This window comes from Podarcis bocagei (genome assembly GCF_964188305.1).
Source record: "Podarcis bocagei genome assembly, chromosome: 8".
NCBI lineage: Eukaryota > Metazoa > Chordata > Lepidosauria > Squamata > Lacertidae > Podarcis > Podarcis bocagei.
Window position 1 is genome coordinate 42,258,794 of NC_138133.1, and position 72,089 is coordinate 42,330,882.

The window sequence follows — 72,089 nt, forward strand, 5'->3', positions numbered from 1 at the left end:
GAGGAGAGAGGATGCATTTTCTGCTCCGGCAGAGGCAAGATGTCTTTCTGTAATATACCAGCTTTGAACTGTAAATAAAGCAATATAGAGTATGCAGCACGTACTCCTCATCCTTCCGCTGGGCACGGGACTCTGCTTTAAAAATCTGCCCTGAAATCTACAGATGAGAGGGAGGTTGAGGGGGTTGTCCAAAATAATAATAATAAATAAATAAATCTGCAGTGTTTGGGCCAAACTAGACAAATAATCCAGAATGGGCCCCTGCACTTTTAGTTTACTTTTAAAGAGTCATTCATGGAATTTCTAATTGCTTGAATGATGTCTCATCTTCTTTTGTGCTTTTTAAAGCACCAATCCAGCCTTCGGTGTCTGCTATTTCTGAGGGTCCCAATGTAAAGTCATACAGCATGATGTTTTTCCCAGAAAGCTGTTATCAGTCTTGTTCCATTGTTTTGGTGCCAAGAACATGAAACACAAATTGCTCACACAGCATCATCACTATGAATTTCTTTTAAAAAATATATAAAATATTTATTAAAGTTTTTAAAATATAACAATGAAAAAGAATAAAAAATAAAAAGAAAAACAAAATACAAAATACAACATAAGAACATTTAAAAAACAAATAATTTTCCATAACATCTCCGGCCTCCTCATACCTCCCTTCTTTGTATTCCACTTCAATTTGTTAGTTCAGCAAATCCTTACCATTAAGCTTTTACCCATTTATAAACCTTTTTTTTTCATATCTCCTAAAGCATTACAGCTGGAAACCCCTTAATTTCTATCCAACATCCTTCTAACATTCATTAATTTTACAATATTTCTGTAAATAGTCTTTAAATTTCTTCCAGTCTTCTTTCACCGACTCTTCTCCCTGGTCTCGGATTCTGCCAGTCATTTCTGCCAACATCACTATGAATTTCTGCCATAGGCTTTCTTTACCTGTACGGCAGCCTTCTATTCTTAAAATATCTTGCACCTTAATAAATAATATAGAGAAGCATTTAATGTTTCCAAGAAAAGCATGGAACAAAATGACCTCTTGTCCTAAGTGAGGAATTTGCCTTAGATGATCCCTGTGGTAGGAAGCAAGTGTGATGTTTATCACAATGCACTTGGGTTGCTGAAGTACAGTGGTACCTCGGGTTAAGAACTTAATTCGTTCCGGAGGTGTGTTCTTAACCTGAAACTGTTCTTAACCTGAAGTACCACTTTAGCTAATGGGGCCTCCCTCTGCCACCGCGCCGCCAGAGCACGATTTCTGTTCTTATCCTGAAGCAAAGTTCTTAACCTGAGGTCCTATTTCTGGGTTAGCGGAGTCTGTAACCTGAAGCGCCTGTAACCCGAGGTACCACTGAATCAGAGAACATAGAGAAGTTAACTCAGAGTTCTGGCAAGTGTGTTACAGAACCAGATGGACATAAGTAAACCAAAATATTTATTTCTATACTTCACTAACAGTGCTTCTGTTATTTTAGAAGATTCTATTTTTCCTTCTTTGTAGTTAAAATAGTAGAGAATGTCAAATGTCTACTACCCAAATCTAGCTGTGTGGACAGCTTCATGGCAGTCAGAGTAGGGCCCTGCTACCATTAAACAAAATGAGTGGACAGAAGGCCTTGGAATTAGAAGACTGTTACAGGCTGGTTCTAATATTAGCCAGAGGGAGGAAATTGCCTCATGCAGATGATTTTGGGTATCATAAAAGAGTAACAAATGGTCGCGTTGTTGTTGTTGTTATTATTATTAACATGTTTACTATTGGGAGTGTCAAAACTTACGTACTACAAATCTTGACTGTGGGTTGGCACAATTTGCTGTTCTGCCGCGGGCTCTGTCTCTGTCTCTGTCTTTGGCTGTGTTTATTTAGTAATCCTGAGCAACCCTTTGTCTTGCAATACTTTCCTATAATTAAAACTGAAGCAAACTAATTATCTAAAGCATATTTAAAAGGAGGAGGAAGTACTGGATTATATAGCAATTATTGTGGTTCAACTCCAGCACCAAAACATATTGCACTGTACTCAAAATCAGTAAACCTCCTTGCACCAGCAATTCAAATAAATATCAGTTTAAATATATATTACGTATCATGTTAGTATCATTAACAAAGGTTGCTGTGCATTAAAAGTTCAATCAAAACTCTCAGTTGGAAATGGCCATTATTCTTGTATTGATTTGTATTCATGGCACCCATCCTAGATGATAGAAAACAGCATCCCTCCTAGAAATTGCTACGGCAATATAGCTTTTTATGTCTGCTTTTCTGGCCCCCCATTAAGAATAATTAACTGGATTTGTGTTTCATAATGTGTCCTTAGTATATTGATAATTCTTTGTGTATGCAGTTCTTTCTTCAGCCTGTTTAGGTCACCAAATTCTTCTGAGATTAACAGACCAAGTGTCCTATTTTCCAGGGATAGTTCCAGATTTACAGAAGCCATCCCGGTATCTGATTTGATCCCGGAATGTCCCACTTTTCCTTAGAACGTCCCTATTTTAATCAGAGAAATGTTGGAGGGTATGGAGTTATGTGACTCCTGAGCCAAGGAAATAAGTAACTATACAACCTTTAGAATACATCTGAAGATAGCCCTATACAGTATAGGGAAGTTATTTAATGTTTAATGGGTAGCATATTATTATTATTATTATTATTATTATTATTATTATTATTAGATAGGACATCCCTCTCCATCAATTACCTTCTACCTTTACCTGATTGAAATATTGATCTCTAACAACCCAGGAACGTAATTCTCTCAAAGTTTATTAGGGGTACCGCCACAAAAGACCAGTAATGGTGGGCAAGTTCCTTGAAAGACAATTGTGCAGAACTACCAATGTGCACAGATTGTGTACTATGTTTGGAATATGATGTGAAGCCTTAGAATGCAAATATAGATCTTCTGCAATGCGCCCAAAAGGGATGTATGCTGCTTAGTGGCAAGCCCAGTGTGATGGGTGAAATGCCCCTGAAAGAATTACCACATTATTCCTTACCAGATATGGTAATGCAGCTCTGGCTGTATGATCCAGTCTTACATTCCCACACATTTGACCAAGGTGAGTTTCCTTGCCCAAATTCTTAGGCCAGGGAAAGATGCTGTTCCTCACAAGCTCCTTAGTGAGGGAATCAGCTTGAGCAAATGACTACAAGGGAAGTGTTCCTTGTTACGCACATTTTTGAACTACAAACGTTCCCAACTTTCTTAGCTGTTTGCCTATATTTTATCCCCACCCCGCCCACTCCATGTACTATTAAAAGTCATTGAGAACTATAGTGTAGAGAGAATCAGTTTGTAAACAATCTCTCTGGAGCACCAGCAATTATGTCAGAGAGAAGTGTGAAGGGGAGAAAAAATGGATTTGCTTGATGTTATTGCCTTTCTGAAGATCCAGACTGTCTGGAGCCCCTACTCTTTAGTACTCAAAGAATAGAGTTTACAGTTATGGACTTTCATTATGTTAACATTATTTTCATAAGAGGTGACATAGTATTGGGGAACTGTATTTTACTTGATATTCACTGAATGATAATGAGGGAGCTGATTCTAGAGTGTTCCGTCAATTAGAGTAATATATATGCAGACTGGTTACTGTGCCCTTGGAAGTTCCTCTTTTTAACAAAGCACATCTAGTCACTTCTGATTTTACCAGCCCAGTGCATCAAATTCTCATTGACAGCTGGATAAGCTGAACAAAATCATTAAATGTGACTTAGGGCCCTGCTATATGTGATGCCAAATGCATCATTACTCTCTGGCACGTCCAGGAAGGGCTGGAGAAAACCCCAGTCTGAAACTGGAAGACTGGGGCAAGTACAGACACTACTGAGCTAGCTGGAGATTTAAATCACACCCAATACGCATATTTAAAGCATATGGGTTTTTGCAAAGAATACAGGGAACTGTAGTTTCCTCCTCACAGAGCACCCTTAATAAACTTTAGTTCCCAAGATTCCTGATGCGGAAAGTTTTGTGTTTTAAATGTGCACTGGGTGTGCTTTAAATCTATGGGTGTATCCATCCTAACTCCATATAAATCAGCTTCATGCATTCAGTTTTGCATTAGGACTTTTAATATTGAACAAATAACCTCATGATAACCATTGCTTGGATGGGTTATAAAATATTTAACAATAACTAATTTATGTGACTGTTAAAGAGCAAAATATATTTTATGAAATCTGACTTTGGGTTGTATCCAACTCCTACTCCTACTCAGAGAAGACCCACTAAAATTAAAGAACCTAAGTTAGTATTGCCCATTAAAATCAATGGGTCTTCTCTGAGTAGCAGTAGCATTTGTTCTGCTACAGTATCATGGGGCTTTGTAGCTAACACAAGCATAATAAAAAACTATCTTTGCAGCATAAGACCTATGTGGTAGAAATACAAATTCTCAAAAGGATGTGGTTCTCTAATAGGAAGTGCATTACTGCCCTGAATAAGGTCAATCAAATTTCATTATTTTTACATTAATATAGAGACTGAATTTCAGGCAGTTGCAATAAGCTCTGCAGGTAGATGAGATGTGTGTGGGATTATTTTTTGCTGACTCAGCTGACACTCTCCTTAGCTTAGCCATGGATATACTTTATTATCTTGAGGTTTTGAAAAGCAATCATCAAGATCAGGCTGCATGCATTAACATTGTTTGGAGCTGCCTTGTCCTATTAGTAGTAGAATTTCCTAGATGGTTTTTGAAAGATCTGTTTGTCTACCCAATTTCTTATAGAACACGCCTACAACACTTTCCGCTTGTTTGGGCAAGAGGCATCCCATTTCATCAAAATGATCCCAGAAACTGAAGTTTTGGAGCTGTCCCCTTTTAAAACAAATGAATCACAATATAGAGAAGACAATTTTGGAGCTGCTGTGTCCCACACTAGTGATTAAAAATATAAATCCATAAGAAGTCAATATAACTTTCATTAGCAGTCTAGCTTTTGGGAGGATGGCAAGATATAACAGCTTCAAGATGCCTAGAAAGAAGTTACAACATATATAAAACAGTTAAAACAATAGCATGTATAAAAATATTTTTTTAAAGTACAGTAACACCAGTCCCAAGTTAAATAGCACTAGATTATCAGGGTACACCACTTCCTTCAGGGCCCATCCACACTTTTGCTTTTGTTGTTCCACTGCTGTGTCCTGTTAAAATCTGATGTTACCCACTGAGTCAGAATATCTGAAGAGATATTTGCCCCACTTCCTAAACCACTCCACTACTGTGAGAACTTTTTGTTTAAACCAGAGTAGCAAAAACTGTAGATCACCAGACTCCAAATTCCTATAAGCTCCTGCCACCATGACCAGTGGCCATGGAAGATAGCATTAACATCTATCAACACCTGCAAACCATAGGTTTCTCACCCAGATTTGATACTATTTCCTGCTGTTTAACAATATATTAATCAGTAAGATATTGCCCACTTATTCCATGCCTGATCAAAATACTCAGGAACCTTTTGTGAGAAGCTCTGTAAAAACACACAGGTAGTTGTATGGCATGATTAAACCCCTTCCTCCAGTCTAGTTGACATGATCCAATTTGTTGCCTCCATGCTATCTGTCTTTCAGAAATATTGGGAGATCCAACCATGAATCTCCCTTCACCTTCTCTGGTTTGGCAAGTTGATCAAACATGTAGTTGATCAAACATGTAGAAGTGACAAAGGGCTTTTGACTCACCTGTGTCATCACAATCTAAGAGGGGTGTAGTGTAACATTATAGAGTTTCCAATCAGTCTCCCAGGTTCTCCAAATAATGAATGCAAAGACATAAATACAACTGCAGACCCTCCAAGTGCACCTATTTTCCAGGTACGTCCCTGATTTAAAGAAGCCGTCCCAGCTTCTGATTTGATCTTGGAATGTCCCACTTCTCCTTAGGATGTCCCTGTTTTGACTGGAGAAATCTTGGAGGCTGTGAAGTTATCTGCACCCTGAGCCGCCTGAAGGCAATACTGTATAGGGAAGTGTTTTAATGTTTATTTATGTTTTGATGTATGTTGGAAGCTGCCAAGAGTGGCTGGGGCAACCCAGTAAGATGTATAGGATATAAATAGTAAAATTATCATTATGGAATGGAACGTCCCTATTTTCATTGGATAAATGTTGTAGGGTATGCAAATTGGGGGAGAGGTTCAGCAACTTAGTTTTGTTCAGTCAACAAAGATATCAGAAGAATCCAGAAAATAGGGCTGGGTTACTGTTTGGGGGACTGTTTTTGGGGGGGAGGGGGTGGGGTTGATTTTGTTTTGCCCACCCACATTTAATCTATCAAGACTGTGTGTTACAGTTTCCCCAGAAATACTTTTGCCATTAAATGATAGATTTGTTGCCACCTGTCTCACTTTTGTCTTGTCTGATCAGGCTGCAGTTGTAGCAGCCTCCACTTAGCCTCAGGCAAACAATTTACAGTGGTACCTCTGGTTAAGAACTTAATTCGTTCCAGAGGTCTGTTCTTAACCCGAGGCACCACTTTAGCTAATGGGGCCTCCCGCTGCTGCCGCGCCACCACCGCGCGATTTTTGTTCTCATCCTGGGGCATACACAATCACAACCTTACATGGGTGGGGGAGGAATAAATAAATAAATGGAGAGCAAGGGAAATTCTCCTTTCCCCTCTCTCCATTCATTTACTTATTCCACCCACCCACCTAGTAAGCTTTCTTTGCTTCCTAGCCTCTGGGGAGGTGTGGGAGGCACTGGGAAGCTCACAGAGCCCCTGCACGTCCTTCCCAGAGTCCAATAAACAATGTACCTCGCTTAATGGGCTTTGGGAAGGAGGGCAGGATTGCTTCCAGAGCCATATGTTCAGATAATATAATACATAATATCATATACACATATTACCATTAATCAAACCAAAACATATAACTTAGTATCAAGTTATCTGTGGGGGAAAATGTTTCTGTGTCATTTGAAAAGTTTTATTTTAAAAATAAAGCAAAACACCATAGTACAATTAGTATGGGGTGTTCTAGAAGTTGGGGTATCAAATCTTCCTTACACGATGAAAAAGTTGTGAAGTTTGACTCTATTTTCTGCTATTCAGTGAGAAGCCATCTGAATATTGGCTGGATAAGCAAGAACCACAGTGGGGGAGAAGGCTGAGCCTTCTGTATTAATGCTGAACAAATGGAATCCAGATTTAATATTGTGTGTGGTCTAAGAGATCATTAGCAAATTAGGATCCAGAAAATCTGTTTTTGTACTGATATGTGTACCTTTGGTGTTGTTTTTCCTTAGTTTAGATGAATTGTATTTTGGTACTACCTTGATTTTGCCGAAAAAATTATTGTTATGCAGCTGTTAGGCTTCCTCTAACATAGACTTTAGTGTACTGCAAAGTCATATTTTAAATTAAATATGAAACTGACTCTCTTGTGAGTTTTAAAACTGCTTAATTCCACTTTATGTGTTCTGCACCAAAGCACTTCAGCTTGGAGCAAGAGCAGAATCAACAAGTACTCTGAGAGGCTATTTGCAGTGCTTAGCAGGAAACTACTAATAAAGTATCTGGTAAGATTGTATTCTTTCTAAATTTTCATCTCAGGTGGCAAATTGCTGAAGTTCAAGAAAGATGTAGAACTGAATTCTGAAAAACAAGAAATTGTATTATTTCTCTGGGTTGAATTCAACTGAGTCTTTTCAGAGAAGACCCATTGAAATTAATGAACCTAAATTAGGAAGAAATCCTAAATATGGAAAGATCAGTCACATTCTAACTTGCTAATCCTGATAGATCTAGGGGTTGGACTGTAGCCTAAGTAATGTTTATTAACTTCAATGGGACTACTCTGAGTAAAACTTAGTTGAATACTACCCACAGTGTAGACACTTCTTCACTCTTGCTAAGCAAAAACTAAAATCAACAGCACATTATGCACTCGGTGTGCAAATTTGCTGGAGAAACTTAGTGAATGTTTTAATGAATATTATGAAACCTCTTTGAAAAGACATAGAATCAAAGTTGTAGAGTTGGAAGCTTCCCTAAGGGTCATCTAGTCCAGCACCCTTAAGTTAAGGAATCTTAACTAGATTATCCATGACAGATAGCCATTCAGTGTTAAAGCAGATGAAAAATTTCTGCTTGAGCTAATAGAACACTGAACTATAGGTCAAATATAACATAAATGTACTGGAATTCTACAAACTGTACATCTCAGGAGAAATTTTCTGCATTCAGGAAACAAGCACTAAGAATAGCATCCCTGTTTGCACTGACCTACTGCTGCAAAGCATTGTTTCAAAGCTGCTTCAGGCCAAGAACCATCTTGGTGCCAGATTGTCAGATGACAAATGAGAGAGTGGCATTAACATCAGTGCAACCAGACTTGGCAAGACTCACAAAGGAAAAGAATCATCAAACAAGAAAGAGATTATGTCTGAAGGATAAGGATGGCTATAAGGAGAGCTGGATGCTACATGAAGTGATTTGTATCAAAGCTAAGAAATTTATTGTGCATGTTTCTCTTTAGCCCTGCCCTCTTCTAGCCCCCACCATTTTGCCATCAGCTGGTTGGCCAGGTATGAATACAACCCTTAGGTTGAAATGGGCTCCCCAACCTGGATGTGCAGGTTTCTTCCTCCCCTTATTTGCGTTTTAGTATTAAATGAAACTGTACCACATCCAGTTTGGGGCACCAGAGTTTAAGAAAGATATTGACAAGCTGGAACATGCACGGAGGAGGGTGACCAAAATGATGAAGGATCTGTTAACCAAGCCTTATGAGAAATGGTTGAGGAAATTGCATATGTTTAGCCTGGGAAAGAGGAGACTGAGAAAAAATATGATAACCATGTTCAAATATCTCACGGGCTGTCGTATGGAGGTTGGAGCAAGCTTTTTTTCTCATGCTTCAGAGGGTAGGACCCGAACCAATGGCTTCAAGTTACAAGGCAATTCTGACTAAACATCAGGAAGGACTTTCTGACAGTAAGAGCTGTTTGATAGGGGAACAAACTCCCTTGGAAGGCGGTGGAGTCTCCTTCCTTGGAGGTTTTTAAGCAGAGGTTGGATGGTCATCTGCCATGGATGTTGTACTTGAACTTCCTGCATTGCAGGGGGTTGGACTAGATGACCCTCGGGATCCCTTCCAGCTGTACAATTCTATGATTCTATGTTATGGAAATGTATAAAACATTGATAATATTAAAACGATTGTTATAAGAGTATAAATGAATATTATATTATAATTATATCATTTTGTTCTGTATTTAACTACACAGACACATTTAAGTAAACTTTGTTACTCAGATATTTGTGTGTGGTGGGAATAATGGGGAGGAGGAAGCTACAGTAGCAAAGCCTCCCAACTAAATTCCAGCTGTGATCATAGCTACACACATGCCCTCTATCTCTTATTTGCAGTGCAGTCTATATTTATGTTATATGTGAAATAACAGTCCAGGGAACAGTGGCTTGCTTAAGAAGTGACGGCTTCCTCCCACCCCATCTTTGAAAGAGGATAACTGTGTCCAAGCAATATATATAGCTGTGTGGTCCTTAAGAGCTTCAATGGAGTCCCCTACCTAATGAAGTGAGGTGTGAGGGTATTAGGGAGAGGCCTTTTCGGTGGTGATGGGGCCTCCATTATAGAGTACCTTCACCAGAGAGGCTAGCCTGGCAGCTATATTATAATATTTTTGGCACCAAGTGAATACTTTATTTATTTTTTCAGCCCTTTTATTTATACGTTAAGTACATTTTAGATCTTTGGCACTAATCACATTTCCCTTTGCTGAGCTCTGGAAGGCTAAAGCATCTAAGGCTTGCTCTCTAGGGATCCAATGTGGAAACAGTGAACTTTGTAGGAGTATTGCGATGCACACCTCCACCTAGGATTGTGCATCAACTGGTGTGTACCCAGAATAACAAGGCGAACCATGATCTCACATTCTCTAGTCCGATGGTGCCATTACCAAGGCATCTAAAGGCAGAACAGGGACCCCCTAAGTGTTTTGAGTCACTCTGTAACTTGAGTTTCCCCAATAAGTTAAATGCATAATAACCCTTCCCCTTTCCTTTCTGAGAAATAAAACCAAACTGACTGAGCTCAGTGCTGGAGAGGAGAGGGGATGGACAGTGGAGGGAGCCTTCATTTTGATGGACAGGTCTTGCTTGTAATCACAGTAAATTATTTTTTTGCCGTCACTCCAATCACAATGATTTGGTGAAGCAAGTAAATAGAGTTGTTCTTCATGTCCCAAGAATAAATTTTGGTTACACCTTGGTTTGTTTTGAATGAGGCAAACCGTAAGCCCAAGTTAGGACAACATGCTAAGCCAAACCATGGCTTAGCTCATTGCAGCACAGCAAGACTGAAGGAGGACCAAACTGGAAGCCTGCATGCTAAGGCATAGTTTGGCTTTGCATTATATGCAAACAGAGCTAAATAATAGTCAAAAGAGGTTCATTACTGGAGCTAGAGTTCCCATCTAGGATTATTTTCAGTCATTTCCTGAATACTAGAGAACTTCACTGCTGACAGTCACAATATCTCCCAAATAACACATAACCCAGAGAAATGAATCATTCTGTTGTTTCCTGGATCAGCTTAGCAAAACAGAGGATTTCTTAAATGTTGCCTTAAAAAAACATATCATCTTCACCTTTGTCTCCCTAAAGATGTTTCTTTCTCTTACAGTATCCATAGTAACTGCAAAGACTTAGGTTAATAGTAAAAACATGGGGGTCAAATGCTAAATTCTGACTCATTCACAGTGCAACACTATACATGTCTACCGTGAATTAAGTTCCATTGTTTTCTTCCTGGCCATTGATAATGCTAGCTGGGGTTGATGGGAGTTATAATGCAAAATAAAGCATCAGGTTGGAGAAAACCATTTTATAGTTTTCTTAGCTGCCTTGTGGACCCTTAATGGTGTAAAAGTGGGATGTAATTGTTTTAAATAAATAGTCTTCTTATTTGGGTACCAGAAAAAAGTTTTGTGTTCTTTCAAGGTTATTAGTTTTTATTAACCCATTATTAAATACTCATCTGATTGTAATACTGTACTAAAATTCTTGTCGGGGTGGATCTTTATAATTGTTCAGGTGTGGACAAATATGTAGGAAAAACTCAGAGAGAACAAGGGAATCAGAGTGTCAAAATGTTTTATGTTGTCCAATGCATTTTGGAATTAAGAAATTTCTTCATTGGAGCAAGATATACTTCTTAGCAGCTCCTCTCTGTAAACATGCCCCAATGGTTCCACCTGAGCTGCTCCTCCATTTTGTTTCTAACCACATTGCAGCCGTACCAGCAAGCTGCATGAAGTTTACTATGTCAAATTACAGAGATAATACCCCCCCCCCCCCGTTTTGTGGAGACTTTACTCATCTCCTGTTTTTTCTGGTTTAATGCACACATCTCAAATTACAAGTGCTGAAATGTGCTGGCTGTACATTTATTTTATTTATTATCAGTACTTACAGGATACTCTGTTACAGAGTTGTCAGGATTGATCACGACAAGAGATAAAGCAGTTTAAAATTTATACTGCTGTTTCTTCTGGAATGGTGGTTTTTGCCTGTTCAAACAATACAACAGGCCTGAAGATAGTCTTTTACACACTGTGTTAGATTAAGATATCAGAAAAGAAACAGCATTTTATTTTAAGCCATGGAACATAAGGTATATAAAGTGCCTTGAACAAAGAGGATTTTATCTGTTTGTACAATATTACACCAAACAGTACACAGCTCAGGTTATATATGATGTACAGCAGTCTTTGTGGCTCCTTGAGAGCTTTTAATTGAAAGACCTACTTTTCAAAAGAGTAATTGCTTGCTACCCCAGGAATTCAAATTGAATTTAAAGGAAATGTTTTCCTAGATGAACATTTAACACCCAAACTTGGAAAAAAGATGGTTAACTGTAGGGCTTTCAAGGAAGGAAAGAAGCATGTAATTATTTTGTTTTGTGTGAAAGATTAATTTTTTAAAAACCTACTTTCATCGAGAACCCAACATTTGTGAAGAAGAATATTTGTTTAAGGTGTGCAAAATTTAGGCTGCTTGCACATTACTGGCTTAAAATGCAGATGTGCCTTTCTTTTTCTCAGTTTGGATCAAAGCTGGTTGGAAGAAACTCATCAAAACATAGTATTTCATAAGAAGCAGGGTAGATATTGATGTGGCTAATATTGTGTGCACACTGCTTCCCAAACTAGTGGAAGCTCAATGGATCCAGAGTAAATGGGAGTGTGTCATTGTGGAGATTAAATGTTGACTCTTGAAGATACTTTGGGCCTTTTTGTGTATGCAGGAAAAAAATAACACTCCTTGTGAAAGTGAATTTTTTTTTACTCTGTTACAGTCTACAGTAAAAGACCTTGTGTTGAGAGGTGGGGAGGAGAGGGTGATCTCACGTAAAAAAGGAACTTTATTATTCCCTCCCTTAAAACATGTATTTTTAATAGAAAAGAAGGAAATTGTTGGCTGTGCATGGGTAAGTAACAGATATGTTACAATTGCTTAAGTAAGACGGTTAATTACATTTTATCACATGGTTAAATGCAATTATAATGCTTAGTTATGACCATCAGGCGAGGCTGAATAAGGCACACTAGCATACCAAACACAAGGGACTGTATTATTTGGCATCTTGTTTGCTTTTGCCATTCCAGTGTTTCACATTCACTTATGACTGGTTCAGTATGAGGCTTTTAAATACTCAGATACACTCTACTATGCTACATTTTTAACCACACTTTCCCTTGTAGTACTAGCTTGAAGAAAAACGGAGAGAGAGAAAACACCATTTAATCTAATGAAGCCTCTTATCTTGTTAGTTATGGACAACTGTAGATAGCTAGTAAGTGTGGAATGAGTCTTTTTCCTTTTGGATTTTGAAGAGAGAGAAGATGGACAAATGTAGATATTTTTATAAGCTCTCTGGAGGATATGGACCCTTCATTACATAAATATTTGGAGAAACTGCAATTGAAATTGATCCCAATTAAGTCCTAGATATGTCAAAGGGCAATAAAGTTCATTGTTATTAAATACAGGAATACTTTTTTCTCAGAAAAAGCTTTTAAGAGATATAAGCATCCTAATAAATATGGAGTTTTTTTAAAGAAAAGGAGAGCAGCAGGTTGAATGATCTATTCTTAAAATAAATACTAGAGTAGTATTCCCTTACAGTGAGCCTTTGTTAATATTGGTTAAAAGTATTTGTAAATCTATTATTAAAAAAAACAAAAACAGAAAAATGCTAAGGCTTCCAGGCCCACTCTGTTCACAAAACACTTTAGCCAGAGTGTTTGGAACTGAGCTGAGCATAAATGGAAATATTCTGGCTTCGCTGGTTTGAAGGACATAGATACTATCTAGATGGGTGGTGTTTTATAAAGCATTACGGATACCATAAATCAATTAAAGAACTTATTAAAGAATTATTACATCTACTGGTTTCTCACAGGAATAGGGAATCTCAGGCCTCTTTATCTCCCAAGCCATTCTTCTTTCCAGACCACACCCCTCACCAACATGCCTCTGCACGCTCCTTGAGTGCTTTTGCCTGACTGCACTGTGCCCTTGAACTGTGTGTGTGTGTGTGTGTGTGTGTGTGTAAACCCCAGAGTTTTTCATGGCTGGAATGTAGCCTACTGGTCAAAGGAATCACATATGGTCAAAAGTAAGGGTCAGGCATTTGTCTCTGGCCATGCCCACGACTGGTGTGTCATGTCTAGATAGTTGCCTACAAAATAATATGACCCTTGAGCTGAAGAACATTCCCAATTCATGCTTTAGGATAAGATAGCATTGGAGTTGTATAGTCTCCTTGTAATATTTGCTTTATTTGCAAATATATAAGCAGAGAATATTGGAAGCAAACGGACACTTCTGCATCACATCTAAGTGTAGGATTGCAGAGACCCAGGTTCAACATGAAGTTCACTGGGTGACCCTTGGCCAGTTACTGTCTTTCTTATCTTCCAGGTTATGGGGAGGAGAGAACCATATGTATGCCTCCTTGAGACGCTTGGGATAAAGGTGGAACAAAAATAAATAATATCTATATAACTGAATAACATCAGATTCCCAGAAAGATTTTCTGACTCCAGTTCATCTAGAGTTCATCTTCCATCAACTCAAGTCCTTGTTGCCCTTGTGTCTGTTTTTCATGGCAAATAACAACCCAGGCCGGATTTTTTGGCAGGAAACCACTACAGCCCCCCCCCCCCAAATTCAAACTGGGACCATGATCTGGATCAGGGTCCTGAACACCTGTTTTTCTTTCAAAGCAAAAGGAAGAGGTCAGCTTAAGCAAACTTTAAAAATAAGTTTAATGCAATGCATACTTTTGACCCTTCGATCTTTTTGAATAGGAACTATTTGCTCTTTGAGTTTAGCTCAGACCTCAGCTTATATCTGTGTCTTAAGGGATCCAAGATGGAATTTCAGAGAGATCATCTTCATTACGCCTGCTCGCATCTTCCTTTTCAGTATGTTGTGATCTCATCACCATAGTGTAGTCCTTGGAGGACGTGCCTGGGGTTTGTAGACAGTGTTGGAAAGTATCCTTTCAGAGTCTTTTTTTTGGGGAGTCATTGCTAGTTGTCTCAGAAATGCAGTTTGAGGTCATCCCTTGGATAATAGATGCATCTAGATTACTGGATAAGGTGGAAAGAGCAGAATTCTTAAGGCACTATTCCATAACAGTTGACAGAATCATTGTGCATTTTGGACATACAAAAATTATTTCTGACAGCCGCTGGCATGATACATTGCACAATGTTAATACATTAGCTTCTCCAGCAAGCTCTTTCCACGGCTGTATGTAGCAGGATGCGATGGAAGGATGGCTGGGCTGGTGGGGGTGGGGCAGGGAGAAGAAATCTGAATGGACATGTTGATGAACAGTAATAATTCTTGGATGCAAAGATCCTAGTTTGGAGCAAGTACCCTTTGGTGAAAGAACCCTGGCAAAGATTTAACATGGCAAAACAGGTAGAGAAGTAAATTGTGGAAATATAGGCTGTAAAAACTTTAAAAATGTGCCCCTCCAGAATGTCACCTTTAAAAGCTCCTTCCAGAGTTCCTCACTTTCCCTAGCACATGGTTAAAGCCATGTGGCTGAGCTGGAGTAACCAGCTCAGACTTCCTCACATACCAAATCCACAGGTAGACCAACAGAAACACTTGATTGCCCATTTCCTCCCAAGGTGAAGGGAAGTGACATAGCTAAGCCTGGCAGGACAGCTTATTTATTGTTTTAAGTAATCAATTAGACTTAAGCATGTTGGTTATATGAGGCTGGTTATCCCACAGGACCAACATTAGGCAATGTTTCTGTATACTTTCAGTGAAAGCATGTACACCCATTTACTGTACTTCCCTTAATACTTTGAAATAAGTACAGTGGTACCTTGGCTTTTGAACGTCTCGGAAGTCGAATGTTTTGGTTTTCGAATGCCAAAAACCCAGAAGTAACTGCTTTGGTTTTCGAACGCTTTTTGGAAGTTGAACGTGCCACATGGCTTCTGTATTGAGTTATCTGGAAGTAAATGCTTCCAGAAGTAAATGCTTCAGTTTTTGAACGTTCAGAAGTCAAAAGGTCTTCTGGAACGGATTACATTCGAAAACCGAGATATTTTGGAGAACTCAGAATAAACATTTCCCTTATTTCCCTGCTCCAATGATTTTTTTATTAATGGGCATACTTTAGAAAATAAAATATGCACCTTGCTAGCATTCTAAATATAAAATTTAGAATTCTAAATATAAAATTCGACAATTCTAAATAAAAAAATTATAATACACAAATTATACTATTAAATCACAATTACCATCTCAGTTTCAGATCAATATTTTCTAGTTTGCATTGGCTTGACTAAACTTTTCTCCCTCTCCTATTTATTTTATTTTATTTTACATTTTATTTTATTATACACAGTGTTGTGTGGCCATGTAGGTCATTTGCCCCCAGCTGATTCTGAAAGAGCCAACTTCTTATGTTTTGTAAACTATTTTGTGTCTTAGAACCATAGCCAAATATTTTGACAAGGAGACATAGACATGGCGGCATGTCTTAACAATAGCTATCACCTTAAGGTAATATTTTTGTATATTATCTTTCTGTTCTCCAAAAATGAAGGAAGAGTTGGCTGTGCTTTTAGAAAAAAAGTCAAGATTCAACTTTTTTTTCTTTTTTAAAGGAAGATGAGAATGTGTTACTAATTGTCTCTGGTGTTTATATTTCCAAGCAAAGACTCTCAGCCAATAAGTAACATTTCCAAATTGATTATGAGGCATGTTTGGAGGTGTATTTTCTTTAATGATTTCTTAAGTGAAAGCTTGGCCTGCCTGTGCCTATGTTTTGAGTAAGGATCAGCAACTGCCCTTTTTTGGATAAAAACTGAATCCAGCCCTGAGGAGGTGTAGATGAATAAAGGGACTGATATGAGACAGCTAAATCATGCATTGGCAGAAGCTTATTCCAAAACCTTTGTGTCAAATCCAAAAGCTTTGGGAAGAGCACTCTACACATTGGTTTAAACTCTGGTTGTTGTTGTTTTAAAAAATGCCCTTATCTATTCATTCCTGAAACCCCTGGATTTACCATTATAACTAAGAGCAAAATATGGCTTCTTTTGTCTGGTTACATAGGGAATGATTTTTATTGGAGGAATTAAAGTGAATGAAAATTGAAGCTATACTAAACGGATAATTGTTCTAAGCCAACAGCTGTGTACACATTACCATTTACTCTGGTTCCTGTGCATTCCCACCAGTGGCATAGGTTGCCAGCACCTGGGGCAAGGTGCAAAAGGGGGAAGTGGCATCACCAGGGGGAAGGGGGCTAACACATTGCTGTGGGTGCGCTTCCCCATTTTTAGTGCAACTTCTGAGATGCGGGCTCTCCCAGGAGGTGCTGGACACAGACTCCTTGGTGCCATGACTCACCCTGCACCAGCCACTTCAGCTCTCTGTAGAGCACCCACAGGAAGTTCCGCTGGCCCAGGCCAGGAGCTGGCATGTTGCCAGCCAAGGCTTGGTACAGCTTCCTCTTCATCCGTGCCAGGCCCCCACCCATGTATTTTTAGAGCAGATGTCAAAACTCAAGAGCTGGTCTGTGTTCCTCTTAGACAGCATTTTATTTATTTCCTCAGAAAGCCTTGAGTGATACAATTCCCCTTAAATACCCCTGGGAATGGTACTACATCCAGGCATTCTGGGGAAATGAATATAGTGGCTGTGAGCCTGGAAGTGAGTGCAGAATGGAGTCTCTGGGTTTCCTTTGGGCACATGGCTACCATATTTATTTTCCCAGAATGCCCATTGGAAAGCTGCTATTGTTAAAGCAATTTAACATTCAGTAGCCATAACCATTCTGGAGGGAATGATGCTTGGAGAAGGGCCTTCAAAGAAGATCTCAAAAAACACAAGTAGATAGACTGGTCCTTCAAGTACCCTGTTCCCAAGCCATGAATGACCTTAAAGGTAAAAGCCACCACTTTTCCTTAGGATATCCCTATTTTCACTGGAGAAATGTTGGAGGGTATGGAGTTATCCGACAACTGAGCTGTCTGAATGCAACCCTATATAGGGAAGGGTTTTTAAAATGTTGAATGTTTTATTATGTTTTTATATATGTTGGAAGCTTCCCAGAGTGGCTGGGGCAAACCAGTAAGATGTGTGGGGTATAAATAGTAAAATTATCATTATGGAATGGGACGTCCCTATTTTCATCAGAGAAATATTGCAGGGTATTCCATTGCCTAATCTGAACATTTACTGGTTTGAGTATTTAGTCCTAATATGAATAGAACAATGCAAAATAAGGATATTGAAATACCCATTTCCATAATAAAATGCTCTGCTGATAATATTTATTCATAAATCTGTTTTAAAATCATTGTGTACCTTGAACCTTCACATCGGAGTGAATGGATTGGAAGCTACATTGCTACTTGGCCTTAAACATCTCAAGAGACTTAAACGTTAACATCTGTTTTGTATTTAGCATTTGTGGAAGTGCTTGTTCTGGTAAAATGAAACTCTTAGCTAGTTAGTGACAAAAGAAAATAAAAACCTACCTTAGAAAAAGGAGGCTAGAAAGACTGCTGGATGTATGAATTCAAGGTTCCCAGACCACAAGAATTTTAATTGCCATAGCATATAAAGACTTCTTAGTTGAAGAGTGTGTAACAGAAGGCCTATTTAGTTATGTTTACTTTAGGCAGTGTAGCAATTAAGATTTCTGTGTACAGGAGCTATTCAGTGTAGGGTTTTTTTTTTAAAATTGACAGGGTTTTAAAGGCAGAACTACCTTCTGCTTTTCTCTAAATCAGTGGAAATGGTTTTCATAAGTATCCCACATGTCTTCCCCTTAGTGGATTAAACCAGTGTTCAATCGACACTGCCACTGCTTAGTATTTAATTTGGTGCTTAGAAGACTAAGAGAGCAATACTAATACTAATATCTGACAATCAGCATGTGCATTTTTCTATATTAAAGCTCAGCATTATTTCTCCTCTAATACAGATAGAGTACTGTTTCAACTGTGATTATTCCCCTGCTTGGCAGTTATACATTTAAGAAAAAATAAAGACTAACACTTTATTATTATTATTTTTTTAAGTCTTCCCAGAACTGTGTGAATTGAGGAAGCCATTTTGCAAATCCCCTTAGCATCCTTCATGCATTAGTTATATGAAGGTGATCCACGAATAGAAAAGTATGGTAAGCAGACTGAACCTTCTGGACCTGCCCCTAAAGAAAGATCATCTGAGCATGAACAGCTGCTCAGATGTAGACACCCTTTGCAGATGTCCATGCTCAGTGTACTCAGACATTAAAGCTAGGGATGCCCTGTGTGTGAAGATAGGAACACTGACAGAAGGTACAGCCCCACTTCCTCCTCTACCTGTGAATCCCCATTATATGATTGGGTGAATGTGTAAAGGTGTAATTCTCAAACAGATTTTATTATGAAGTTTTAGTGAGCCTCTCCACTCCCTCCATCCCAAAGTAGAATGTATAGAATATGGGGGGGGGGTACATGAACTTATTTAGCTGAATTTGCCTGGGTGCACACCTCAGCTATTTGTTGTAAAAATTTCCATACTAACAAGACAGACACTAGTGATGCTAATATTAAAATCTACTGAGGCTTGTGATTCTCTTGATGTCTTTTGAATTCCTTTTTACTACGAATGTAGCACTGTGAAATTTATTTGTGTGTGTATGTATGTATGTGTTTAAAAGTATTTCTACTGCACAGACACAAAAAATTAATTTCATTTGTCCCATGGATTTTATTGGCACCTCAGAAGTATCCTCATAGTTTCCTACTGTGCAGTAATTGAATTTTTGAAATATGAGTTTGCCCTCTGTTGGAAAAAGTAAGATGAGATTTGCAGCCTTTCATAGTATTATCTACTTTAAGACTTCTCTATTTTAGATGGGAACAAAAGGCACAGATGGATTGCAACCATAAATATGTGCAATATCCAAACTGTGTCTATCCCAGATAGTACAATGTTGTTTGATTCCTGTCTTGTAGTTCTGATTTATTTGTAACCCAAGTCTTATGTAATGAAACGTGCATAACAAAATGCCTATATGCTCAGGAAAAAAAATTAATTTTCATGCTGAACATAGCACACAACTATGTATGTGAGTCTCCCCCCCCCCAAAAAAAAGCTTTCTTTGTTTTAGGAAAACAGCCATTTATGAAATGGAATTTCCCCTATTTTTCATTTATGTTGCTTGTCTGTGCCTACAAATAAGCTTGTTTATCCCTTTAAAGGTCAGGTGGTGTGGATAACTAACCAGGCTCAGCCAACCTTGATTTTCCTTTGCCAAAAGCTGACCCCAGCTAGCTGCTTTTGTAATCAATGTATCTGAAGTACTCAAGAAACAAGTCAAACAAACCTACGGTCTGATTGTTATCTCAACTACATTAGTAGTTGACATCCTGGCAAAGAAGTTTGCTTGTTGGCAGGATTGTAGGCCTGCCTATTTGTAAAATAGGATATAAAAATCTGAATTTTAGGAACAGGTTGAGAATGACTTTTTCTTTTCCAACTATTAGAATGCAGTGAGTTGAAATACTAACATTTATAGAAGAGAAGGACTATAGGGGGTGTCAATTTTTAAACTGGGGAAATGTTCAGCTATTTTACTCACTGAATTTTATTTGCTGAACCAGTGTGTTGTACTAGGAGAGCCAGTGTGGTGTAGTTGTTAGATCCCTGGACCATGAGCTGGGAGACATGGGTTCAAATCCTGACTTGACCATTAAGTTCACTGGGTGGTCTTTGGTCAGCTGTGAAAAGGTGGGATATAAATGCAGTAAATAAATACTATCAGTCCTAGCTAGAATGTCCAGTGGTCAGGGGTGATGGGAGCCCATGGCATCTGGAGGGCTGTAGTTCCCCATCCCTAGCTTAAGAAAACCTACTATGAAAAGCTTTCCCAAATCTCTAACAAAGTTTAGGCTATCGGGCTGTCTGGCTCCGAAGCGCCCTCTCCGATTGCATGGAGCCCGGACAGCCCCGTGGTTTTCTTCGGAGCTGAGGGCGATGAAACAATCGCTGAGACGGCTAGAGCGTCGGTGGCAAAAAACTCACTCCGAATCTCACCGGACACAGGTTAGAGCTCAACGTCGAGCCTACCAAGTGGCGATAGCGACGGCGAAGAAGACTTTCTTCACCGCCTCTATTGCATCTGCAGAAAATAGTAGCAGGGGACTCTTTCAGGTGGTCCGCAATTTAACGGAACCACCTTTACCACCGGGGCCTTGTAAAGACCCCAAGATCTCCTGCAACGATTTTGCAAAGTTTTTTGCAGATAAAATCACTCATATTCGGAAGGAGCTAGACACCACCGTGGGAGCAGGGCTGGGGTGGGAGAGTGCTAGAGCCCTGTCTGGTCAAGTTGCATGGAATCAATTTCAATCCGTTACCCCCGAGGATGTGGACAGGCTGCTTGGACGAGTGAAACCAACCACCTGTCTCCTTGATCCTTGCCCATCCTGGCTTATAAAAGCTAGCCGGGAAGGGCTGGGCGATGGGCTCTGCGGGGTGGTGAATGCTTCCCTCTGTGAGGGAACATTCCCAGATCCGCTGAAAGAGGCGGTCATTAAACCGCTTCTTAAAAAACCATCTTTAGACCCGACCAGTATGGCCAACTATCGCCCAGTCTCAAATCTTCCATTCTTGGGCAAGGTGATTGAGCGTGTGGTTGCTGAACAACTCCAGGCACGCCTGGAGGATGCGGACCATTTGGATCCCTTCCAATCAGGGTTCAGGCCTCATCATGGGACTGAAACTGCCTTGGTCGCACTGGTTGATGATCTCCGGCGGGCTAGGGACAAAGGTGAGAGCTGTTTCCTAGTTCTGCTGGATCTCTCAGCGGCCTTTGATACAATCGACCATAACATCCTTCTGGACCGTCTAGAGGGGTTGGGAGCTGGGGGCACTGTTATACAGTGGTTTCGCTCCTTTCTCCTGGGCCGTGTTCAGAAAGTGGTGGTGGGGGATGAGTGTTCAGACCCTTGGGCCCTCACTTGTGGGGTGCCTCAGGGTTCCGTCCTCTCCCCCATGCTTTTTAACATCTATATGAAGCCGCTGGGAGAGATCATCAGGGGGTTTGGACTGGGTGTCCATCAATATGCAGATGATACCCAGCTCTACCTTTCTTTCAAATCAGAACCAGTGAAGGCGGTGAAGGTCCTGTGTGAGTGCCTGGAGGCGGTTGGAGGATGGATGGCGGCTAATGGATTGAAGTTGAATCCTGACAAGACAGAAGTACTGTTTTGGGGGGACAGGGGGCGGGCTGGTGTGGAGGACTCCCTGGTCCTGAATAGGGTAACTGTGCCCCTGAAGGACCAGGTGCGTAGCCTGGGAGTCATTTTGGACTCACAGCTGTCCATGGAGGCACAGGTCAATTCTGTATCCAGGGCAGCTATCTACCAACTCCACCTGGTACGCAGGCTGAGACCCTACCTGCCCACTGACTGTCTGGGCAGAGTGGTGCATGCTCTAGTTATCTCCCGCTTGGACTACTGCAATGCGCTCTACGTGGGGCTACCTTTGAAGGTGACTCGGAAACTACAGCTAATCCAGAATGCGGCAGCTAGACTGGTGACTGGGGGCGGCCGCCGAGACCACATAACACCGGTCTTGAAAGACCTACATTGGCTCCCAGTACGTTTCCGAGCACAATTCAAAGTGCTGGTGTTGTTAAAGCCCTAAACGGCTTTGGCCCAGTATACCTGAAGGAGCGTCTGCACCCCCATCATTCTGCCCGGACACTGAGGTCCAGCGCCGAGGGCCTTCTGGCGGTTCCCTCGTTGCGAGAAGCGAAGCTACAGGGAACCAGGCAGAGGGCCTTTTCAGTGGTGGCGCCCGCCCTGGGGAATGCCCTCCCATCGGATGTCAAGGTGATGGACAACTACCTGACATTCAGAAGACATCTTAAGGCGGCCCTATTCAGGGAAGCTTTTAATGTATGATATTTTAGTGTTTTTGGTTTCTGTGGAGGCCGCCCAGAGTGGCTGGGGAGACCCAGCCAGATGGGCGGGGTACAAATAATAAATTATTGTTGTTGTTGTTGTTGTTGTTGTTATTATTATTATTATTATTATTATTATTATTATTATTATTATTACTGAGCATTCAGGAAACTAAAACAACAGCACACATTATTAAAATACATAATGGTGCCTTTAATACAAATTACTAATAAATATATACTTACATCAGTACCTCCCCCTTCTGACACACCTCCCCACCCAGGACTGACTGCCTCTCACCCACTGCCCAAACAAACTCACAGATCCCGCCCCCCGAATCTTACAACAAAGAGGAGTTCTAGAAGCTGCTGACATCACCCTTGTCTCTCACTCTAGGTTTGCTTTCATGGAGAGGCAGGCATCCTTGGGCTGCCCCCAGCACTCAAATCAGCCATACAACACACACCAATCCCAGGCTACAGCACATCTGGTTTAGTGAGTTTTCCAAGGAGTCCAAAGGATGGCACTCACAGCTCTTTCTCTGGCCTTTGTACATAATCTCTTTTCTGGCTGCTTTGCTGTCCCTACAGCAGGGGTTGCTTTTTCATATCTATAGTATTAAAGTGATAATTAGTTGTGTTGATCCCCAAAAGGTAGGGGTACAAAACAAGCATAGCATCTATTTGTGTCTAGTACAGGTCCTCAGGATTTGACCCTACTTCTGCACATAGCTCCCTTCGGAATGAACTTTTGATGACACAATCTGTAAAGCTGCATGCTTAGGCATAAACCAAATGAAGCTGATTTGGAATATTCAGTACAGACCTTCTGGAAGACTACTGCTTTAAGATTTCTGTATACCAGAGCTATTCAGCATACATTTTCCTCTCTTTTAATTGGACAGAACTACCTTTTACCAGAAAAGCTCACTACACCTTATTGTCAATGAAAGAGCAGAATGTGAGTTGAAATTTTTAAGCAGCCTGCAGCTCAAGAACTCAGAAACATTAGAGCATACACAAGCATCACATTTTTCTCCTCTGTGGGTATATGGTTCCCCCCCCTTTACTTACCTCACTTTCCCCTGGTGAATGAGGTAATCTCTACATTATAAATTTGTAAAGGCCTTTAGGAGCCTCTGATATGCAAGATGCTTGATAAGTAGAAGGTAATAATGTTTCACTTTGGACTTTTGCCTTCCTGGATAAATGAGCTGTTTCAGAGTGTATGGTACTCCTTTTTACACAGCTCCAAGTTGCGCATAAATATTGTGATCCAGGTAAATTAATGTGGGTTTTTTCCTAGGCTAGGCTAGGCATGTGTATTTAGGTCTCTGCTATGGGGTACTCTTTATGGGGGCCATGACCTCCGATCGCGTTATAGTTCTTGTGACTTAATGTAAGTACTTTTTATATCAAGTACCTATAATATTCCCATATAATCAATGAGACTTTAGAGTGTTTGGACATGCCTGGATCACAATAATTTTTACATTAGCACTAGTGATAGACAGTCCACAGAACCCCAAGCTCAACACGTAGTTAATTAGTTTTTCTCCACCATTCTTGGAGACACAGAATGTTGGTTGTCCAAGTCTCACCGCAATACGTGCCTTCTTTAAGGGAGGACCCGATTTCTCATTTTTCCAGTTTTAAATTCAGATCTCCACATTTTGCAGCAATTTGCTTTTTAAAAAACAAAACAAAAAAAACCTTTCAAAAATTCACCAGCGTTTTAGTGTGATTTTTTTCCTAGTAAGCATATATTTATATGCAATTTTGGCTAATGAGCATTATTGAAAGCAATTTTCTCTTATAGTTAATGTATGTGGTGAATGTAATGCAAGCTGGACTCAAACTTCAGAAGCTGTTTCAGCTTGGCTCATATTAGAGGCAGAATTTCCAAACTGAGATATTTTGGCACCTGATCTCCCCTAATTCTGAATCTGTTATATCACTGATTTGAATACCGCACATTTTTTTAGTATATGTCATATGAGACAAGACTGATTAATTTATTTATGGTAATGCATTTTTGTCTGTATAAAGGTTTTAGCCAGAAAGTGGGGTCATGACTTTCATTTTTTTATGAATATTGCTTCCAGATAATTACTTCTGACATCTGCCACTCCTGTCCCTCACTGTTACAGTGAACATGTAGAATTTTTAGCATTAAAATGAGACTGTGGGCTGTGAAATAAGGCATCAACCTGCCCTCAACTGATCAGTAGTGCTGAAGCCACTTGTTAAATTGTTTAAATGTGAATCTTTTATATATTAAGAGAAACCAGGAAAAGGCCCTATCCTTGCACTGGAAATTGCTAAGATACGGACTGTGAGGGTGACTACTGAGATATTTGCAGTCTGTGAATTACCACTGGAATATGAAACAATTCACAAGCACAGAAAGCAAAGATCTCTTTTTGCTGATCTATCTTATTTTATAAAATATAGCTACACATGTCACCAGACATTTGCTTAATTTCTCGCTTAATTGGGTAAAAAAGAATAAAATGTATTCCACAAATTCCACAGCTGTGTCCCAGGGGTGTGCTGTCTGGCTTCTCTGGTGTTTGTCCAGGCAGCTCGGCAGAGGCAGTACATGAAACAGAAAGATCAGGCAAGATTTGCTTTGACATGTTGCTGCTGATCCCACCCGTCTCAGAAGCACAATAGTGGATCAATCTTAGGAACACTCCCAGTAAGTCTGGTTCAGCCTCCACTCTAGTGAAATGGGTCAAGGGCAAGAAAAAAGTTTCACAGGTATAAAATGAAGAGCAAAAATGTAAAGGAAAACTGTAATTATTTTCACAATGGACTGGTGTTGTTTATAGGAATCTGTTTGGTGACTCAGCTTATTAGGATAGGCTTTGCATAGCTTTCAAAGCACTGGTGCTCACATACTTGCCTTCTTCCTAATATGCACCTGAAGTTACCAATTATATTGCTTTTTTGTTAAACACTTCCATAAATTTGGGTAGCGCAAGTGCTAATTCTCACTAACCCCACAGAAAGATCATTTGTAATAAGAATAAGAATTTATTATTTATACCCCACCCATCTGGCTGGGCTTCCCCAGCCACTCTGGGCGGCTTCCAAAAAAATATTAAAATACTGTAAGACATCAAACATTAAAAGCTTCCCTAAACTGGGCTGCCTTCAGATGTCTTCTAAAAGTCTGGTAGTTGTTGTTCTCTTTGACATCTGGTGGGAGGGCGTTCCACAGGGAGGGCGCCACTACCGAGAAGGCCCTTTGTATTTGCATTGTACATAATTTTTCAGATTAAAAAACAACAAACCCAAATCCAATTCTGTCCATGCGAACAGAATCTATAATGTAGAATCTATAATAAATCTGCAAATGGAAAGCTCTTGAGATTTATTTTTAAGGGCTAGGATATGGCACCATCAGTCAGGGTCACATCAGCTGTGCTAAATCTCCCACGGCGACCATATACTTCAGATGCAGCTCTTATATTCCAAATCTTGTGACACAAAACAATCAAATGAATATGGATCTATTGTTTACCTGAATTGCTGGTACCTTTATTGACTTTTCCTATAAAAATGTGGTGATCAGTACAGTTCTGCCATCTGACTGAGGAATGTGGTACCTCTGGTCTATGAATACTAACACTGAAATTCAGGCATGCTGAGTTGCCTCCAACATGCCACCCCAACCCAGCCAGGCTGTCTCTGCCTGCCAACCCGCACCTCCTCAACGCCAGCTTCCTTACCTTCGCTGCATTGCTGGTGGAGGACGTGCCAGCACATGAAAATATTTTTAGGAGGGGGACTCCTTGAAAATATGGGGGCTGGCCCCCATGCCCCCCCCCCAATAGCCAGTGCTGGAATTAAACTTGCATAGTCCATATTCAGAACACATATTTGAATATGGGTTACTTGTACAGTACTAATGTCAATATACACCTTCAATGGTATGTACAGAAACCTTTCAGCTGAATACTTCAGGCCTATTCAAATTATTATTCCTTGAAGAAGCAATAGGGAGTTAGAGGTAATGAAGAAAGTGTATGAAACATTAATAATAATAATAATAATAATAATAATAATAATAATAATAATGCCGTTGTTTAAATGAAAACAAAACTAATGACATGGCTGGCTAGAGAGAAAGCCCCTCTCTGCTTGTAACAAATAGTGCCATCATAACATAGCATCAAAATCAAAAGTGGAAATTGATGCACTGATTCAGATTCCTTTAATAATTTATTACTTGTCTATATATCTCTGGTGGATTCATTACAGGAATGAATATGATTCCCTTTGTTAGAAGAGGAAGCCTACGTGAACATCATAATTTGTACATAATATTTTATTCAGAAAGTACCATAATGTGATTGTGTAATTCCAAGTCAACAGAAGAATTAGCCTGTGGTAAACAACGAGGCTATCAGGTGAAAGCCTTTGTAAATGTATCCTTGGAGTGTATGCAGTCTCAGGGATTATGTAAGTGTTCTTTAGTATTACACTGCCAGGTAAAATGCTATACCTACTGCTAAAGAAATCAATTTCCTAGCCACATGGTTCTGAGGTCACCATGTCTTTTGCTTCAATGATAAGTCACCAGGAATTATGGATTTCCAATGCCAGTGTTGATAGCTGCAATGTTCAAGATGGCAAAGAAATACAATACATTGTATCCATTCATAAAAGCATCCTCCAAACTGATCACAACATTAGATAATTACAACAGACAACATGGTTGGCTATCAGATGACACCAAAAAATCACTAGCAGAGCACACCTATACTCACGTTATGCTGAGACCAGAGATACACCACTGCTATGCTGTAGAATGACATGTCCAATACTAGAAGTAAGGCCTTTGTGGGGGGCGGGAACCATATACTGCCATATCTTTGCCAGTAGAATGGCTCTGACCCTGGCTTGTTCCATCAGCATGTCTGGTGTTCAGGTGATGTATCTGGCAGGGCGGTTGCATATCAGGTGTTTGTCCGGTGTAGTAGTGCTTATGCTGCAAATATTTAGTTGTTCAGCTGGAGAATCTTGATTATAGAATTGCACCCTAAAGCTCTTCTGCAGTTTCAACAAATAGCAGTTTGGCTTATCTTAAGGTAAAGGTAAAGGGACCCCTGACCGTTAGGTCCAGTCGTGACTGACTCTGGGATTGCGGTGCTCATCTTGCTTTATTGGCCGAGGGAGCCGGCGTACAGTTTCCGGGTCATGTGGCCAACATGACTAAGCCGCTTCTGGCAAACCAGAGCAGCGCACGGAAACACCGTTTACCTTCCCGCAGGAGTGGTACCTATTTATCTACTTGCACTTTGACGTGCTTTCAAACTGCTAGGTTGGCAGGAGCTGGGACCGAGCAACGGGAGCTCACTCTGTCGCGGGGATTCGAACCGCCAACCTTCTGATTGGTAAGCCCTAGGCTCTGTGGTTTAACCCACAGTGCCACCCACGTCCTCTTGGCTTATCTTACCCCCCATTATATGAAAGCTGAAAAGACCAATAAGGATTATAAACCCCACATTATTATTGGGGTGCATATGGCAGCTGAGACTGAAAAATAGTGCCTTGCCTAAGGTTATCAGGTGAGCTCACACATGCACCCTACTTTTTCTCCCCACAAAGATACTTGTGCATTTAGCATGCATATATACCTTGTTTGTAGGCTCTTTAATTGCCTAGACTAGAGCAAGTTTCACACAGTGTGTGGAACCAGAGACTTGGCTTAAAATATAGGTGCTCCTGACTTATGAAAGGTTTAGTGCCTTCTCTAGGTTGGACAAGAAAGACCCTTCTCTGAAATTATGGAAAGATATTGCCCATGCAGACACAACAAAGTTATATGGACCAATGGTCAAACTTATTATAAGCTGATTTATAATGTTAGATTTTCAAGGAAGGGGACAATGGCCACTCCTCTCCTTCTTTAATGGAATCTTTGATGCAGCTTTCAGAGGCAAATAAAATTCTACATATACATTGGGCATCAAGATTTATTTGAACCAAAAGATAGCCTCCAAAAGCTAATGACAATTTCAAGCCAAATATGTATGTTTTCCCTATTAAAAATATGACAAAAATGTAGAAGGGGATTTTCAGATAATATCCATGGACCTTATACATATATCTGATTCTATGAATTACATACCCTAAAAAAAAATTGCCCTAAAATATGTGTACATTATTCAACAATTCCTCATGATGATGTGACAGTCTGGGAACTGGATCTGGGTGGACTTTGCGGTTTCTATCTGTATTACATTTCAACCTTGTTTAAGCAAACTATGTGCTCCAATGTTTCTTGATGCATTCCAGAACTGTAGGAGAGGAATCCATATTGGCATCTTGTCAATCTCATTGCATTGTAGTTTGAACACTTGGGTCATGTAGATATAAAAAATGAAGAATATTCAACTGTTGTTTGCCTCTCTTGAAGAAAATGAGTTAGTTATACTATGGTCATGTGGAAGAGTGACTTCTTTTTCCAGTTCTCTAATCCAGTCCTAGCACAAGATCCAGTCCTAGCACATCCAGTCCTACCTCCCTCAGGTAGGTGGGGGCACTTCTCCTCTCCCTGCTGCTGCCTGCCCACCTTCTCTTTTCATGATGCCAGAAGTGTCTCCCCTTCACCCTTCACCCCCTCACTTACTTAAAAAAAAACTTTTTTCATAGTTATCACATTAACAGCAGTGCTCGCAATTTCTCTCCCACAGTGAAAAAGGGTGTTGTGACAAGCTGCCATGGTGGTCCAGGTATTCTCCTCTTCACCTCACTCTGAAGGATGTCCTTGGCCCTTCAGAGCAAGTGGAGGAGTTGAGAAAGAGTCTTGCCTCATCAAGTGGCTGGCTAAGCAGGTAGGCATATGCTGAGGCAAATGGGGGGCTGGTAGATGCCCATTTGTTGTTCTCCCACCCCCACCTGAGACAATGGTCTCATTTAGCCTCTGGTTTAGTTCGGCCTTGTCAGTGGTTCTTCTCAAGCTACTCCACTAACATCTAGATCCAGGAACCTGAATGCAGACCTATCAACATGTTCCCTTTCCTCCTTTCATGGGAGGAGGAAAGCACTCTGAAAATTGTAGCTCTGCGGAGGGAATAGGGACCTCCTAATAACTATCAGCACCCTTAATAAAACTACAGATCACAGGATTATTTGGGGAAATACAGTGCTTTAAATGTAAGGTGTGGATGTGGCCTATTCATAGACAAGCATAGATTCTCCTGCTCCTTTAAAAAGAAAATATATTCTGATCTAATAATCTAGAATTTGAAGGAACATTCTGTTGCTACTGATACTCATTCAGCTGAGCCAAACTTTAGAATTCAAGTCTATAGGTTTCCTGTAAATGTACAGTCTTAGAACTGGCAGAAATCTGAACTCATTTTAAAGAAAAAAGATGGTTTATTGATCCTTTCTCCTTGAAAAGATACCTTTTGACAACATAAACATATTGATATGGCTGAAAGCTAAGAATTGATTCTTTATTAAGATTGTGAATCCTCTACTCTATATAATGGAGTAATGCTAGCTTTTAGGATCTATGGACTATCCTACAGGTGCTTTCTGGATAATCCCAAAACAAAAATACTCCAGGTCAGTGACAGAGAACCTGTGGCCCTTTGAATGTTATTCGACTACAACTCTCATCATCATCACCATTGGTCATGCTGACTGGAGCTGATGGGAACTGCAGACCAACAACATCTGCAGAGCCACAGGTTACCACACAAATATCAAACTATTCCAGTTTATTGCTATCTATGGTCTTATTTTCATTCATATTCAGCTTCATGAATCAGCAATAGGCTGGTCACTTTTTCTTGCCGGTGTGACTACAAAAGTGAAAGCTTGATTTGCACTTGAAAAATCCTTGTACAGTGGTGCCCCACAAGACGAATGCCTCGCAAGACGAAAAACTCGCTAGACGAAAGGGTTTTTCGGTTTTGCGTTGCTTCGCTAGACGAATTTCCCTATGGGCTTGCTTCGCAAGAGAAAAACGTCTTGCGCTTTTTTCTTAAAACCGCTTGAAGAGGCGCAGTTGCGACGGGCCGTGCTTCGCAAGACGAAAAACATCGCAAGACGAAAAGACTCGCGGAACGAATTATTTTCGTCTTGCGAGGCACCACTGTATAGCATTGAGGCCTCTCAGTCTAGAGTGTGTCCTGGCCCAAGTTTTGTCACAACCGCAACTAACCAGGCTGCTAGGCCAGCTTGGTAACCCATTCCAAGCGGAAGTCTGTTGGTCATTATTCATTGGTCCTGCATCCAAGATTGGTGGTAGATTATAGTCTTTGTGGCTAATAGCCATCAATAGCCTTCTGTATGACTGGAATGTCCAATGGACATATTGAGTCATGCTTGGAGGCTCAAACTGGAGATTAATATTTTCTACTAGGTTCTTAGGTAGCTAATTTCAGGTGTGTGGTTCCAAGAAAAGCACCAAATATCATAAGATTCATGACAGAACCTTCCTTAAAATTGTAGCAGTTTACCCTGACAAACATGTTGGGAACATAAATAAATAAATAATCTGTGCATGAACTGTTGAGGAAGACTTTTTAAAATCTAAAAAAAACCAAATTCAATATCTCAACAGACTTTTCATGATTAAATTAGTAACATACAAGAGGCTAATACAGACTATGATTCATTGATGTATATTCTTATTAACTTACAGAAATTCAAGTTAACTTGCACTGCCTCTTCTTAACCAGAAAATTTTTAGCTAGCCAACAAATTATTTGATTTCCTCCTTGTGTAAAAATGCCTGCAGCTTCCTTTTGAACTGATTAATTGTGTGCACGTCTACACATTTATTTAATTATGTGTAAAGCGATCCCACTTATTTCTGATATTTGAATCGGCTTACACAACTTTTTCTGGTAGTCTGGCAAGATGCGATGGGCCACTGATACAATCATATCTGAGTGCCCTTTCAATGCTGCAGAGATCAAGCTGCACCTGACCTGCAGGCAATGAAACAGACATAGGATTTCTTGTGAAGGTGACCATACTCTAGAGCACACAATCATGCCTAGTGCATGATAGTGAAGGCAGCTTTTCGGCCTCACAAGTAGCCATCCAACAGAGTTTTTTGGGCAGCCCAGAAATTATTGACATAATTTCGGCACATGGTACTGTACAACCCTCAGAGGCCTGCTATGACAAAATTGCATTGTATTATGGGGTGAGTCAGTGCTATTTTACATCAATATGAAGTAATTGGGTTACAGTCTTTAGGAGATTTGGAGCATTGTATCCTCAACATGCTGGTGTTGCCCAGCTCTTTTCCCCGGTTATGTCTGAATCAGATGAGCCTGTATAGACCATGAACCAGTGTCTGGATGCAATAATGGGCTGGATGAAGGCCAGTCAACTGAAATTGAATCTTGGCAAGACAGGGGTGTTTCCAAAGTCTGGGAGCTGAGTTGCATGCCTGTCCTGAATGGTGTTGCAGTCCCGAGGAACAGACACACAGTATGGGAGTGCTCCTTGATTTGTCTTTGTTCCTGGAAGTCCCAATACCTTTTACCAGCTTTGGCTTGCACACCACTTATACCCATACCTGGAGTGGAAAAGCCTGGTGTCAGGGAACTGCCATCGGAGCATCAGGCGGTGGAGGGTCTCAGGGAGGAAGAAAGAGACTCAACAGCTGAGGCAGGAACCAGCAGGGGGAGGAGTGGAGCTCTGAGGGAATGCGAGCAGGAGGGAGGGCTCAGAGACGCTTCCAGCGAGAACAGTGGGGAGGTATCGGAGTCTCCCATAGGGAGACCCACACCTCGCCGGAAACTGTCACGCCGTGAGTCCAGGAGACGCGTTTCCGTTAAGGAGCTTCTTTGCTGGAAACGCTTCCGCAGACAGCCACTGTCAGACTCTACGAGTGACTAAGAGCAGACATGTTTGTGGAGCTCTGTCACACACAGAGGTTTGTGGAGTCGCACAAACTCTGAGGGAGCACGATTTTACGCACAAGCAGCTAATCATCCCATTACAGCAGTCTGACAGTCTCTGTACGCTGCCTGTGCAGGAGAAAGCATCATGAGCGAACCAGCCGGCACCGGAGGAGCAGGAGTTGGAGCTGGTCCAAGCTTGGAAGAAAGGTACCGAGCGTTGGAAGTCCAACTTGCGCTGCAGACGGCGAGGCTTGAGGAGAGAAGGGCTCAGGATGCAGACAAGAAGGGGAGAGCCACTCAGTTCCCCAGAAAGGTACCAGGATTGGTGCAGAAGTTTGGGGGGGACCCCAAGGATTACCATGCCTTTAGGACAGAGATGCAATATGCCCTTAATGTGCAGTTCGATGAGTTCCCTGATGAGGAATCGCGAGTTGCTTTCGTAATTGGGCATCTTGAGAAAGGGGCGCGGGACTGGGTTCGACCCCTAATGGCAACGCACAATGACGTCCTAAAGGACACGATGAAGTTCTTTAGAGCAATGGATATCATGTTTTCCAGCGATATTGAGGAAGGGGTGGTGCGCAGACAGCTAATGGCTTGCAAGCAGGGAAGCCGATCTGTCCGTGAGTACTGGACTGAGTTTACCATGCTGATTCACAGACTGGGTTGGGATTTATCGGCTGCACCCATTCAGATGCTATTTGAAGAAGGTCTTTCTTCGGCTGTGAAAGACGAGCTGTCCCGGAGCCCCAGGGCGGTGTCTATGGATCAGCTGACCAAATCCGCGCTGACCATAGGAGCGCGTCAGGAGGCAAGAGCCTTGGAGAGGCGGGAAGGGAGAGGGGAACGTTGGAAGGAGTTCCGCATTCCAGACATTCCTGAGCCAGCTTTCCCGCCGGCAGAGCCGATGGAAATCGGAACAGCGCGCGCGCGCGCATTTTCAAAACCCAGTGAGGGGGTTAAGAAGGAGGGAAAAGGCGCCCGGAAATGCTATCTCTGCCAACAGCCAGGCCACTTTGCCAGAGTCTGCCCCCAGAGGAAGGAATGGCAAGGGATGGTGGGAGCTGTTGAGGGAGGAGAGCAGGGAGAAACGGAGCAGGTAAAAGCCAACGCCTGGTTGCCACAGTCGGGGCACTGCAGCCAGGCCAAAGAGCAGTGAAAGTGCCCGTGCCAGAAGCTCCTCAACCTGCTCTAGTTATTGATGTGTCGCTAGAGCTGCAAAATGGACACCCCCTAAAAATAAAGGCGCTGTTGGACTCAGGCAGCTCCTGCAATTTTATGAGCAAGGAGTTTGCTGCTGAACACCAGATACAGACTATCCCTTTAAGCAACCCCCTGCAGGTGACCACGATCGATGGCAGGGAGTTGTTGGGAGGAGGAGTCAGCTTGCAGACCGTCCCAATGATAATGAGGGTGGCAAGGCACACAGAACTGATAGCGTTTAATGTGGCCACCTTGGGAGGCGCTCCCATTATTTTGGGAATGAGCTGGCTAGCGCTACATGATCCGCTGGTGGGCTGGCATCAAAGAGTGGTTTCCTTTGGTTCAGCACATTGCTTAGAACACTGCAAAGGGGAAAAGGGGTCAGCAGGGGCCCAAGCCACCCTAGCAGGGACGGAAGTAATGGAGAAGGTGAAGGTACCACCACAGTATGCAGATCTCAGCGACGTGTTCAGCGAGAAGGAAGCTGACCAACTACCCCCTCATAGGCCCTTTGATTGCCAGATCAATTTACTCCCTGGAGCACAGCTTCCTGTGGGCAAGTTGTATGCCATGTCAGACAGAGAAATGCAGGAGTTGCGAGAATTTATTGACAAGAACCTGAAGAGGGGCTTCATCAGAGAGTCCAAAGCAGCGGGGGGTAGCCCAGTGTTTTTTGTGGATAAAAAGCACACGGACAAGCCGAGACTTGTATGTGATTTTAGGAGGTTAAATGCAGTGACTGAACCAGTGACTTTCCCTATGCCCAGGATTGATGATATTTTGACCAGGGTGAGGAAGGGAAAGATTTTTACAAAGCTGGATCTAAGGGGGGCGTACAACCTGATACGTATAAGGAAAGGGGATGAATGGAAAACCACCATGTTTACCCCTTTGGGGGCATTTGAATATCTCGTTATGCCTTTTGGATTACAAGCAGGCTCAGCGTGCTTTCAATCTTTTATGAACCACGTACTGGGTCCTTTGCTCTACAAGAATTGCGTTGCCTTCCTAGATGATGTGTTGGTGTATTCGGAGAATGAGGAGCAACATGTGAGAGACGTCAGAGAAGTGTTGAGCAGGCTGCAAGCCAACAGGCTGTGGGTGAAACTGGAGAAGTGTCAGTTTCATACCAAGGAGGTGGAATTCCTGGGGTACCGCCTGTCAGACAAGGGATTGGCCATGGATCCCGGTAAGGTGCAGGCAGTGCTGGAATGGAAAACACCCAAAACCAAGAAGGATGTGCAGAGGTTCCTAGGGTTTGGAAACTTTTATCGTAAGTTCATCCGAAACTTCGCCCACCTGACGGCGCCCATTACGGACTGTCTCAGCAGTAAAAAGAAGTTTGTATGGACGGCGGAGGCGGAGCGAGCGTTTGAGGAACTGAAAAGGGCCTTCGCCTCGGAAGAACAACTTCTGCATGTGGACTTACAAAAGAAGCTGAGGGTCGAAACAGACGCATCTGACAGAGCCATAGGGGCGGTGCTTCTTCTGCAGTCGGGGAAGGAGGAGTCAGAGTGGCGACCGTGTGCCTTCTTTTCGCGAAAGCTGAACAAATCCGAAAGGAACTACACGGTGTACGACCGGGAACTTCTTGCTATTCATGAGGCTTTCCGGAAATGGAGGCACCTGCTAATTGGTGCACAACATAAGGTGCAAGTGTGCACGGACCATAAGAATCTAGAGTATTGGAGAACTGCGCGAGTGCTCAACCAACGGCAGTTGAGATGGGCCCAGGAGTTCTCCAAATTTAACTTTGAGATTTGTTACGTGCCAGGCCCAGAGAACGTTAGGGCGGACGCTCTCTCACGCAAACCTGAATATTTGGAGGGGGAGGGAGCACCCGAAGAGACCCATGTCATTCCAGAGGACCGCTGGGTGTGTGGGGCGGCATTGGTGGGGCAAAGGGAGTTGGTAGAGGGTACGGTGCATGATGAATACGCCCAGGACAAACTCAGGGGTCTCAGGAGGGAGGGAGACAAACCCGGGGGTTTTGAGGAGAGAAACGGGGCATTGTACTACAAGGGAGCGTTATATATACCCGAAGGGGAATTGAGGGAGAAGGTACTCAAGCAACTGCACGATAGCCCCACAGCAGGGCATTTTGGGCAACACAAAACCATGTGGCTGGTTACCAGGGAATTTTGGTGGCCCAAGGTCAGGGAAGATGTGCGGGAGTATGTGAGAGGGTGTGAACAATGCCAACGAGCCAAGGGGGAGAGGCGGGCACCGGCAGGTTTATTAGAACCACTACCTACACCTGAAAGACCGTGGGAAGCAGTGGCCATAGATTTTATGACTGATCTGCCAAGGTCTAGAGGGAAAACAGCCATCATGGTTGTGGTAGACCTGTTAACTAAAATGGCCCACTTTATAGCCTGCTCACATGCGGTCACAGCAGAAGAAACAGCCAAATTGTTTGTAGAAAATGTGTTTAGGTTGCATGGCGCCCCCTTGAGGGTGGTTTCAGACCGAGGGAAACAATTTACTTCCAGGTTCTGGAGGAAGCTCATGAGCTTACTGCATGTTGAGGTTAATTTCTCAACGGCCCGTCATCCAGAAACCAACGGGCAGGCGGAAAGAGCTAATGGTGTTCTCCAGCAATATTTGAGGTGTTATGTGAATGACAGAGAGAATGATTGGGTGGAGAAGCTGGCGTTGGCAGAATTTGCCTACAACAATGCAGAGAACGTGTCCACGGGGATGAGTCCCTTTTTGGCTAATCACGGGTGCCATCCCAGAGCCTTCCCAGGGGGGGAAGGGGAGAACTGGAGCGTTCCAGCTGCAGAACAGTTCGTTGAAGAAATGGAAGCGATCCATCGCCAGCTCCAACTCAACTTAAACAGGGCTAAGGAGGAATATAAGAGGCAGGCAGACAAAAACAGAAGGGAAGGTGAAAGCATCAGGGTGAGGGACCAGGTGTGGCTGTCAACCCAAGGGTTGCCATTCAAAGGGGGTTGTAAGAAGTTAAGACCCAAAAGGCTGGGACCATTTGAAGTCATGCAGCAGGTCAACCCAGTGGCTTTCAGACTCCGGTTACCGAACCACATGAAGCTGCACCCAGTTTTCCACAGGTCATTGCTGTCACCGTATAAAGGGGACAGTGAAGGGAGGGTCACTAGGGGACCAGCAATGGAGGAGAAGGAACACAGCTACCATGTAGCGGAGATCCTCGATTCCAGGTGGAAGGGAGATCAAGTTGAGTATTTGGTAATGTGGGAAGGGGAACCGGAGTCGGAAAACACCTGGGTTAGGGCAGAGGATGTCAATGACGAATTCTTAATAGAAACTTTTCATCAGAGGTTCCCACGCAAACCTCAGCCTGTAGCGAGGTTCCGAAGGAAATACTTTGCCACCACCGACGAGGAAGAGGAGTTGGAGGGGTTCACAGATTCCGAAGAGGAGGAGGATTCAGCGAGCCAGGACGGCGATCGATGGAGGGAATTGTTCGAGACGTCTGAAGATGAAGAAGATTCTTTTCGGGGTTTTAACCCTTCACCTCCCAGGGAAGAGGAAATGGGAGGGGGTGAGGGGGGCCCTGGAGGGGAGGTGGATGTCAGGGAACTGCCATCGGAGCATCAGGCGGTGGAGGGTCTCAGGGAGGAAGAAAGAGACTCAACAGCTGAGGCAGGAACCAGCAGGGGGAGGAGTGGAGCTCTGAGGGAATGCGAGCAGGAGGGAGGGCTCAGAGACGCTTCCAGCGAGAACAGTGGGGAGGTATCGGAGTCTCCCATAGGGAGACCCACACCTCGCCGGAAACTGTCACGCCGTGAGTCCAGGAGACGCGTTTCCGTTAAGGAGCTTCTTTGCTGGAAACGCTTCCGCAGACAGCCACTGTCAGACTCTACGAGTGACTAAGAGCAGACATGTTTGTGGAGCTCTGTCACACACAGAGGTTTGTGGAGTCGCACAAACTCTGAGGGAGCACGATTTTACGCACAAGCAGCTAATCATCCCATTACACCTGGCCATGTGATCCGCACATTGGTAACTTCTAGAATAGACTACTGTGAGGCTTCCCTGAAGGGTGATCTGGAAGCTGCAGCCTGTGCAGCATGCTACAGTGATATTACTTAGTGGAGTGTCCCATCAGACACACATTGCACCTCTCTAAAGGAACTGCACTGTCTGCCAGTATGCTACCAGGCCAAATTAAAGTTGTTGGTTTTAACCTAGTAATTCCCCAAACAACTTGGTATCAGGATACCTGCAGGAGTGCCTTTCTCCCTGCTGCCCTGCCAGAGCTGTGGTTGTGCTGCAATATTTGTTTGTGGAAACCAGGGAGAGGGCCTTCTCTGTGGGTGGCCCCCTTTCTATTGAATCACATCTCCTAGGAGCTCCAGAAAGTGCCAACGCTGATGACATTTCAGTACTTGTAAAAAAATAAAATACCTCAAGCTTTTTCTTTTATGATTATCAGTTGCATTTTATTTCATTTCTTGTAATTTTACTCTTTTATTGTTTTATCATTTTAATTTGTGACATATTATATAATAGGTGGTGTACAAATAAAAACAAAAAAATAAAGACAACAGTTATTTTGCTGTAATTTATTTTCTTCAAAATATGACTCTGTGATTTACTATGTCCCTACCATCTTGCTAGCTACTACTTGATGTCAGAACTGTGCTCTATGTATTGTCTCTCAGCTTTCTGGGATGAGGCATTCAAACCCTAATGTGTTCATTATTCTCTTTCACTTAACATAATGGGGTTGTGGTTTTGCTACACGTTTATACATCTATGGAGCATCATTATATGACCATGGGTGAGAGAAATATTCAAAATTATGCCTCAAGACTCTCAGTAGAAGTACTATAATTCTCAAAACGGGATGGGCTGGATTAAGGTATAGTAACCATTTCAATAAGGACATGGTTGGCGCTGTGGTGTAAACCACTGAGCCTTGGGATTGCCCCGCAATGGGGTGAGCTCCCATCGCTCGGCCTCAGCTCCTGCCAACCTAGCAGTTCAAAAGCACGTCAAAGTGCAAGTAGAAAAATAGGTACCACTCCAACGGGAAGGTAAATAGCGTTTCCATGCAGTGCTCTGGTTTCACCAGAAGTGGCTTAGTCATGCTGGCCACATGACCCGGAAAAACTGTCTGCAGACAAACATCAGCTCCCTCGGCCAGTAAAGCGAGATGAATGCCGCAACCCCAGAGTTGTTCGCTACTGGACTTAACTGTCAGGGGTCCTTTACCTTTACCTTTAACCCTTTCAATAAACTCAACAATTGCACCCTGATCTGACTGCTCCCCCACACAAAAATGTCATCCAAATATAGAGAAGACTCGGCTACTACCTTTCCTCTAACATACTAGCGTAAGGTCACACACACACATGCGTGTGCTACCTTCCTTTTGTCTCAGATAGCAAAATGTCTTGAGCTGGTCATGTCCAGAATTGGCATGCAAACTTTTCCTATAACCCATTCTAAATGTCAGGCAAGCACATGAAGTAGATGCTACAGGAATTCGGCTTCCTGTGCCCTCCAAATAGATGTGCTAGATTAGAGGTAGGAAGAACCTCAAGCTCCACCAACTTGAGCCAAGTAACATCAGATTGGAGCACTTCCTGGTTTTGGGTGGGATTCAATTGCATACCAGCAAATTCAGGCTGCACATTTAAAGTTGATTTCTAGCTCTTGTGAAGCAAGCCTCCTTCCCCCAAAAGACTGGAGTTTTTGCAATAGAGAAGCATAAGAGAAAAGTGGACTGGAAAGTGTGGGATAACATTTGCTTGATGCAATATCACCTACTCTCTCCTTAAACAAATCAGGATGAATATTCAATAAACATCCAATCTCATCTCATCTCTTTATAAATGAATCAGGATAAATGCTTATTAAATAGGTCATTTGGAGGTGACCTTGGACTTGCACTTTTGAAATTAAAGAACAAAGTTCTTATGAGCACAGGCTTAGCACAGTAAAATGTTTTCAGTGCCGAAATGAAGCTCCAGTAAAAAATCCACAACTGGTTTCCTCCCCAAGTTTTCTTTGTTTAGCACCCTAAAATTATTTTTGTTGTTCCTATTATTATTATTTTTTAAAAAAAAGAAGTCACAAACTTGTCTTTTGGCAATCAACACCAAATCACCAAAGTAGATCCTGGAAAAAAGTAGATTCACTGAAGAAGAAAAAAGACATGAAAAAGCTCTATATCAACCCAAAATTCATCACAGAATTGGCAAAGGAGGTTTGAATGGTATTGTGTAACTTTGTCTCAGAGCAACAGAATTATCTTCCTGTTTCCCTGTTTCCTCTAATATGTATGCTACAATTTTTAGCTCTTTCTAAATAAAAAAGAAGACATAAATTGTAATTTTATCTTCAAATACTTTGATATGATAATCTCCCTAAACCGATTAAATTGGTTATATATACACTCACTCTGATTGCAACCTCATCATAACATCTATTACAAAGTCTACAATGCTTTTATTTTTGTTGGTGGTTCACATATTGAATTATAAAGCAATCATGAAACCAGGCAGAAACACAATCAGCTTTATTTCCTCTGTCTAATATGATATAATGTTCTTCTAGGTAACTTAAACTGCCAATTACACCTTCTCTTCGGACTTCGTGGTATTTTTATTTTTCTATATTATTTGCAGTTCATAATCTTTCCTCTAAGCTGACCAGATATCCATTAGACTCAGGTTTAAATTCTGGAAACATCCATACCATTAAGTTGTAGCCACATAACAATACTTCATATATCTCTTTCCCTTTGTAAAAGTGGGTAATAGGTCCCTTACCTTTTTTTTAAATAAAATTTTTATTGGTTTTTCACAGTTTTTATAAAAACAAACAATACACAATACAAACAAACAAACACACAAACAAACATGTATAATTTCATATCCTTTTTTCTTAAACCTTACTTCGCCGACTTCCCCATACCTCCCCTTTCTACATCCCAATTTCCAAAATTATTTCAGCAAATCCTAGCACTTGGTTTTATCAAATTTTTAACTTATTCTTTTCTTTTACTTAATCTTTTACAGCTGTAGTCCCCTTTTTCCCCTAAAACCTCGACATTTTAGCATTCATTAATTTTACAATGTTTCTTAAGATAAATTTTGAATTTCTTCCAATCTTCTTCCGCCGTCTCTTTCCCCTGATCACGGATTCTGCCGGTCATTTCAGCCAGTCCCATATAGTCTATCACCTTCATCTGCCATTCTTCCAGAGTGGGTAGATCTTGAGTCTTCCAGTGCTTTGCGATGAGTACTCTTGCTGCTGTGGTGGCGTACATAAAAAAAGTTCTATCTTTCTTTGGCACCAATTGGCCGACAATGCCCAAGAGAAAGGCCTCTGGTTTCTTATATATCATTTCCCAGAAAGCCTTAATCTTCGGGCACGTCCACCAAAGGTGATAAAAGGTACCTTCAGTTTCTTTACATTTCCAACACTTATTATCAGGCAAATGGTAGATTTTTGCTAGCTTGACTGGGGTCATGTACCACCTATAAATCATTTTCATAATATTTTCCTTTAAGGCATTACATGCCGTAAATTTCAAGCCGGTGGTCCACAACTGTTCCCAGTCAGCAAACATAATGTTATGACCAATGTCTTGTGCCCACTTAATCATAGTTGATTTAACTGTTTCATCTTGTGTATTCCATTTCAGCAACAAGTTATACATTCTAGACAAATTCTTAGCATTGGGTTCTAACAATTCTGTTTCTAATTTTGATTTCTCCACCTGGAAGCCAATTTTCCTGTCTTGTTTATAAACCTCCATTATTTGATAATAATGGAGCCAGTCTCATACTTTGGTCTTCAATTTCTCATGACTCTGTAATTTCAATTTATCACCTAATAGGTCCCTTACCAGGCTGTCTACTCAAAACTATATGCTTGTATCTTCTCACATCCCAGTCCACAGTTTTGGATTATAATGACTAGCATTACATACACTCCACATTTGTAGCCACTCATAGATAGATGAAAAAGGTTATTCAAATATGGTTACATGTAAAATTATTTTACCTAAAACCATAATAAGACCACCATCCCACACCCTTTTGCAGATATTTTTTTGATTTCTGAAAGAGCAACTGCTGAATTTATCCACTATCCATGTGGCACTTAAATTGAGTTGTTGGCAAATAGAATCATTTCCACGTCTTCCTCAAAGGATCTCTCTCTTAGTTCAGGAGCTGATAATGTTCTTTTCAGTCTTTTTGATAAAGTTGCTGTGAAGATTTTTACAGTACAATTTATTTTTTCTTTCCCTGCCAACACTTGAGCAAAGGCAATGAATCAAAATCAGGAGCAGCATCCATTTCTCTCCCTGCTCCCCCAAATGCATGCACTTCTTAGAGCTGTGAACATGGAACAGGATCTTCAGAGGAGAGCCATTCCAGCTTCTACAATCAGCCCCAAATTATTCTGGACAAACTGGCATATGGCTGGCTTTGATCTTGAATGGGAAATTTGTCCTCTTTGTCAGAGTGATCCACATTCAAAATCAAACAATGCTGCTAGTACCAATACTACTTATCACCATCATTATCCCACATTTTATGGAAATGTGGTTTAACAATGGATATAATTAAACAATTTCTAAAAGTAAAACAACTTGGAACCACAAAAGCAAATGTGTACAATTCACACCAAGATACAACAGAAAAAATGCAACATATTGAAATATAATAAAAATCTGGTTAATATTACAAAAATAAACACATAATATAAACACCAAAATCATTCACATTCACATTTATACTATAAAAAAGCTGTCTAAACACACAATTCCAACACACCAAACCACTCAACCATCACTATCCATATACCCACAACATCATGCCATCCACTCAATTCTCACTTCAATAAAACACAAAGGGAATTCCTTGAATGCTCGATCAGGGATGGGGAACATCTAGACTAGATTACAACTCCATTTATCTTTGACCGGTGGCTATGCTGGCTGGCTTTGATGAAATTGGACTCCCAACAACATATGGACAGCCAAAGCTTTCTCACCCTTGACTTTTGTTTTAAGGACTGTCTGTCTGGTGGAGCAGCAGGTATACTTTTGGTATCAACAGCAGTAAAGATAACTTTCATGTGTTCACTATATCTCAGTTTATTTAATACAAGTTCAATCTTGCATCATGAATATATTTCAGATATTACTGTTCTGCGCTGCGGTGTCCTTCTCTTGGCAAGGATTAGTAATTGCATGCAAGAGTCACCTAAATTAATCTGTTTGGAGAAAATAAGATTTGAGCTAAAATCAATTATTTCACAGTAGGACACACAACAGTGGCAATTGTAGGTGCTTAACGAGGGACAGTATTAAGCTAATGACAAAGGAACTTACTTGGTGACCCAATGGTTCAGTACTAATGAGTCTTAGAGCATCATTGGTTCCTAAGTGCTCCCCATCAAAACAGAGAGATAGCAATTTTACACACAGCATATATTTTATGAGCTTTGTACACTATGTTCCATTGGGCAGAAGGCAACCTCAGCCTTATGATAACTGTAATGAAATACTTCTTTGCAAATACATTTAACCATCAGCTGCCTTCTCTGCATGTACACAACTTGGCTTAGTCCTTCATTTGCATCCCTGTGTGCTGTTTACCTATCTTACCTATAACTGGGTCATTTTATCAAGTCACTATTTCCTGAATGTTCTCCTTTTCAGCATCAAAAATTTAAGGGATTCAATGGCTGTTGAATCTGAAGTGGCAAAACCTGGATGGTTTTATTCAGCTTTTATTTATAAAGTGTGTAAAATCTTTTAAAAAGCAGAGACTCAACGCTTTTAATTTTTATTGCCCCTTGTCTCCAACCTCTGCCAGTTTTTTCATCACCATACAGAGGGTCCTTTGTAGCCTAATGATGTTGAAAAACACACCAGTATATAACTAAATCTATTTATACATTCATTTAACTGTACATTCTAGCCAATGTTAATTAACCCCAAAGCCCACATCCTCCTATTTCTGATAAGATATAACATTACGATTTCTTGAAACGTAGATTCCACTGTCCTTTTCTCAAGAATGTGCATGTTACTTTGCTGCACTGGTAATTTTCTAGTTAGGTAACTAGTTTTGTTAGTCTTGTTTTGCTTGCCTAAAATTTTCCATTTTATACATGAGCAGCAACAACAAAAACCTATGTCGATGAGGATCTGGTTCTGTAGCAACAGAGAAAGCATACTGTCTCTTTGCAGGCTCACTACCTGTCTGCTTTTAAAAAACTGGATAAGGATGAAAGCCTGTCTTTCATTTATGTCAGCTGTCAGGCTGTAGAAGTGGTGGAAACTTCACTATGGAGGAGCCTATCAATTTCAACTTCTCATTGTTTCAATCTTAAGTTCAGTGCACTGCATTTCTGCATCATTATACAATTACAAAAAAAGTCCCCACAAATATTTGCCAGAATTTTAGTGTGCATTTCTAATAACAGACACATTGTAAAATGCCATGGTGCCTAATGCACACTTTTTATAGGCATTTCCCCCCAATAAAATGCATTTTTGTAAGTTATTTTCACTAATAATCACTTTTTTATGCACACTTTACCCTAATGTACATATTTCTTTGTGGGAGTACTGCATCACAAAATTTGGAGATGTGCAAGTTGTGAAGAGTAGCTGAGTTTTGGTTTGCTTATTGCTTCACAAAGTGTAAATCAGCTTGGCTTGCATTAAAACCCAAACCATCCCTACTTGCTACACTAGCAGAATGTCAGATATGCCACCATGGCAAATACAGTGGCAGAACACCTCAGAAACACTGGCAGAATTTGCTGCTGGTGTCACCATTGCACTGGCAAAGATATGGCACTGGAACAGCGGGAGCAAAGCACTGAGGAAGTGGGTGGCACAGGGAAAAGACTTACTGTGTATCCAGTATCCCTTCATTCTACAGCCACACACTTGTCAATGGTGCAGTGATGGCTCTTCATAATCATGTGGCCTTGGCTCATAACGGCACTTATATCCATTATATCAACTCAGGAGACATTTGATCCATATCTGCTCCCAAAAAGTAAGCATCTTTGCAGAGTTAAATGCCACATGGCCTAACATGCCTTATTGCTTTCTGATCTCTTGCCCCAACTCTCTTTTTACAGAATGTAAGTTAAATTCACATTAACTGCTGGTTAAAGTGTTAGTGACATTCACATTCTCCTGAACATTGGGAGAGATTTTGAAAAGCATTTGGTCCAGGGTTCATGCAGTGCATTCTCAGCATAGTATCCTGCCTAACATCTGTTTGAAATCAGTGGGAGTACTTGCTTTTGGAAGAAGCAGCAGAGAGGATTTGTTTAAACCAAGACTTGAAAAGGTTGATATATACTTTTTGATATATATCAACAAAAGGTTGATATATACTTCTACCAGATAAAAACATGTGCATCCCTTCTTAAGATTCCTTTAAACCCACATAACTAAAAATATGTGGCCCAGGTGTTTGTAGGGAGAAAAAATACAACTATGCAATGTGTCAACAAGGAGATGGAGGAAACCTAGGAAATGGGCTCAGGGGAAGAAAAAACCTAATTCTAGGCCTCCACCTAACTTAGATTGCAATCTTATACAAAGTCTCCAGGGAGTAGGTCCCATTCCATTTATGTCCCCCCCCCCCCAAATGTATCTCATCTATGGTTTGTGTAGAGACTATGATGTATGTCATTGATTCCACAATCTCAGTCTTGTAATGAAATCTGTCACAGGGACATCAAATTGCTCACAAAGGTGGAGAGTTCATTCCCTTCATCTTTCCCAGCAGCGACAAGTTGTTGGGTTTTCATTGGTGTTTCTTCTTTTTTTCTTTTTTCTTTGCTATTAATGTTTGCATACTTTGCAGTACTGCCCAACCGCCAGTGTTTTTCCATCTGCATACCATATTTCGCCTTCAGAATTTATAGTCATGCCCTGAAAGAGACAGCAAAAATCTTTAAATGATCCGAACTTCATAGAAACAGGCAACACAAACAACACTCTGAAAGATTTTGATCACATAAGTAATTTACATCTTTTAAGCATTTAGTATTCAAAGCACCCCAGGGACCAGATTCAAAGTACATCAAAGTAAAGGATTCCGTAACTTCATTTGGCCTGCACTGAACCTACATTTCATATAAGCATTTCTTGCAGGAAGAAAAAAAACAAGACAGGGGGATGGTTTATGTTTTTACTTCTACTTATGCCAACACAGGAAAGTAATTTGTACATGGGAGCAATGGTCATGATGCTGATATTATTCCACCAAAAGCCTTTCAAAGGAGAAATGCCATCCAGTCCCAACATATAGTGTAGTATGCTGAAGGGAAACCGGGGGGGTACCCAAACATTACTTTGTTTTTCTACAACAGCTTCTGCAAGTGAAGCTTCTCAATAATTTCCTTACAAAAGTGAGAACAGAAATGAAAATCATGAGTATTTAATCTTGCATGCGGCGAACGTGTTAAGAATTTGTTTGTTTGAAAGGTTCATACTCAGAATTTCAGTCAAATGATTCTCAAGGTTGCTTATAGGAATCAGGACATATAACAAAAAACTCAGCAAACCAAAGTCACACATAGTCATACATGCATAAGCCACCACCCCTGAGCACTCTGGCTGATGAACGGGGCCAGAGCATGCTTCCCTTCAGATCTGCAGCCCTAGGGCAACTAGCAGTTGGACTGAAGTGTTATTTCTGGTAGAGAGCAGGGAAAGCAAACGCCTTCTCTGGATGATGGGCTGAACTGGGCTGATCTTCTTCTTGCCATGATGTCCTTCCTGGGAGGGAGGGGGTGTGGCCCCTTTGATCCAGCGGCAGAGGCCAGAGTGTACTTCCACTCTGCTCTCCAGTTCTAGCACAACTCATGACTCATTGTTGCATTATACCCCTCTTTTCCATAAAACCAAACCAAACCAAACCATAAACAAGTTCTATTTTGGGGGTAGGGGAATGCCTTTTCTTGCAATTCTGTTCGTTCATATCAGATGCATGATATCAGATGCCCACGGCTTTCTGCTTTCTTGTGGCTGTATTTTATCCTGTTGTGGATGTGGGAAGCAATTTCCATTTTCTCTCCACCGCCACCCATGTTCCTGTGTCTCACACATTTCTTCCGGTTGCTGACTTTATTTACAAGCGGTTATGTGTCCTTACTGAGAGATAGTGCATTTGATATATAAAGCACTGCATGTCCTAAGAGTTTTAGCAAACTTCTTTTCCTTCTCCTTAAAGGGTAATATGTAAATAAATTGTTAACAGGACTGTTTGCTATTTCGTCAATTAATCCAGGCTGTCTTTTCTGAAAGCACATGGTGGATCTTGCTTGTGCAATCTCATTATTGCAGAAATGCTTCTTCTGCTATCCCCCAGGACACAAGCCAGTGAGGGGTAAAGATACTCATATTCTCATGGAGGATAACCTTTCTTGGCATGTCATTCTAACCTCCCTTGGTTCTCAGCAATGACTACAAGATCTTTTTGTTACACCACAGAGGTTTTAATTATGCAGTCAGACAAAGCATGTCCACCAGCTTTCTGATCCCGACTGGCACTCCTCTTATTTCCTTATGTCATCTGTTGCCAGAAGCCTAACATGATTTTTTAATTCAACCTAAGCATCTTCTTTAAAAGGCATTTAAGATCTGGTCCTGATAGTTTATTTATGTGTTTGTTTGTTCCAGAATTTATAAACTGCTCTACATTTATATGATATTCAGAAATATAATATAAAATATAACACAAATAAGAAAACAATATTTAAAACATTTTGTGTATTTGTAAATAAAAAGTGAACAAGATATAGTAATGGGCGGTGCTGTTTTTCTAGGAAAAGAGGTGCCAGAACTCACTACGAACACCTCCCTTGTTCTCTTATAATGGCAGCGGTGCCTACCTGAGAGGTGCCAGAACTGAGCTTCAATGAGTTCTGGCTGGGAAAAAATGCTGGTAATTGTTGAATGGTTTATTTAAATATTAAGGTTCATTATTGTTTCACAAGATGTGTATCTCTTTAAAGGCCAGAGTAAATATCATGACCTAGTTTTACAGCTGTGAAGCAGTATAGCAGGTGCTGTTAAGTTGTGTTAATTAAGCTGCGCTAACAATTGTGTATAGTATATAAAGAGCAGCGTGTACCTCTCTCAGTACCCTGGTGAATGGGTCCTACTTCTAGAATTAATGTAAGAGGAGTTTTTGTTTTTGTAATTAAATCCAAGCAAAATATATTTTTGGGTTTATTCATTGTTTCCTGAACATGTGGTCTCCCCAGCATGCTTTCTGCAGCGCAATTAATCCATGCACCCCAAGCATGCATTTTAGTCTTTGGTCTACCTAGAACAAGTGTTGTGATCCTGGGGCCTTCTGGATTTTGATAGACTACCATTCTCATGTCACTGGCAAGGCATGTTGGAGTTGATGGGAGTAGGAGTACAACATCTGAGAGCCACCAAAAACAAAAAAAGTAGAAGAAGGTTTGGGAGGGGAGCAGTCTGAAATATGTCTAGGCTATGCAAAAGGCCTGTTCTAATATGAACTACCTGTCAACCAATTACATGATCAAAAGAGAAGGGAAATACATTGCATCCCAAAGTATTGCATTTTCTTCTAATAATCACACAATGGCCGCATTCACACTTAATGAGAAACCATGGTTTGTACAACAAACCATGGCTTTCCCCCCTCTAAAACCAGGTTTGTTTTTCAGCTTTCCTTGCCTCATGTCTCAGTAGTTTGGGGAGCATGTGGGGTAGAATGGAGTAGTTAAGAGAGACTGTTGAGTTTGGATATAATATCAAACCATGGTTTTAAAAAACCATAATTCATACAGCAAAAACAAACCATGGCTTCACATTGCGGTATTTTAACAGAAAACAAACCATGGTTAGTCTCCTGGACTGGGTACCAATATTCAGAAAACCACTTTTAGTTAAACAAACCATGGTTTAGGTTTTCTGTGTGAACCAGGCCAATTTATAACACTTGAACAAAGGTCTATAGATTAACTCTCCTATGCACACTTACCTGTGTGTCAAGTCCATTAAATACATTTGAGTTTATTTTCAAGTAAACAGGCATGGGATCAGTTACCTTTGTGTGAATCATGAATTTGCCAGAAAGATCATCCAGATAATTCTTTATTCATGATTTAAAGGATATTATTATTTCTCAGCTGATGGGTCTCAGCTTTATAGATCGAGTGCTGATACTTTTTCAGCCCATACTTTCCAGAAGCTGTACTCTTGATGAGTAATAACTCACTCTACTTTATTGCCAGAGTAATAAAACTAGAGCTCACTTCCCTCTTTTACAAACAAAATTAGACAACAGTTTTCCCAGGCTACTAAAAATAAACCATTAGTATTAAGCAGCAGCACTATGCTAGCTGTGCAGACAAAAGAGGAATGCCTTTTGATTAGTGCTGTTTGAAATCACTAACTAGAAAACTTTGTTAAGACTGGTTCCTCTGAAAATAGTAGAATGACAAGCTCTGCTCTGAGCCTCTGAGGTCTGTGTTCTGCTGCTACACTTGGTGTTTCTTGTAATATGGTAACTGGCTGCACCTTGTGACAACAAGGGAGCAAGCATGTGGGTGGTAGGTGGGAGGATGTTGTCATGGTCTTCATTCTTAAGATGCTTCTTCAGTATTGCAGGACCTCTAAAATACTACAGTGGTACCTTGGGTTACATACGCTTTAGGTTACATACGCTTCAGGTTACAGACTCCGCTAACCCAGAAATAGTACCTCGAGTTAAGAACTTTGCTTCAGGATGAGAACAGAAATTGTGCTCCGGTGGCGCGGCAGCAGTGGGAGGCCCCATTAGCTAAAGTGGTGCTTCAGGTTAAGATCAGTTTCAGGTTTAGAACGGACCTCTGGAACAAATTAAGTACTTAACCCGAGGCACCACTGTACTGTGTAGAAGATGTGTATTTTAGTCTTAAACCTGTTCAAGTGGCATGGATCCTAGCCCAGAGTATTTCTGGGGCTGAGAATCTTGAACAAAAAGTTGTTCTCACCATCAAATTCCCAGGATTTGTGGGAGAATATTATGGCACCTAAACATAGCCACGTGACTTCTGTTATTTCAACCAAATGAAAGAGATGCACTACATAAAATTTTCTTAAGGACAGTGCAAGTGTCAGACACAGAACCCCAGCAAAGGGGTATTAAAACTTACAATTTTGTTAGCTGCAAATCACTTTCAAAGCCATTTTCAAAGAAAGAAGTTTGGCTTAAGTGTAGCGCAGTGGCAGTCCTCATCACCAGTTATTTCTAGGCCAAAAGATGTCAAGATAGTCGAGTTATCCCTTAACTGGCAGCTTGTGCTTCAGACACATGTTTTCAGATGATAGTGCGTAACTGGGCAACAAGTAGAGAGTACACAATGCATTTTCAGTGGATTAATATTAATGAGGATTCTGAGAATGTCCAAACAATACTATTTAATGTTGTGTTCTTATTATTGATGTACCCAGGATGAGTTGCGCATTCCTCACTTGGTACTCATCAGCCTTCTATTTTTGGCTTTGGCCTAAAGGAAGTGCTACTGTAATAATGGAGATTGTCTGTTATTCAGGTTCCAGTTAGCCAAAGGCTTTTGAACATAAATCTCTTCTAACGTAAAAGAAAGATGAGAGCTTCAGTAAATATGGGTACAGACAGAGACATCTCTCTCCAGCCCCAACCCCATAATAGAGAGCTTTTTTATGGTGCTTAAAAAAAGTTAAGAACTGGTGTGTTTCAGAAGACAATCTTTGCATTCCTTTTTTTATATATATATTTCTAAATATATCAGATAAATTGTATGTACAGTGTTACCTCGGGTTAAGTACTTAATTCGTTCCGGAGGTCCGTTCTTAACCTGAAACTGTTCTTAACCTGAAGCACCACTTTAGCTAATGGGCCCTCCTGCTGCTGCCGTGCCGCCAGAGCACGATTTCTGTTCTCAACCTGAAGTAAAGTTCTTAACCTGAAGCACTATTTCCGGGTTAGTGGAGTCTGTAACCTGAAGTGTATGTAACCTGAAGCGTATGTAATCTGAGGTACCACTGTATTCTTCTACTTAGTGTATGTGTGGGGTTTTGTGACATGGAAAGGTATTTTATTTCTACAAAGTGGGATTGAAAACTGGCTAGGCAAGATTGGTAGCAAATCGCCAGGGCAATGAGGACAAGTGGAAAGCTTTGGTAGAGGAATATTTGGGCTGGAAACTATGGATAATCCAAGTCATACCTTTTGGGATTCCAGCAGCATAAAGCATTTTTGCAAGAAACACTTAAATCAGGAATTGGGAATGGTACTTACTCCCTGCAGCACTGGTTGATGATCAATAAAAGCACTTGTACGCTCTTAGGCCATTCTGATAGCCTTTGATATAATTGATCATAAAGTGTATGTGATATAACTCTGGGTGCTTGCAAGAGCTCACAAAATTTCTCTTAAGTTCCTCTAGTCACTCCTGAAAGGAAAACTCTGAGAGATTTCCGAAGTCATCAAGGCTTCCTACAGAGGTTCATTCTGCCACCTCCAGTTCAGTCTACACATGAAGGCAGTGAGCAAAGCCATGCAGACAATTGTACCTCTTGCTTTTCACCTGACCTAGGTGCTGCAGATGCTGAGCCAGTTTACACATGGGTCTCTTTGTTTGCTTAAATAGCAATTGTTGCCCACCTTTTTATCAAGATACTAAAATTGGCTAAAGAGGGTACATGGATAAGGGAGTGTGTATAATAGGACTGTGTGATCAAGAACATTAGCTTCTGAATGATAATTCATCCTGATTTGTTTGCAGGGAAGCTATATGACATCTTCTCCCACACTTTCTACTGTGTTTCCCCAATGCTTTCCTTATTGCAAAAAGCCCACTCTTTGGGGTAAGTAGGTTTGTTGCGCAAGAGCTCTAAGTCAGCTTTAATTGTGCAACCCGAATTTACCAGTATATTATTGAATCTTGCCCCCCCCCCCAAAAAACCCCCCAGCACATAGCAACAGTCTGTAAGCACCCACTGATATGCTGAGAATATGGAGAAATGCAATAAACACAACGTTTACACAATCCAAAGGGCACTTAGTTGAGTTAGACTGACAACTGAAGCTCCATTTTAATTATTCATGACACTTCATTTACTGAAATGTTCTGTGGCATATTTTGTAAATATAATGAAGTCTTTATAATTCACAATCTTACCACAAACACAGCTACCATTTCTTTCCTAAAAGGATTAGAGGCATAATAAATTGTGCACATCAGCAGTTCAACTTCAATAGTTTCTCAGTGAAACCTCAAAATGATCTGCTAGATCTATGATACATAGAAGGGGAGAGTCCAAGGTTTTCATGTTGTCGTGTGTATGAGCCGGTGTTTGGTTGAAAGAGGGAAATAGGAGGACAGACCCTCCAAGTGTCTCTATTTTACAGGGACATCCCTAATTTAGAGAAGCCGTCCCAGTTTCTGATTAGATCCTGGAATGTCCCACTTTTCCTTAGGATGTCCTTATTTTCATTGGAGAAATGTTGGAGGGTATGGAGCTACCTGATCCCAAGCCATCTGAAGGCAATCCTGTATAGGGAAGTTTTCTTAATGTTTAATGTTTCCTTATGTTGTACCTGTTGTTAGCCGCTCTGAGCCCAGCTTTGGTCAGGGAGGGCGGGATACAAATAATAAATTATTATTATTATTATTATTATTATTATTATTATTATTATTATTATTACTGCTACTACTGCTATGTTTTTATATATGTTGGAAGCTGTCCAGAGTGGCTGGGGCAACCCAGTAAGATGTGTGGGATATAAATAGTAAAATTATCATTATGGAATGGGACATCCCTGTTTTCATTGGATAAATGTTGGAGGGCATGGGAGGATGGAGGCACATGCATAAAGCCCCACACATACAGGTGAGTGTCTCCCGGGGAGAGTGCAGGAGACCCATACAACCCCATAACTCAGTGAAGACTAAGGTGAGCAGGAACCATGTTATCACTTTTGTATTGCCCCTGCTCCGTTATAACCTCTCACTTCTCAGTTAACCCCAGTATTAGTACCATCCCTATGGAGCCATTTGGAAATCCAGGAAAGCAGAATACAGTGGTACCTTGGTTTACGAACTTAATCCGTTCTGGAAGTCCGTTCTTAAACCAAAACCATTCTTAAACTGAGGCGCGCTTTCCCTAATGAGGCCTCCCGCCACCGGTGCCCTTCCACCATTCGGATTCTGTTTAGACCAAGGTAAAGTTCTCAAACCAGGACTCTATTTCCGATTTTGCAGAGTTTGTAAACTGAACCATTCTTAAACCGGACTGTTCTTAAACTGAGGTACCACTGTATTGGTAATACTTGGTTTAACTGCAGGAATTATTTCTCTCTCTCTCTCTCTCTCTCACACACACACATCCTGTTCTTCTAAAAACAAAAAAACAAGGCTTCCAGAGCAGTGTATGTTGCCAGTGATGAAACAATCCCTGCCCTCAGGCTTAAAATCCAAAGTCATGACTCATGACACAAAAGGAAACTCTGGAGTTACTTCTTAGGGACATAATTTTTTTAGTGACCAGCTGGGATCAAAAGACTGAAAGATGGGAAACATACAAGCAGAAGCTGAACACATGAGGGCCTCCCTTCCTGTGGTTTCCAGCCACTGGTATTCAGAGGCATTGCTGCTTCTGACCATGAAGGCAGCACTGAGCACCATTTGAGAGCCATTGGTAGAATGATAGGATGCAAATTTAACAAATAAATATAGTTGTCTCTTTGGACATTCCTGTCCCCACCCCCTCAGGTCTCTTTGTTCCATTCTGAAATTGGAAATGGTGCCTTATTCCCATAGCCAAGTAATGAAGCACCCTGGCTACATGTGGCCCAAACCGACAACCTCCTATAACTCCAACCTTTTTTAAAATGATGAGTTTTCAACATATTGTTGTAACTTATTTATATGTGAATAGTGATAACATAATCTACATTCCTTGGTAGCATATGGCACAAGTATCTAACAGTACATGGCATTATGGTTGGTGTCACTGTACTTAAAGCAAATTTGGTAAGATCTTGATGTTCACTGCAGCAGAGTTTTTTAGAAATGTACTTGGATGACTGGATGACAAAGACTTCAGACCATGACCACCTTCATGCATCCACTCAGACATGAACAGACTGGTCTAAAAAGCTTAGTTAATCCCAAATACTTGGCTTTAGTCCACTGGCTTCATTGGGATCAACGGATTTAAAAGAAAGTGCCTCATAGAGGTGCTGAATGGGCTGCTTGTGAGTTTTCAAGACAAGGCCAAATCTCATAGGTCATCATAGCCAAACCACTTAAAACAATCTGTGTGTATATGTAATAGGCAAAGGGTGTATCATTAAAGCTTGAATTCTAAATATTAATACACTTAGATAGCATATGTACCATGTGTATTGATAATTGTATATAAACAACAACATGATTTCAGCCAGGAAAAAAATGATTATTTTTTAAGCTATTGATTTCCTCTTTCCCAAGGCTCACTGCAAGGTTGTGTTAAAGGAATGAGGTTTTTAAAAAAGGGAAAGAAAGAAAATATGACAGTCCATCAATGCTTGCATTACTAAAAGTGCTTGAGTTGTATCCTGTTTATTCTTCCTTTCAGTAATTCTAAGCCATTGGGTTGACCTTTGCTTATAATTGCAAGCACTGATCTTAATGCCAAGTGAAAGAAATAATTCCTGGTTAACATCTTAGCAAGAATTTGTGGTCAACTGGTTTGAAAGTGTTTTTGGAAGATCTGCAGTGGAGCTCGCGTGGCTTTGTTTTAGGCAGGTGGAATGCGGAATGCTAAGCAAGGCCGCCTCTGCTTTGTGGCAGGTGCAGTGCAGAGATAGAAAAACATAGCAAGAGCATATTGGTCACCACCCTGGGGTACCACTGTGGTGAAGAGAGGAATGCTTAGAGCCTTAGACCAACATTTGAAGTGAACTGGTCAAAAAGGTGGCCCTGTGTCCTATTTTAAAGAGCCAGTCCTCTAACTCAGAGGGCAGTCCTCTATTGAAAGGTGTTCTCTGTTTGAAGGGCTGTCCAGTCCAAGTCTATTTTAAAGATAAGAAAGAAGAGAAGTGACCTTGAAGAAGGTAGAGTGGGAGCCTTGAACAGCACTAGAAAGCAGACTGAGTTGGAACACAAGTCGCATGGTCAGTCACAGTCTGGCCACAGTCTGGCCACCTTCCTTCCCTGTGGCTTTTTCCCACATTGCTCTGTTTGGATGCAGGAGTCATGGGCACAGAGCAATGGCTCAGTGGTTCTGTTAGGGCAGGACTTTCAGGCAGAAGCCAGGGGACCACACAGTGGAATGAGCAGGACGCTTCCCAAATACAACTGGGTTTGTTTCCAACATTTATGAAATAAGCAAAGTAATACATGTAAAGTCTGCCCCTTTGGGCATTTCACTTCGGAAGGAAGTTGAAGAGCCTAAGAAAGGGTTCTGGGTGTCAAGGCATAAAAGTTTCATTCTAGGCCCAGATGCTGCTGGAGCAAGTTGCCCACTAGGTTCTCTCATCCTTGCTCTGCTGCCCTGTGGACTCTTCCTTGGGTCTGGACCATGACATGAAAGCTGGCTCTGAAGAGCAGGGATTTTTAAAATGCTTGGGGTTTTTTTAGTGCTGAGTGTACCTAACAACTGTGGGAGTGTACCTAACAACTGTGGGAGGCAGTGGAAGACAGAATTGCCTGGCGTGCTCTGGTCCATGGGGTCACGAAGAGTCGGACACGACTAAACGACTAAACAACAACAACAAGTACCTAACAATGATGGTGAAAGTACGTACCTATTCTTGTTATCATATAAAAAAAAATACCCATACTGGGAAAGTGAAAGATCCTGGAGGAGCACTTAATCCCCACTGCAGATCACTTTCAATGACCTGTCGCCCTGGTTCAGTCTATTTGCAATTGGGCATTGAGACAAAGTGTTTCTGACTATTAAAAATAAGGAGCAGCAATGAAGATTGTTGTAATCAGCTCAGTTTGTGCTTCCAGTGAGCATAGCCTACGTACTAGGGGCTTAGGCAGGAGCAAGCTATTGGAAGAGTCCTATGTTAGAAATAGAAAGGCCTCTGCTTGATGTAAATTGCCTAGCCATGGTGCACAGTCATTGCAACAGTTTGCTTACTGCTGCAGTGACACAGAAGGGGAACGGAGGCTTATGTTTGGCTCCCATGAGGAGCTGTTCCCCAACTTGCTGTCTGTGCACATCTCTTATAAACAAGACTACAACCCACATTTCTAAATTGTGAGGAAGACGTTCAAACCTTTCACATGTATGTAATTTCTTCCTCACAGCTGAATGCAAGTCAATGTTTTTTAAAATGCCAGGATATGTTTGAAATGCTTGGCTGTCGTAATGTTTTAGTTGGCGGCCATGTAGTATTTCATTTGGCTTTGACTCACAGCTCTCCAGAACCAGTAAATGCATCTCAGATAATATGGGGGGAGGGCATGGAGAGGGAATAAGTTCCTTCTTTAGGGTGCAATATATAAGAGAGGATTTTTTAAGCTGGCATTTATAATTTTGAAAAACCCCATAATTAAATGTACACATTTTCAGGCCTTCTTGAATGGGACAAGTATGAAAGTTATTGCTGGAGCTAGTATTGCTTGCAAACTTTGTATGCTGGATCAAGGAGATAACAGAACAGTTGGGTTATGTCCCAACTAGCTGTTGGGAGGTGTCATTCAAATCATTAGGAGGGCACAAGATGGTGTGAAGGCTGCCCAATCCAATTCCATCCTTATAGTGAGATATGGTCAGTCCATATTTGCACCTGCCTCCATGGCTTCTATGGGTTTCTAGCAAACAGAAAATGAAGGACCACCCTGGCAGTGCAGAGAAATGTGATAGACAATTAGTTGACAATATAGTGGATGATTCCAATGCACCTAAAAGAAAACATTCAGGGAAATTATATAGCAGTTAAAAGAACACAGTGTCATATTTCCATATTTCCTCCATTTGTGGAGCGGCTTCTCCAAGTGGTTTTGTTTCTCAAATGGGTTTTATCTGACAGTTCTTGAAACAGCTGAAGCTTCAAGGAATTCTATAACTGTGAAGCAATCACCAGTATGCCAGTATACTATGACTACAGTGGTGCCTTGCAAGACGAAATTAATTCGTTCCGCAAGTCTCTTCGTCTTGCGAGTTTTTCGTCTTGCGATGCACGGTTTCCCATAGGAATGCATTGAAAATCAATTAATGCGTTCCTAGGGAAACCGCCTTCAGACCAGGTCCGGGGACAGTCTGTCCCCGGACCTCTTCTGAAGGCTGGGGGGGGGGAAAGGGCTTTTCTTCCCACCCCCAGCATTTTAAAAAACCCAGGACAGCGGAGGACTTCTCCGCTGGACCTCTTCTGGACCTCTTCTGAAGGCGGGCGGGGGGCGAAAGTCTTTGCTCCCCCCGCCTGCCTTCAAAAGCCCTCCGGGACAGGCAGGCAGGGGGGAGCAAAGACTTTCGCCCCCCGCCCGCCTTCAGAAGGTGTTCCCTCCCCGCCGCCCAGCTTCGGAGCATCGTTCTGAAGCCGGGCGGCGGCGGGAGGAGGCGTTCCCACCCCGCTGCCCGGCTTCGGAGCATCGTTCCGAAGCCGGGCGGCGGCGGGAGGAGGCGTTCCCGCCCCACCGCCCGGCTTCGGAGGAGGTCCGAGGACAGTGGGGAAGACGCGCTGCGCTTCCCCGCTGTCCCGGATATTTCCCTATGGGCTGTCATCTTGCGAAGCAAGCCCATAGGGAAATTCGTCTTGCGAAGCGCCTCCAAAACGGAAAACCCTTTCGTCTAGCGGGTTTTCCGTCTTGCGAGGCGTTCGTCTTGCGAGATACCACTGTATATGAATATGGAATGGGAAGCAAGGCATTCAAGAGTCTAGACCAGGCATGTCCAAAGTCCCGCCTGCAGCCTGCCCTAACACACGACCGCATATGATTCATCCATGTTGTTGATTATCATAAAACAAAACAAAGACTCCGGAAGCTCAAACTCCTGCTGCACCAATTGGTCACACAGATATTTCACCTGTGTGAGGTGCTTCTGAACTAACACAGGCATGTCCAAAGTCTGACCAGGGGGCCACTTGTGGGCCCCGGGCTGGTTTCAAATCCCCCCCCCCGGCAATTTTAAAAAAGCAATCTCTTGCAGCCCCCAAGCGCCTGCCCACCAAAACCATTTCCTTTTTGTGGGATTGTCTCCCCTCTGTGCGGGGGCGTGGTTAGCCCCTGCGCCATTAGGGTCTCTGGCCACATCAAATCTGGGCCTTGCATCAAATCTGGCCCTCTTTGAAAAAGTTTGGACTGGTGTAGACGATGATGAAACACAAGCAAGGTGGCTGTCTCTCAATTATGCAGGAACTCCAAACACACATTACTTACCTAAGCCTAGACCAGCAACCTTGAGTTATGCCTGGAAGTGTCAGTAAGGACTCTGGAACAGCTGGTGGAGTAAGTTCAAGGCTGTTTAGCGCCATCCAGTTTAATCAGGAACACTGCTGCTGTGTTTATGGTGTATTTTATGGTATGCTTTTTAAAATTGTTATTACTCACTCTTGGATCTCTTGGCAATGAAGGACTGGATATAAATTTCACAAATAAATACAGTGGCCAGCTCTTCACATCATTTTCACCAGGTGGAAGTGACAGTAGTGTCTGCCATTTTCTAACCTAGGTAAGTTCTGGATAAACTGGTGGCTCCAAGACCATCTTGAATGGCAAAATCTCTGTGACTATATTAGGTGAACTGCGTCATTGATGTCCTTTTCTTCTGTCTGCCTCTGCATATTATTATTACTTCAGTCTTGTGTGGGCTGAGCCCTACATCATAGCCAGACACAGAGGAAGCTCTGAAATTGCACAACCCAAGGCAGATTAATAGGGAAGGTTATGGCAATGCCCCCTCTCCCTGAGCAAAATAGGTAGCAGATTCACCATGGAAAGTGTAGGAGGATGGATCAGTTTTCCGGAAGAGACAAAGCAGACTTAGCAAGTTGGATTGCACTAAGCACAAGCTGAATAGGCTGCCTGAACTGTTAAGAGCATAAATCCAAAACTTACTTAGGACATTTGAGTGTGGAGTGCCAAACTCTGATTTCTGTTCATGATTAATCATTCAGATGAGCCAGTGGTCTTCTACATGCATGATATAATCCGGGCTGGAAAACAAACCAACTAGTTGCCAATAGTTTGCCCATGCGAAACAGCCTTTATCCACCGTCACAAATTCAGATTTAAGCATTCCAATGTTACATATAATCTTGTTGATTATTTGTTTAAAGAAGAAGAAGAAAAATACAGAATATGGTTTTTTTAAGTCTAGGCATTTGTCTGTATGTTAAATGCTGCTTTAGACAGTGCTCCCAAGTGGTTTCTAATAAAACATTTTCACAGTTTATTTTAAAACTTGGAATAGCTGGAACCCATGCAATAAGAGCAATGTGAATAATTTATACAAGAGGCTTTAAGTCTCACTGTGTGTGTGAATGAAGGAGTGGGATGGGGAGGCTTATTGGTCAGCTTTCTGCCAATGTTTAAACCTAGATTAGGGCTGCTTCCAGACTAAAACTATTTTCTGGGTGGAATTCAATGGCAAATTCAGGTTGCACAGTCAACGTGGATTTGGCACTCTTGCACAACAAACCGGCTTTGCCCCCCTTAAAAATAAGACTTTTTGTAGTAAGGAAAGTGATGGGGAAATGCCCTGAAAAGTGTAGGATAATTGTTGCTTGACACAATATCTTACAACCTTGCTACAAACAAATCAGAATCAACAAACAGTGGAAGTCATCTAACTGCCCCACAAGCGTTGTGAAAACCAATCAGGATGGATGCTCAATAAACAGGTTGTCTGGAAGTTACCAAAGTCTGGAAATATGGATTTAGGTTTTAACTGGCTCTGAGTCTAAACCCATAGCAACAATTTGCACAGCCATTAATAAGAATGTATTGTTGTTGTTTAGTCATTTAGTCGTGTCCGACTCTTCGTGACCCCATAGACCAGAGCATGCCAGGCACTCCTGTCTTCCACTGCCTCCCACAGTTTGGTCAAACTCATGTTCGTAGCTTCAAGAACACTGTCCAACCATCTCGTCCTCTGTCGTCCCCTTCTCCTAATGCCATCGAGAATGTATAAGTTTGGGAGAGGGAATCTTCAATAGTGATCATAATAGGAAGTGTGTGCCTGTGTGTGTTGTGCATAATTTCAGGAGTGCCATCCTGTACCATACAGTATCTAAACAGAAACAGCTTAGAATTTAGAAACAACATATTATGCTAGCTAAGTTTGTACATCAGTCCTGATTTACAAGATTCATTGATTAGATAAGAAAGAACTCTTAACTTTAGGCCTAAATTTACTCATTGATCTGCTGTATAATAATGCATACGAATACCAGTAAAACACATGTGGCTTTAATGATTAATGTTGTACTCAATATGGATTTAATTAAGGATGAAGAAATGTGTACTGTGTGTACTTGAAGAATTTGTACTATATAAACTTTACAAAGTTTGTTATGTATATATGTATGCATAGGGATATCTACAAACACACACATTTACGTATATTATGTTTTTCATTGTGGGAGACAGATTATATGCTTATAGCGCCCTATAGGATTTCTGTTCCATTAGGCAAACTGTGGACACCTAGACTATAAATCTTCATATTGACTCTTCAAGGGCTTATGTGCTTTAAAAGCTCTATACTAGACCTACACATGACTCAGTCTGCTTGATCTGTGTTAAAAAAATATCATTTATGCTTGTGAACAGTGAAACTGGTATATTTATCTTAAAGATATGTAGTAAGGGAATAGTGAAGATGTTCCAGTGTGACCCCTGGTTATCTGATTGCTATGTAAAAGGCACCTCCGGGCAGTGTCTAATGAGAGAAAGATTAGTGCCCAAAGAGTCACTCTGCACAATACAAAGGTTTCTGATCACACCCAAATACCTTAGAAAACGTGAACATTATAAAAGTTATAGTTTCTGATATCCCAATCTTATTTATTTCATTTTTTCCATAAAATTTATACACAGCTTGATTGTAAAAAACCTCAAAGTAGTTTACAAAAGATAAAACTGTAAAATCAAGGGGTGGGGGAAGGATACAATCGTGCTTTTAAATCTGCAAAATTTAAATACTATAACAGATTAAATTTTTCTTCCCTTTCTAAGCATCTGAGTAGGCTTGACAAAACAAAAATGTTATTAGCAGGCACCGTAAAGAGTACAGTGAAGATGCCTGCTTGATCTCAATAGGCAGGGAGTTCCAAAGTGGAGGCGCTGCCACACCAAACAATCAAGATATTGTTAATGCAAAACTAATAAATATGAACCATGTGTACTCTGTACTTGAAATGTCAATAGTTTGATTGCATAGTTAAAAACAAAGAGGGAGAGAAGTTCCAGATTACTTCTTCTATAGACTAAACTAAAAACATAACTGAGATAAGCAGCCCATTTAAAACTGTGACAAATTATCCTGGTCTGTGATTTGTAACTACTGTAATATGTTATTTATGGAAGAAGATTGTATCACTGCGTGAAATTATAACCACAAATGAAGGATGCAAGACTGGTTTTGAGCAATGAATTATGCAGCTCAGGACCCCAATATTCCAGGGACTGCCTCTCCCCACTTGAACCTGCCCTGATCCTGCAGTCATCACCAGAAGTCCTTCTCCATGTGCCTTCTCCAAGGGAGGGTATAGAGGATGGCAACCTGAGAATGGCCATTCCCAGTGGTGGAATTCTCTCTGCAGGAAAACACACCTAGTGTCATCATCATCAGCTTTTAGCTGCCAGTTTTTCAGCATTTAATCCTGGATCATACCTTTGTAGGATTCTATCCTCTATTGTAGTAGTACTCCTCTACTGGTGTGGGGTAACATTTGTCCTTTTGATAGTATTACTGGATGAGCATTTGGGGGAATATTTCTTCTTGTTTTCCAGCTTTTAACTGATTTTAGCTGTTTTATGGTGTAGTAAGTCATTTTTGCACTTTTAGTATAAAAAGACAATTAATTACAATAAATAGAAATAAAAATAATAATAGACCTAGTGAAGTTGAGAACAAAACACATGATTATTGTTAATCACTTGGTTAAAACTACAGATACTGGTAGTTCAACTGTGTATGAAAAATGTACCTGTTTTCACTGAAAACATAATTTGATTTCAAAAGGAAAGTAGCTAAAAGTAATTCAGAGAATATATATATTATATTGAGATCTGGACAGCCTAGGCAAGAAATGTTGGTTCTGATTTTGACTTTGAGCTCATTTGAGTTATAACTAAACCCACCCAGAGAGCATATAAGCAAAAGGAAGGTTTTTCTGCAAGCCCTAGAAATGAGATTGAAAAATTGTTTTGGTTTTGTATACTGGCACCTTTGTATATGGTGCCAGCTGGCGTAGGAACTGATCCCAAAGCGGCTCATGTGCAGGAATTGCTTTCTGCTGAGTCACTGTGTAGGCCGAGGTGTGGCAAGCCAATATTTTATTGCCATTTGCAACTGGGAAGGGCTTAGCAGTGAGTCATTGGTATTTCAATATTGCTAATATATATATAGACACCATTATGGCTGAAACATGTTTGTTCTGGGGTATAGATCATTGTTTGTCACATGTTGATCAGGCATCATGATGCAGAAGTGATTAGTGTTTACATTTATTTCTTGACTTCACTTGAGTTGCAGCACAATGCAACAGCAGCCCTGTCAGCAGACAAGTATATGGTAGAAAAATAAAGACAGGGTTCCCTTAAAGTTTGTGCGGGTCCCAGATTTGAAAAGGCTGAAGACTACTGCATTAGAATATTGGAAATAGAACAAGAAGTAATATGCTTCAGTGTCCTCTTGGACATTTTACCACATCACAGAATCAAAGGGTTTGGCAAAAGATTACGGTGTCTAGTTATGAAAGAGTCTGGAGCAAAGCGTCCAGGCTTAACTGATCAGAGGGAAGGTTACACACTGTACACAGATTACTTGTGTCTGCAAAAAAGGGTTAGATTCTGGTGTACTCCTGCATTTCTTTATGCTAAACTCAACCACAGATTAGAACGAGAACCCAACAACAACAAATCATCTTGAATGCATTACTCTACTGCACTGAGCAGAAGTTGAATCAAATGAACTTGGCATTAAGCTTGCCCTAACAATGCAACAATATCAACAAAATACATAATGACAACACTTTTGATCGTTCTTGCCCACTAAATATTTACAACAGAATCCTTCTGTTCAAAGGGAGACATCAAGTAGTTCAAGGATATTGGCAACATCTCTGCAATCCATTGCATGGCTGTTTGTTTATTCTAAAGATGTAGATCGGGTTAGGCTGAGCCAGGGACCTCTGAACAAATAACAGGTAAATGTGTGTTTTATTTCTTTTTATTGGCACATGGGATGGTATCGTGTAAATGACATTGATGTTTCAAGAAACATTTGCATGAATTGATGCACATCAATTCACCTTCGCAACCTTTTTGGGGAAAGAGAATATTCTCAACCCCAAATGTGTATTTTGTAATGCATGCTTTTGAGGCATACACAATGATAAAAGTGGGCAGTGCATGGCTACAAGCTGCATGTGGCCCTTGGAAGCCTTCCACTGAAGCCCCCCTGCAGATGCCCAAACCACTCCTGCTGCTGAATTGTATTGGGAAAGGTGGTAAATCGGGAGGGTTATCCCTGAGTATCTTCCTGCACATGTAAAATCACATTATCTATAGTCTGCCAAACTGATGTTTGCAGGCTGGAGGAGGGGACATGATTGTGTTGATTCAGTGTGTGTGTGTGTGTGTGTGTGTGTGTGTGTGTGTGTGTAAACAAGTATGCTTGTGAATGTGAATATCTGTGTGGAAATGACTGACTTTTGGGGGAGATAAAAAAAAGAAACTTCCAATATCATAATGCCTTTTAATAGTGTGGCCACACTTGGAAATTTTTAGACAGTTCTGGTTGTCATACAGTGGTACCTCGGTTAAGTACTTAATTCATTCCGGAGGTCTGTTCTTAACCTGAAACTGTTCTTAACCTGAAGCACCACTTTAGCTAATGGGACCTCCCACTGCCGCCATGACGCCGGAGCCCAATTTCTGTTCTCATCCTGGAGCAAAGTTCTTAACCCGAAGTACTATTTCTGGGTTAGCGGCGTCTGTAAGCTGAAGCGTATGTAACCTGAAGCGTACGTAACCCGAGGTACCACTGTATTTTGAAAAGGATTTTGTAGAACTAGAAAAGGAGCAGAAAGGGAACTAAAATAAAGGACAAACTTCCTAAGAGGGAATAGTACAATGTTTGGAGCTTTGATAGAGAAGTATAATTGCACATGGAGCAAAGAGAGAGTTTCTGTCCCACTCCCACTGTACTAGTGAAGCTGAATGTTGGGAGATTCAGGACAGAGTAGAATAAGTGCATAGATGTGGTGGTAGCCACCAAATTAGACAGCTTTAGAAAGTCGGGAGAAAAAACTATCAACATCTCCCTGTCATGATGGCTTTTTTGTGCCTCCAGGATCAGAGGCACCTGACTGAACACTTTTAAGAATCTCCACTTTCATTTAAAAAATAAAATGCACCTCAAAAAATGAAAAGTTAAGTTTGGGAGCATATAAGCAATACCTGGTGAATGTGGCTATTGCCTGGTGAAACCTAAGAGGCTGCGGGCTGGGGGATGACGAAGCACTTAGTAGGCTTTCCAGCACTTAGTGAGTATGAGTATAGCTTCATTGCCCTAAATAGCTCTTTACTACTACCCATGACCAGCATGAGCGAAATTAATAATTCAAACTAGAAAGCCCCATGCAAATTTGTTGGATTTTCATAATTTATAAGGTTGCAAAACTCTCATTTTGTTAAGGTGGCCCTGCTTATGGATCAGTGTGGAACATGGAATATATGAGTCAATCACTTAAGCTGCTGCTCAGGGGGCTGTCATTCAAAGCATAGCTGTTAGTTTACAGCCTCATCTATTCATGCTTTGTGGCAGTTCAGTGTATTCTGGGAGGAAACTCTTATAACACAATCCTGTGCATGTCTGCATAGAAGCAAGCCTCCCTGAGATCAGGGAGGCTTACTCCCAGGTAAACACATGGATGAGGGAGAAATCTGGCTTAGTTTGTACTGAATGTTCCTACCTGGCTCCTGGCCTATAGAGTGAGATGAGCACACAACCCTAGAGTCTGTCAAGACTGGCCCGTACGGGCAGGGGTACCTTTACCTTTACCTTTACCAAATTTGCAGTTCCTGAAATAATAGGTGAACTGAAACACAGCTTTTTTTTCAATTTGCAGTGCTCTGAATTTTGTGACACAAAAAAATGGTGCATTTAAAAATAATGTATTTGTGAAAATAGCATAAAACAGGAACAACATTAGGGAAAGTATATATTAGGAGAAACACATGGAAATAATGGTGAGTTTTAGTGAGGACTTTTTTTAAAAAAATGCAAACTGCTGTGTAAATGTGGTGAACTGATTTTAATATAAGAAAAATGATAAACAGAGAAGTCAGAATAGATAGCTAGATATACCCATGTCTAGGTAGTTGTGCAGGACTGTACCTTTAAAGTTTTGGGACTCTTGTATTGCCTATATACTTCCCCCTCTTCCCGCCTGCTCCCCAGAACATCATAAGCTTATGTGAAACATGATAGGTATTGCCAGATACCAGAATCAAAAGTGGTGCGGCATAAAGAATATAAGGCATGCACTGTTTAACACACAATGGGCAACTGTTATTATAACAACACTAGATTTATTTTGCACAGATATAGGAATTCAGTTCCTTCTCATTAAATTTTTATGATTTCCCAGGGTAAAAAGGAACAGCTTTCACATTTCATTATTCCTTTGTAAGTATATTCAACATTGCAACCCACTTCATCACTTAACAATAACTGTGGGGGAACAGCCTATTTTCAGATGAACAATGTAAATCTATGCTTCAGTCAGTGTTTTGGTCCATTTTTGTTTATGCTGTTGTTTGGTCTAATGAAGAGAGAATAAACCCACAAAAAGTCAGTGTGGCTAAATAAGACAGATTGTCATCTGTTGGCACAAGAGCAACACACTCAGCTTGGTTACTACACTAGACATAAAATTCATGAGCTATGAAAGATGCTGGCTCCTCAATTCATCATTCATTGGAGCCAGAGTAGTGTAGTGGCTAGAGAGTTGGGTTTGCAAAACCCACCATCTAATGTCCACTGAAAGCCAAATTATGCGTTACATCTTCCTTCCTTCCTTCCTTCCTTCCTTCCTTCCTTCCTTCCTTCCTTCCTTCGCATGCTTATACTGATAACTTGACATTAAAGTGGTCACAGGCTTCCTATTCCAGAATGTGTTGTAGATCAGAAGCTCATGCTGATTTCCTGCCAAAAATGTGCAAATGGTACCTTCAGGGACAAATAATGGGTGGTTATAAGCGACCAATTAAAACATATTTTAAAAAGAATGTAACTTATGTATTGTGTAGCTTGGTTTTAGTCACTGATAAGGGCATATTTAGAGAGAGAAAAGATAATCAGAAAAAGGATAGAAGATAAAACTGCTAATATTGTTAATGCCTTTATAGTAGATCTATGGTGTGGTTGCACTTGGAATGCCATGTTTGGCATATTAAAAAAAAAAGATATTGTGGATCTGAAAAATATGTAGTAAGGGGTAACCAAAATGACTGGGAGGCAGAATAATTCCACACGAAGAAAGGTTTCAAAGTGAGGAACTTTTTAGGGGGGAAAGGCAAATAATGGGGGGACATGATAAATGTTTATTGAATTAAGCATTACATGGAATGAGTCTCTGCCCCCCTCTTTCCTAATACTAGGGTAATCCAATGGCACTGAATATCAGCTGTAAGCCACCCAGAGTGGTTGGGGAAACCCAGCCAGATGGGCGGGGTATAAAATACTACTTCACACAGTGCATAATTAAATTCAGTTAACAAAAAATTGTTTCAGTTTAATGTCTTGTGTTAATGGTTTTCACCCAACCTCCAAAATGCTGGGAATAAAGGCAATGCCCTTAACAGATGAGTTATTTAGGCAATATGGATATGGTATGGCATCCAGTGCTGTGGTTAGTTCAAGCTTCACCAGTATCTTGGAGCTGGGTGGCCATCAATGAGAGAAGGGTAGACCTAAGTTCCAAATTGGTGTGTTTACGACCATAGATGCACAGAGTATTCAACTAAGTTTTACTTAGAGTAGTTCCATTTAAAATAGTGGCCCAACTTAGTCATGTTAATTAATTTCAGTAGGTCTAATTTGATAAAACTTCATGAAGACCACTCTAGGCAACTAAAGCTATCATGTGGAACATATGCAGCGGAGGGTGACCAAGATGATCAAGGGTCTGGAAACCAAGCCTGGGGAACAGTTGAGGGAGTTAGGTATGCTTCGCCTGGAGAAGAGAAGTCTGAGAGGTGATATGAATGCCATCTTCAAATATCTGAAGGGCTGCAACATGCAAGATGACGCAGGCTTATTTTCTGCTGCTCCAGAGGGTAGGACTTAAACCAATGGATTCAAATTATGATAAAGGAGATTCCAACTAAACATTAGGAAGAATTTTCAGACAGTAAGAGCTGTTCAGTGGTGGAACAAACTGCCTCAGAAGGTGGTAGACTCTCCTTCATTGGAGGCTTTGAAATAGGTTGGGCGGCTATCTGTCAGGCTTTCTTTAGCTGTGATTCCTGCATTGCAGGGGCTTGAACTCAATGGCCCTTGGGTTTTGTTCCAACTCTAAACTTCTATGATTCTATGTAAGCAATTCCACATTACAAGTACTCATTTACTAGACATTCCCCTTGACTTATCACCAGGGACTGGGCAACTGGTTACTGGGATAGGATGGGGGATAGAGTGCTGGCAGCAAGGACATGGTGATGCAGGTGCCCCAGTGGGGGTGTCAGATTGGCTCTGTCAGAATATACCTGTGCTGCCCAGACCAAGCTGTCACCCTCCCTTGCCCAAGTAAGCAGCAGCGATGCTGATGCTGAGAGGTTGGATCCATGCTGCTGCCCTGCAGGCTGCTCCTGCCTCTCACGACAAACCATTTCCCCAAATATGCATTACAAGTAGAGGAATCTTCTTGGAAACTTCAACCTCAACAAATTGTAAGGAGGGGGGAAAGCCGTCAAAATGCTGGACTCACTTGTAAAAGGTTTAACTCATTAATAATAATAATAATTTTGATTTATACCCCGCCCTCCCCAGCCAAGGCCGGGCTCAGAGCGGCTTACAAGCAATAATAAAAACAAGATGAATGATTACAACTTAAAAACAAAAATAAAATACAACATTAAAATAATAGAACATTAAAATATTAAAATGTAGCCTCATCGCAGGAGGAGAAGGAAAAGAAAAAAGAAAGAGAGGGAGGGAGGGAATCAAATTGGCTCCAAGCCAAAGGCCAGGCGGAACAACTCTGTCTTACAGGCAGAAAGAAATCAGATCCTGCAGGGCCCTGGTCTCATGAGGCAGAGCGTTCCACCAGGCCGGAGCCAGAGTTGAAAAGGCCCTGGCTCTGGTTGAAGCCAATCTAACTTCCTTAGGGCCTGGGACCACTAGGGTGTTGTTATTTATGGACCTTGAGGCTCTCCGTGGGGCATACCAGGAGAGGCGGTCCCGTAGGTACGAGTGTCCTAGGCCGTGAAGGGCTTTAAAGGTCAAAAGCAGCACCTTAAATCTGACCCTGTACTCCACCGGGAGCCAGTGCAGCTTGAAAAGCACTGGGTGAATATGCTCCCATGGCAGAGACCCTGTGAGGAGCCTCGCTGCAGCATTCTGTACCCGCTGGAGTTTCTGGGACAGCTTCAAGGGCAGCCCCGTGTAGAGCGAATTACAGTAGTCAAGCCTGGAGATGACCGTCGCATGGATCACTGTGGCCAGGTCAGGGCGGGAAAGGTAAGGGACCAACTGCTTGAAGCGGCGAAGGCGGATAAGCCATTTAAAAAAATCTATTCTACCCCAGATTCAACCTGGACCATTCTCTCCTACACTGCCAAGTTTAAAGGTAAAGGGAACCCGACCGTTAAGTCTAGTTGCGGACGACTCTGGGTTGCGGCGCTCATATCGCTTTACTGGTCAGGGGAGCTGGCGTTTGTCCACAGATAGTTTCCGGGTCATGTGGCCAGCATGACTAAGCTTCTTCTGGTGAACTAGAGCAGCGCACAGAAAAGCCGTTTACCTCCCCGCCAGAGCGTGCTTTTGAAGTGCTAGGTTGGCAGGAGCAGGGACCAAGCAACAGGAGCTCACCAAGTCGCGGGGATTCGAACCGCTGACCTTCTGATCAACCTTCTGATCGGCAAGTCCTAGACTCTGTGGTTTAGACCACAGCGCCATCCGCGTGGCAAAGTTTACTGAGCAGTAAATCAAGCTGTTGAGCTATTTTACAACTAAAAGCCATAAAGCCTATTCTGTCACCTTGTTATATTGGCAGAATGTGTTTCACCAGACATAGGGTCACAACTGTGAACCACTCACTCACTACCCATAAACACCAGATGTGGCGATGTCCACCAACTTGACTAGCATGAGAAGGTAACTGGATAAACCCATGGTGGATAGTTGTTGTTTTTTAAGTGGCTATAATTCTATTATTCTGTGTACCCTCCAGGTTCAGAGGCCAGATAAAGAATGAACAGGTCCATTGCTTCATCGCAAAATGGACATGACAACATCTAATTGTTTTTTGCTTGTTTTTGTTTCTGCACTGCCTTACTGCTTTCTGCATAGAGGCAACACTTTTAGTAATGCCCCTTCACTTTCTAGTTCCTATGTCTAGACTGAAATTATCCATAAAGCAGTATCAATATTGCATATTCTGCTTATTAAGAGCTCTTCTTTGGCATCCAAGAACTCTGAACATTTTAATGACTACATCAGTGGCATTGTTATGTTGTACGTGCTTACTGTAAACCCAAAACATGCTGGCTGATGAAAATCTCTCTATTTTCACTTAATTTCTGCCAGATAAACAAAATCTTCCTTAGATAATAGAGCTATTAGACTGTAACATTATTCAGATAAAGATGTTATACATTCTCAAAACATTTGTTTGCAGTCTTTGCAGAGTCCTAGCATTTTATTTTATTTTAAATGGCAAGCTTCTTTTACTGAGCAAAAGCAATATATTTTTATGTATTGGCTTTTTGTGAACTGTAATCTATACTGTGTATCACAATGACCTTTACAACTGCAACATGAACATAAAACTGGGTTTGCACTTTGTGGTTATCTTTTGCTTTCTAATAAGACTTCAGGAAAGCAATTCTATACTCCCTTTATGTTGGGTACAGAGATATGCTGCTGCTGTGCTGGTGGAACGGCCACTGTATTCAATCCATGCTCAGTCTAGGAGAGGGAGGGGGAATGCACAAAACAGAAAATACAAAAATACACAGTATATATTCCAACTCGTGAAAATCAATACATAAAATTATTTATTTACTGCATTTATTTCCCACCTTTTTCTCCAAGGAGCTCAAGCTGGTGTACATGGTTCTTCTCATTTAATCCCTGTAAAAACCCTGTGATGTATGTTAGGCTGAGAAGAAATGACTGGCCCAAGGACACCCAGTGAGCTTCAGGGGCAAGCAGGCAAGTTTGAACCAACTAACAGACTGTCAGGGACGGGCAGGCCGCTGACAAGTGTGCGCCGGGGGCAGGGGGACTGGAGTCTGACTCGGGAGACCTGTACCAGCCAGGAGGCCACAATCAGAGGCAGGGGAAGCTTCAGAGCTGGCAGGTGGAGCACAGGATGTGTCAGAAGAAGAGGAAGAGGCAGGTCAGGCAAGGGAAGGGCCATGTGCTTCCTATCCTTTCCTGCACCACTGTCTCCCAGAACCAGGGTGGAAATTGAAAAGGGAGGAGCAGAGGACGTTGAGACAGATGCAGTCTCTGACTGTGTGCACACAGTCCATTGGGGGAAGGTGCAGAAGCTGGTAGAGGGGGAGCGGTCCTCTGTTGCTACAGCTGCTCCATAGAGCACAGACCTGGGAACAGCTGCCTAGCCATTAGATTGGGGTGCAGAGATACTTAGAGCTGTAAAAGCAGCTGTAAGTGTTATCTTTGACAATAAATACCCAAGGGTCTGCCATGTGCATTCCTTGGCTGGGAAGCGCTCTTTACACAGACATAACCTCAGCATCTCTGGCGGGGTCAACTTGGTGGAGTATTTGCTGAGAGACTACATCCCAATAACGTCTCACTTCCAAGAGTGACCTGCTTCTCCTCTTTCTACCAGTGCAACCTCCTTGGTCAGCTAACTCTTGCTGTCAGCCCAAACAATAGTGGTGGTGAGAAGGAGTATCAATGATGAGGGAAATGAGGGGCAGTGGGAGAAGGTAATGGTAGTGAGGAGGTAGACTTATTGAGGGGGTATGTGGAGGCTGTCTTACCCAAGGGCCCTCAAAAACCTGGAGTCAGCCTTGGTTCTTTGAAACACTTTCATCACTCACCTATTAGAGCCTGTGATGGGATCCAGTGAGGGGATCCATGAGGGATCCAGTGTACTCATAATGATGGGACATGCCTCCAAATTCAATATGCAAGACAGTACCATAACACTTCCCAGGCCATCAGGCTCAGCGGCACAGCTAGCAGTGGTCCTGCTACTGGCAGTCCCCAACCATACCTGCTAACAGGGGTCTAAATACCTTCATAACTCAACTGTTTTTGAAGTGCAACATAAAAAGGAGAGGATGGAGAAGGCACACTGCATGGTACCCATACGGGGTGCCTGAAGAGAGCACACACAACCTTCCTGGAAAGTGGGTTCAAGATCCACCTGGGTAGGGGAAAAACTCTTCTGCAGAATGGCCAAGAGGAGAGGACAGAACATGAAACAGGGCCAGCCACAGATATAGCAACAATCTCTAGTGACTTACTGCATAGGGTTGAGAAGCAGGAGATGGGGGTTTGATTCCCATCAGTGGAAGCAGTGAAGATGTCGACTCACCATTAGCATGCCTCAAAAAATGTTTTGTACAGGGCAGGAGAGAGGCCGTTTCCAGAATTAAAATCAACATAGCTGTTTCCTAACCACTCAGTCATAACAGCAGGTGCATTGTGGGGCAACAATGTGGGAGAGAGAGTGCTTCCTCTCCAGTGTCAGAAGAGTTTTTCTCAGGACTGCAGTGAGACAGGAAAGGGTTAAACCCATCCTCCATGTATGCTGAATGCTCTGGTCCCACATAGTTTCACACATCCATGCATGCATGCATGCATGCACACACACACACACACACATGCACATACACACACACACACACACACACACAAAACACATCACACAGATAGGTAGGTATAGATAAAAATATAGATGATGTATAGTTTCTCCCTAAGTCCCTGACAGAACTGGTATGGTGTCTTAGGAGCAGCCTATTGACACATGCACTCTGTTTCCATAACCTGCTGATGGGTCCTTTCTCTCCATCTGAAAATGACTAGCACTGCAGCTTTGAACATTTTGCAGTAGTTACCATTATATTGAAGGTAATGGGCTTATTTC

At 41.6% G+C, this 72,089-nt stretch overlaps 1 long non-coding RNA gene across 1 annotated transcript; it reads right to left on the reverse strand.

Annotated features, from left to right (window-relative positions):
- Positions 1–14,297: 14,297 nt before the first annotated feature.
- On the reverse strand, positions 14,298–23,013 carry LOC308593355. The gene is made up of 3 exons (XR_014010908.1): positions 22,739–23,013; positions 20,165–20,303; positions 14,298–14,642 (listed from the first exon to the last, which is right to left on the reverse strand). It is a non-coding gene; the product is annotated as an uncharacterized lncRNA (long non-coding RNA).
- Positions 23,014–72,089: the final 49,076 nt, after the last annotated feature.